The following is a 72,089-nucleotide window of genomic DNA, read 5'->3' on the forward strand; positions in this document are numbered from 1 at the left end:
GAATATTGAGGGTTGATTTTCTTTAGGATTGACTGATTTGATCTCCCTGTAGTACAAGGGACTCTTAAGAGTCTTCTCCAGCATCACAATTCGAAGGCACTGATTTTTTGGTGCTCAGTCTTATTTATGGTCCAATTCTCACATCCATACATGACTACTGGAAAGACCATAGCTTTGACTATACAAACCTTAGCTGGCAAATTGAGGTCTCTGCTTTTTAATACGCTGAGTTTGTCATAGCTTTTCTTCCAAGGAACAAGTGTCTTTTATTTTCGTGGCTGCAGTAACCATATGCAGCCAAAAAATTTTGGAGTCCCAGAAAATAAAATCTGTCACTGTTTCTACTTTATTCCCCATCTATATGTCATGAATTGAGGGTACCGGATGTCATGCTGTTAGCTTTTGGAATGTTGAGCTTTAAGCCAGCTTTTTCACTCTCCTTTTTCGACCTCATCAAAAGGATGAAACATTACACTCAAAAGTTAAAAACTGAAAACTTTTTTTTCTAAAATTAGAAACAAGTAAGGAGGCCCTTATATTCAATATAGTACAGAAAGTACTAGTCAGAATAATTGGACAAAATTGATCCATCAATAAACCAGTCATCTCTATTTGCAGGTGACATGATTTATAATAGAAAAAACTCTACACACTTTGCAAAAAAATTTTAAAGTTGAAGAACATAGAATCAACATTAAAAATATAAGTTGCATTTTCCTACTATTAATAAGCTATCTGAAAAAGAAATTAAGTAAAAATGAAAGTTGCAATAGTATCAAAAGGAGTAAGATACTTAGGAATAAACTTAACTAAAGAGGTAGAAGATACATACACTGAAAAATGCAAAACTTTGATAAAACTGAAGACATAAACACATGGGAAAACATTCAGTACTCATGGATTAGGAAACTTATGTATACGTCCTGATCCCCAACAAAATCGACAGATTCAGTACAGTCCTGTCAAATATCTATGGCATTATTTTTTTACAGAAACAGAAAAAATTTTTTAAATTTATAAGGAATCACAAAAGACCATGAATAGCCAAATAAATCTTGAGAATGAAAACTAAAGCTGGCTTCCAGATTTCAAAATATATTGAAAGCTATGATAATTAAATTGATAGAGTACTAGCATAACAATAGCCATCGTAAACAATTACACAGCATGGGGAGCACAGAAACACTCAGGTACATACAGTCAAATAATCTTTGAAAAGGGTGCCAAAAACCCATGGAGGGAAAAGACAGTCTTTTCAAAGAGTAGTTATGGGAAAACTGGGCATCTACATGCAAAAGAAGGAAATTCTACACTTACCTTACACTGTACACAAAATCAACTCAAAACAGATTAAAACTTAAACATAAGACATAAAGTTTTAAAACTCTTTAGAAGAAATTGTAGGGGAAAAGCTGCATGATATTGGACTGGGCAATGATTTAATGGATATGACTCCAGGAGCATAGGCAACAAAAGTAGATAGAACAGTGGGATTACATCAAAATAAAAAGCACTTTCACCACCAAAGAGTTGACAAAAAGCAGAGTGAAGAGACAATCTATAGAATAGGAGAGAATATTACAAACACTGTATCCGATAAGGGATTAATGACTAAAATATGTACGAAAGTCTTACAATTCAATAGAACAAAACCAGGACAAACCCCCAAAACCTAATAATTAATAAAAGGACTGAAGACTCAAGTATAATCTTCCCAGAGAAGACATACAAGTATAAGGAGGTAAATGGCCAACAAATATATGCTAGATGCTTAATGCCACTAACGTTCAGAGGAAGGAAGATCAAAAGGACAATATTAAATCACCTCACACCTGTCAGGATGGCTATTACCAAGATGATAAAAGACAAGTGTTGATGATGGTGTGGAGAATTTAGAATTGGTCTGGCATGCTGTGATTGATGGGGTCGCAAAGAGTTGGACACGACTGAGCGACTGAACTGAACTGAACTGATACATTGTTGGTGGGAATGCACATTGTGCAGCCATTATGAGAAACAGTACAGATTTTCTTCAAAAATTAAAAATAGAACTACCATGTTATCTAGGAAACCCATCTCCAGATATGTATTTAAAATAATTGAAATCAGGGTATCTAAGTGATAGCATTTTCATGTTCACTGTAGCAGTATTCACAATTGTTGAGATATGGAAGCAACCTAAATGTCTAGGGAAGGATGAATGGATACAGTTCAGTTCAGTTCGGTTCAGTTCAGTCGCTCAGTCGTGTCCGACTCTTTGCGACCCCATGAATCACAGCACGCCAGGCCTCCCTGTCCATCACCAACTCCCGGAGTTCACTCAAACTCATGTCCATTGAGCCGGTGATGCCATCCAGCCATCTCATTCTCTGTCGTCCCCTTCTCCTCCTGCCCCCAACCTTTCCCAGCATCAGAGTCTTTTCCAGTGAGTCAACTCGTCGCATGAGGTGGCCAAAGTATTGCAGTTTCAGTTTTAGCATCAGTCCTTCCAATGAACACCCAGGATTGATCTCCTTTAGAATGGACTGGTTGGATCTCCTTGCAGTCCAAGGGACTCTCAAGAGTCTTCTCCAACACCACAGTTCAAAAGCATCAATTCTTCGGCGATCAGCTTTCTTCACAGTCCAACTCTCACATCCATACATGACCACGGAAAAAACAATAGCCTTGACTAGACAGACTTTTGTTGGCAAAGTAATGTCTCTGCTTTTTAATATGCTATCAAGTTTGGTCATAACTTTCCAAAGAGTAAGCGTCTTTTAATTTCCTGGCTGCAATCAGCATCTGCAGTGATTTTGGAGCCCCCAAAAATAAAGTCTGACACTGTTTCCACTTTTTTTCCATCTATTTCCCATGAAGTGATGGGACCAGATGCCATGATCTTTGTTTTCTGAATGTTGAGCTTCAAGCCAACCTTTTCACTCTCCTCTTTCACTTTCATCAAGAGACTTTTGAGTTCCTCTTCACTTTCTGCCATAAGGGTAGTGTCATCTGCATATCTGAGGTTATTGATATTTCTCCCAGCAATCTTGATTCCAGCTTGTGCTTCTTCCAGCCCAGCGTTCCTCATGATGTACTCTGCATAGAAGTTAAATAAGCAGGGTGACAATATACAGCCTTGACGTACTCCTTTTCCTATTTGGAACCAGTCTGTTGTTCCATGTACAGTTCTGACTGTTGCTTCCTGACCTGCATACAGGTTTCTCAAGAGGCAGGTCAGGTGGTCTGGTATTCCCATCTCTTTCAGAATTTCCCACAGTTTATTGTGATCCACACAGTCAAAGGCTTTGGCATAGTCAATGAAGCAGAAATAGATGTATTTTGGAACTCTCTTGCTTTCTCCATGATCCAGCAGAAAATATGGTAAATACTTTTAATGGAATAGTATTGGACTATTATTCAGTCTTAAAAAAGGAACAATATCCCAATATATAGAACAGCATGGATGAAGCATGAGGGCCTTATGCTAAGTATAATAAAATGTTATAAAATCATAACATTTTATGATACTTAAAAACTGCATGAATTCACTTACGTGATAAACCTAAAAATCTCAAACTCATAGATTCAGATAGTGGAATGGTGGTTGCCAGGAGGTAGAGGGAGAGGGAAATGTGGATATTGCTAATCAATTGACATAAAGTTTGTTATAGTTAACAACACTGTATTGTGTCTTTATATTTTAAGTGAATAAATCTCATATTATCACCTCAAAAGTATAATCTGTATATATCTGTAGTGGTTAGATATGCAGAAAAATGTTAATAATCATTATTATAATTTATTGATAGCTAATTATGTTATATTCTTTATAAATTCATTTTCATTTCTATAGTAAGTTTTATATACCTGGCTTACCTGAACTTACACCTGACTTACTCATGGGGAAATATATGCTTAGAGGTTACAGAAACCTTAAGTTTGTCAGATATTCACCTTATTTAATATACAAATTGTATTTGAGATAGGATAGAAAGAAATGGAGAACCCACTCTTAACTTCCCTTTAACATTTGAATCCCCTTCAATTTTCCATCACTCCCATCCTCACCCCTCCCTTTTTTAAAAAAGAAAACCTGTGGTATACCTCTCAAGTGTGTGTATCTCTTAATGATTATTAAGAATGTTGCACCACTAATTAGGTTTGTATTTTCTATTATTAAAATGTGGTTTATATGGGGTTTTTTTGTATCTGTAATCACTTCACCTATACACATACACCCACCTTTCCAAATACTTTAGGTACCTATTAAATCCTTAATAAGTGGAAGAGTATTTTAGCACATGAAATACTAATTTTCTATAAAAAGGGGAGATTTTGCTTTGTTATCAAGATTTTAGCTTCTGAAAAACTTAAGTGATTTTGTTATAAAATAGTGTAAGGTATAAATAAACAAATATTTTAGGGATTAAATAATTTAGTTATATGCCCTTTTTCAAACTAGTCCTGAACTTGGGAAGGAGCTGTGTATATATTTCAGCTAGATCAGAAAATGGAGCTTACTTTCTGTGGAAATGGAGAAAGTGAACTTAATCCTACATATCTAAAATGGTTATTTCTTCACCATATTCTACTACATATGTATGTGTCTACTGACGTCTATTGAGTTACTATGTGATTTGGAAATAAATAGTGATCTATCTAGCACTATATTTACAAAAGTACATATTGTTAAAAGTCTATGTTTTTAATTAATGAAGAAATTATTCAGTTCAGTTCAGTTCAATCACTCAGTCGTGTCCGACTCTTTGCGATCCTATGGACTGCAGCACGCCAGGCCTCCCTGTCCATCACCAACTCCCGGAGATTACTCAAACTCATGTCCATTGAGTCGGTGATGCCACTGAATCATCTCATCCTCTGTCATCCCCTGCTCCTCTCACCTTCAATCTTTCCCAGCATCAGGGTATTTTCAAATGAGTCAACTCTTTGCATGAGGTGGCCAAAGTATTGGAGTTTCAGCTTCAGCATCAGTCCTTCCAATGAACATTCAGGACTGATTTCCTTTAGGATGAACTGGCTGGATCTCCTTGCAGTCCAAGGGACTCTCAAGAGTCTTCTCCAACACCACAGTTCAAAAGCATCAATTCTTCGGGGCTTAGCTTTCTTTATATTCCAACTCTCACATCAGTACATGACTACTGGAAAAACAATAACTTTGACTAGACAGACCTTTGTTGGCAAAGTAATGTCTCTGCTTTTTAATATGCCATCTAGGTTTCTCATAACTTTTCTTCCAATGAACAAGTGTCTTTTAATTTCATGGCTGCAGTCACTGTCTGCAGTGATTTTGGAGCCCCCAAAAATAAAGTCAGGCACTGTTTTCACTATTTCTCCATCTATTTGCCATGAAGTGAAGGGACCGAATGTCATAATCTTTGTTTTCTGAACGTTGAGCTTTAAGCCAACTTTTTCACTCTTTTCTTTCACTTTCATCAAGAAGCTCTTTAGTTCTTCTTCACTTTCTGCTATAAGGGTGGTGAAGAAATTATTAGAACATTCCTTATTAAAGTGTGCCATAAATAATCTTTCTGTTTTTAAATGAAAATAATCACATTTTTCAACAAACAATGCAACATTTAAAAACATTTCCCCAGATAAATAGTGAAGGGACTTTCCTGAGGCTCTAGTGGCTAAGAATCCATCTGCCAATCAGAAGACACAAGTACAATCCCTGGGACAGGAAGATCCCATATACCATGGAGCCGCTAGGTCCCTCTGACACAACTACTGAGCCAGTACTCTAGAGCATACCAGCTACAAATACTGATGCCATGCACCACAATTATGAAAGTCTGCATGCTCCACAACAAGAGAAGCCACTGCAATAAGAAACCCATGCTCTGCAACAAAGAGTAGCTCCATCTTGCCTCAACGAGAGAAAGCCCACGAGCAGCAATGAAGATTCAGTGCAGTCAAAAAATAAATAATAAACAAATAAATTTTTAAAAAACTATAAAATGTTAAAAAGAGTTTCTGTCAAATCTGTAAATGAAATTAATAAGATTATATTTCCTGTGTTGAGTAAACTAAATATCACATCCAAACTCAAAACAGGAATTTATATTAAACAATTTTTAATTTAAGAAGTTGCAACTAACAAAATGTTCAGAAGAATGGGAGTCAGAAAGACATAAGAAAAATTATTTAAATTGAATGAGAAATATATAAACAATAATGATTTTAAACTTCTAGGAATAAAAAGAATAAACAAGGTTGACAGGGAAGCCATTGTGATTTGAATGTTATTAAAATTCTTGATTATATATTTTTTAAAGTTGCCCTGCAAAATGTCTCTAATTTATTATAGCACATCATTTCATTTGCTTCTGAAAAATAGTCTTTCTTGCCATGTCCATGAAGGCTTGCTTGACTTGATGATTCCGTAGGCTGTAAATGAATGGGTTCAGCATGGGGGCTACTGAGGTGTTTAGCACAGCCACTCCCTTGCTCAAAGACACCCTATCCTGTGCTGAGGGTTTAATATACATAAAAATGCAGCTGCCATAAGAGATGGAGATGACAATCATGTGGGAAGAACATGTGGAAAAGGCCTTTGTCCTCTGACTAGTAGAAGGAATTCTTAAAATTGTTCTGATGATGTATGTGTAGGACAGAATTACTAATGCTAAAGTGAACATTAGAGTAAAGACAGCGCAGGAAAACCCCATCATTTCGAGAAAGTTTGTGTCTGAACAAGACAGCTGAAGCAAAGGAGAAAAATCACAGGTAAAATGGTCAATGATATTAGACCTACAGTAATCAAGGTTTAAGAGCAACATGAGTGCAGGGAATATGATTAAGAATGAAACTAGCCAGGAAGAGAAGACAAGCAGTGTGCAGACTCTGTGATTCATGATGGTCATGTAATGCAGCGGTTTGCAGATGGCAATGTAGCGGTCATAGGACATGGCAGCCAGAAGGTAAAACTCAGTGACTCCCAAGAGAATAAAAAAAAATAACTGAGCCATACAATCATTAAAAGAAATGGTTTTATCTCCTGTAATAATGGTGGCCAGGAACTTGGGTACACTGACAGTTGTGAATAATACTTCTAAGATGGAGAAGTTTCTGAGGAAGAAATACATGGGGGTCTGGAGTTGGGCATCCAGCAGGGTCAGGGTGATAATGGTCAGGTTCCCAGTGACGCTGAGCATGTAGGTGATGAGCAGAAATACAAAGATCACAACCTGAAGTTGTGGGTCATCTGACAGTCCCAGGAGGATAAACTCTATTGTTTCCGTATGGTTTCTCATTCTTCAATAGCTTGTTTGCTTTTCTCCTTCCAGGAGACCTACAAGAGAAAGCACAAGGAATACACTAGAAGAGAGGATTACCAAATATCCTAGTGTAGACCTAGAATTTGATGAAATTAGTATGTCATTTCACCTTCAGGGGAAATTTAAAGCAAGTCGATAATGACAATGATCCTTAAGCTTCCTCTGTTTAATAAGTAAAACACTCTTTTATTAAGGGAAGTTTAAAACTATAAATATCACAAAACTTGTAGGGCAAGAATTTGTTCCTACACTTTTTCTGACACCAAATACTACCTGTAAACTTTCAGAAACATACCCACCAGGTTTCATGAGAATTATCTTTGTGCTAATATTCCAATGCCTACAGTTTTCCTCCTGTGTAACTTAAAAGTTTAATTATATTGAGAATCTTTAAAATGGAAAAGATATTGCAATTTTTAAATAAAAAATGACTATTTTGTCCTTGGCTTCTCTGGTGGCTCAGAGGTAAAGTATCTGCCTGAGATGCAGGAGAAGCAGGTTTGATCCCTGGGTTGGAAAGATCCCTGGAGAAGCAAATGGTATCCCGCTCCAGGATTCTTGCCTGGGAATGGACACAGGAGCCTGGCATGCTCAGTCCACAGGGTTGCAAAAGAGTTGAGCACAACTTAGTGACTAAACAACAACAAAACAGCAAATCAAGTTTTGTTAACACCCAGTTTTTTCCTTTTTTTAAGATTTTTATATGTGAACCATTTTTAAAATCTTTATTGAATTTGTTAGAATATTTTTTTTTCTGTTGAGGTTTTTTGGCCATGATGTGTGTGGGATCCTAGATTCCTCATCAGGAATCCAACCAGCACCCCCTTTATTGGAAGGCAAAGTCTTAACCACTGGACCACCGAGGAAGTCTTTCAGGTTTTTCAACTCTTACTACCTCACTGGAAGTCAGAAATGCTAAAGCCACTGCCACTGGCAACTGCAGGGTTTAGAGATAGAGGGGAAAATGAGATAAACAATAATGTAAGCTTAAGGTTGCTATCATCTTAATCCCTGGCAACAATTTATAATGTTACAGCATAACTGTGTGTCATCATTATGGACTTTATTCTCATACAACCTATTTCCCTTTATATTTAAAATATTACTTATATGTTATTATGATGATGATGATGATTAATAAGTAAGATAGTTGTCCTTCAAGGAAACAAATGTTAATAATATGTTTATTTGTATATGTTTTGGAAATAATGAGTTTTTTCTTTTTTGGGGGTGTAAAATTTAAATGATATTACAGAATACTGAGTTTATGTAGGTTTTAATCCAATTCACTTACTAGGTCTGAAAGTCACTCAATCCCTTCATGCCCCATCTGTAAATACACACTAATACAAGTCTATCAAATAAAGTTATTTTGACCATTAAATGAGCAAATACATGTGAAGCATTTTGAAAAATGCTTATCATTTAATAAAACCCCTATAAGACTTTGTTCAATGGAGAATACATTCCCTAACCACTGAGCTGAAAACATTTAGGATTTAGATGTTGTGCTTTGTAAAAACTTACAGCTAAGATAAGTAGTAGTACATAAATTTAGCACCAAGAGAGTCACATAAGAATAACAACAACAGCATAGAAAATAGAGTAGAATCACCTGACTGTAGAGTACCCAACAGGTATTCTGGGAAAGTGAATCTTATCCTCATTCTTCCAATTTGGGTACATGATCACTTCTCCCAACACAGTGTATCTGCCTTCTCTACCCATCGTTGCTCTCCTACTTTCCACAAACAATCCACTTCTCTCATCTTCAGCTAGGATTTGATCACCACATTTGAGGCATGTTAGATATTTGCCAAGACATCAACAATGCTACCAATGGCTGCTTCATTTCTCTGCTCCTCATTAATATTAGTAACCTTTCTGAGAAAGACTGTGAAGCTTATATTAAATAAAATACATGTATGTGACTAGCATTGAGGGTAGAATATTTGAATGATTTTCAAATCACCTTCTTCCTTATTCCCGAACAGATGTAATACTCATGGTATGAGTTCTGTAGGAATTTATATTCATCCTTTCAAACCCACCTCACTTACTACAGAATCTCCCATGAACTCCTCTCTAGACTGTGTAGGACAAAGTCTTACCTTCAAAGCTATGGCAACATGATCCAGTGCCTAGTATAGTGAGAGTAGATTTAAGATAAACACTTATCTATATAGTAATTAATTCTGATTTTGTTGTTGAATTTCATACTGCCACTAAGTGCAACTCTCCATTTTAAGCCAAATTCTAGACTATATTTCATATCAGTTCTATCTTTATTTATAAGATGCATTTTCCTACTTTACCTACTTTTCAGGATGCATTATCTGCTTAAGTTAAATATCCTGTATTGAGTAAATTTATAACAAAGAACATGTAAAAGAAGCTAAATTTTTGATTTATAATTTTAAAAAATTGTGAAATATTATTTCAAAATTAATGTCCTTAATTTCTTTACAATTCATTCTTTTAATGAACTCTACTCCTGCTCAGTGACATCACTCTTCCTTCATCAGGATTTGCCTTTCATTGAAAGCACTAGTTCTTCATAACACTTTGAACTCATAAAGTACATTCACATAAGCTGACAAATTTTGGTTTCAATCTCAAGATTGAAATTTCTGCAATAACCTACAGGCATTGGAGGGTCAAGTTTCTTTTTAATTATATTATTACTGTTATATGATGAACTATGTGTCATTGCACTGTATTTTTAAGCCTATTTCAACTTCATTATATATGCATTTTCCTCTTAACTTTCCTCATAATTTAAATTATTTCATGAATTATAATATCAGGATTTATACTTTTTGCTGCTGACTAAACTTATGACAGAATGTATGAAGAGCTGTGAAAAAGGATATTAATAGACACTAGAAGAATTCATATGAGCATTACTGGTAATGGACACTAACATAGCCAGTCTTTTAGGGCCAGAGAAAACAGGCTTAAGCAAACTCTAGCAAGAGATGATTTAACGTCATAAAATTGGGAGTGGTATATGAAACTTTGTATGTAAAAAAATTATAAAAATGCAATGGATTTTATTCATCTAACATCAAGTAAGCATGACAAAAAATCATCAGCATTCATTCCTTAATTCATCAGCCTTTTGAAGGAAACACATTTCAGTGTTTAACAGAGTATATAAGATTCCAAGAGATTTAAACCACCCCAAGGATGTATTCACGCAGAATATGAAGAATATCTCCAAGCATTTAACTCATGTTTTCAGCTTTTATTTCTGAACTCAAGTCCATGTTTCCCCCTGGAAGAATGTGGTTTAGGTTACTAAGCTTTGTATTTCCTTCCACTCATTTCATAAAAATCAATTCTTACTTGTTTTCTGAGAATCCTTGAGACAGATTCTTTGAGCTATTCAAAATTAAAATTAGCAATATTATTTCTAATTTGTTAGTAAGATGACTGCAAATCATCTTCAAAATGTCATTCTGAAAATATTCCTATATCCTGCCCTTCCTAAACCCCCATTATCATGTTAACATTGACAATGAAACTGTAGATAAATTTATGATTTCTTTGATACCCAGGTTGAAAAAGAGACTCCATATTAATGAATACATTCTTTTTAAAGGGATGAAAGATATTCCTTTGAGAGACTGAGATAGACATCTTAGATTGACTCCATTTTATTTCTTGTGTGCTTTACTGTTGTTGCTTTTAAAAATGCTTTTGTACACTGAGAGGAAAAATCTTTTAGTAATGCAATGACTTTGAAGGTATAGTTGGTACAACTTTTAATGTATCTACTAATTCTCTCTTCTTCAGTTAAACTTCATTGCAGGTCGTTAGAAAACTTTGACAAATCATACCAGAAAAGTAATGTGCCTCATTCATCAGATCATTATTTCTTTGTACTTCATGAGTTTAAAGGGTGTTTTAGGGTTTAGGTTAATGCAGTAAGAAAAGGGAAGTTGTTTAATTACATGTCTTATGTAACATTTAGTTTGGCTTCATATTATCTTGGACACTGCTCAATCATTCTGAACTTTGGGCCATGACACTGGGATCCTTTAAGAATTTCTCTCATCTTGAATGAAGCAAAGACTCCTCAGGAGAACCAGTCAAGTGGTTGGAAGGATTGTTTCATTAGATACATTTTTTTTTTCACAATTATTTTAGAGGACTATTTCCTTGAAGAAATCTGATTAATTTACATTTCTTTATTTCAATAGGAATAGGCAGGTTCAGTTCTTAGCATACGTACCAGTGTTCACAGAGACAACTCAAGGGGAAAAAGAGATAATAAATCACATTTAATAAGAAGTCCAGAAATAGTAACATTTATATCTTTAGAGGTTTGTAGTGAATATCAATTCGTAACCTCACACTTTCAGTTCATTAGTGATCTAAAATTTAAACATTGAAGGGAAAGTAAATCAACAAAATTATTATTATTATTATGTTAAAATTATTAACATGCTATTAATTCCTTAGTTATAGCATTCTAGGGTAAATTATTGTCACACAAAATATATGGGAATTTCAGTAAGAAAAACATGAATTAAAAATACAAATGGGCCATTTAATGGATGTATGACTCTGGATGAGCTATTTAAATTTTTAAGCTTCAGTTTCTGTGTTTAAAATGGAGTTGAAATTTCAAAAGTATTTCTTAGAAATAATTGCAATACCACAAGTAAAATTATTCTAAAATTATGTGGTACTTAATATATGTTAAGAAGGCTAATTTTCTTTATTTTTATTTACTTTAATTTTCTTTTGATTGTAATTAATTCTCAATGCTGGGAAGGTTAATCATAGCAATTGTGTTTTAGAAAAGGTATTACTTATTTCAGTAATAAGTAATTTATTACAGTAAAATAATAACTTTTGTATTTTTATTTCATTTAGCTCTTATAACATACATATGAACCTTTAATCTTTATTCCCAAATAAATAACTAGGCTAAGTTAGGTTATGTACCTTATATATTTTATATACCTAGCAAAGAATATACCAGAAATTAAAGTCTATGCTCTCAAATTACTGCAAAGCCTATATTCAGTTAGAAACAAACAACAGAAATAATAATTACCTGCCTTTATTTAATAATAAGGGCTTCCCTGGTAGCTCAGTGGTAAAGTATCTGACTGCCATTTCAGGAGACACTGGTTCGATCCCTGGGTTTGGAAGATCCCCTGGAGAAGGAACTTCCAAACCCACTCCAGGAGTCTTGCCTGGGAATTCTATGGACAGAGGAGTGACCTTAGGGTCACAAAGAGTTGGACATAACTGAGTGATTAACACTAGCACTTCCACAGCACAGTGAATCAGTTATACAAATGCATACATCCACTCTTTTTTAGATTCTTTTTCCATACAGGTATTACAGAGGATTGAGTATAGTCACCTGTGGTGTATAGCAAGCTCTTATCCTATTTAATTTGTTGAGTTTATAAGTGATAAATCACGGATAAAATTTGAGAGACTTTCACTGCTATCTATTTGCCAAACTTACCTCTGATTTTTGTACAAGTTTGCTAACATTCCAATGGCTGCAATATAAACATATTAGCAACTACCATGGCTGTAATCCATTTTTGCAAAGACCATTTCTTTTCATTGCACAAATTTGCTTCCTATTGTCAATGTTTTTGTCTTAAATTTCTCTTTTATTCAGAGAGGATATGTTTACTTGACAATAGAGAATGAGAAAAAGTAAATATATGCAAAATAAAAAATGTCAGGTGTTTAAAAACCCTCTGGAATCATTTCTGCATAGATTTTAAGTAGCACAAGCTACTTAATGTTTTATCTATTCTCTCTCATACAGGCTCAGGGGAACTAATTCAGCGAATTAAAATTGCCAGAACAGAAATGTGCACAAAACACGAAGGAATATAAAACATAATACACATTAGTATTGGAATTAGAAAAGAAAGCTTGAGAACAGTATCCAATGAGACCAAAATAAACAAACAAAAAAACAACACTAAGTGTGAAGACTTTTCCCTTGACATCATTTTTAGACAGATATTAGCAAACAATTATCTTAATTCCTAGTACAGATTTCTACCCAATACTCCATGTCATTTTTTTTAAACTGGTAATCTACCACATTTAACTAACTACATTCATTAACTCCACTATTTTTAATCTGTCTTCCAGTAAAAAATTGTGTTACCATTATACTGCTATACATTAAAAGTATAATAGTTTATACTTTTTTCGTACTCCTTCTGTTGCTCAGCACAACAGGAATTGAAGAGTATCTTGCTTTGATTAATGCTTTAATCTATATGCCAAGCATAACTTTAGGATTAGTACCTTGAAAGTGAAAGAGGAGAGTGAAAAGTTTGGCTTGAAGCTCAACATTCAGAAAACAAAGATCATGGCATCTGGTCCCATCACTTCATGGGAAATAGATGGAAAAAAAGTGGAAACAGTGTCAGACTTTATTTTTTTGGGCTCCAAAATCACTGCAGATGCTGATTGCAGCCATGAAATTAAAAGACGCTTGCTCCTTGGAAGGAAAGTTATGACCAACCTTGATAGTATATTAAAAAGCAGAGACATTACTTTGCCAACCAAGGTCCGTCTAGTCAAGGCAATGGTTTTTCCCGTGGTCATGTATGGATGTGAGAGTTGGACTGTGAAGAAAGCTGATCGCGGAAGAATCGATGCTTTTGAACTGTGGTGTTGGAGAAGACTCTTGAGAGTCCCTTATACTGCAAGGAGATCCAACCAGTCTATTCTAAAGGAGATCAATCCTGGATGTTCATTGGAGGGACTGATGCTAAAGCTGAAACTGCAATACTTTGGCCACCTCATGCGACGAGTTGACTCACTGGAAAAGACTCTGATGCTGGGAAAGGTTGGGGGCGGGAGGAGAAGGGGACGACCCAGAATGAGATGGCTGGATGGCATCACCGACTCTGTGGACGTGGGTTTGAGTGTACTCTGGGAGTTGGTGATGGACAGGGAGGCCTGGCGTGCTGTGATTCATGGGGTCGCGGAGAGTCGGACACGACTGAGTGACTGAAATGAACTGAACTGAACTGAAACACACCCGAGTAAAATGATGGGGGTGAAAGGCAATAGAATCATTCAGGTCCTTAGTAAACACTGTGCAAAATTTGCAGGTCCTTACAGAGTTTCAAATAAGTATACAGTCAAACATATAAACACTTTTTGTTTGCTTTTTCATAATGAGCTATCATATTGGTTATATTGGAGAAGGTGAGAGCAACCCACTCCAGTAGTCTTGCCTGGGAAACCCCAATGACAGACGAGCCTGGAGGGCTACATTCTATGAGGTCACAAAGAGTCAGACATGACTAAACAGCTGCAGCAGCATTGACTAATTAGGCAAATCACTCAGACAAATCACTCAAAATTTCTGAGCATCTATTTATACATTTGTGTAAGAGATAATCATGTCTAATTTGTCATACAGCCTGTCAGATGGCTCAGTGGTAAAGAATTTGCCTGCCAGTGAGGAGATGCAGGAGACTTGAGTTCGATCCCTGGGTCAGGAAGGTGCCCTGGAGGAGGAAATGGCAACCCACTCCCGTATTCTTGCCTGGGAAATCCCAGGGACAGAGGAGCCTGGTGGGCTACGGTCCATGGTTTGCAAAAAGTCGGACACTGAGCACACAGGCAATTTTCCATAAACCTGTAAGTTTACATAAGATATGAAGCAGAACATACTTAATTCAGCATATATAACGCAATAAATGCTCTCTATAGAAGAAATGTTATTCAAGAAATTCTTGTTAAATTTTCAGGTGGCATTAGAGTCATGGTAGCTAACTATTCCTTTTTATGTATTTATAAAAATAATGTAGATACATAAGGACAGTATATGAAATAAACATAACACATGGCTTCAGCATAACTAAGAAATATGAGATATTATGAACTAGTTATCTGAAAGTAGGAAAATAAATATCCAAGTACATCAGAAGAGTGGAAAGAACTGGACAGATACTGCAGATAGTGTGCAAAAAATATGGTGGTTGATTATTTGTTTCATATTTCACAACTTTAAGAAACTGCTATTATACAGAGTGAAGTAAGCCAGAAAGAAAAACATCAATACAGTATACTAACGCATATATATGGAATTTAGAAAGATGGTAATCTTAACCCTGTATACGAGACTGCAAAAGAGACATAGGTATATAAAACAGTCTTTGGGACTCTGTGGGAGAGGGTGAAGGTGGGATGATTTGGGAGCATGGCATTGTAGCATGTATATTATCATATGTGAAATGAATCACCAGTCCAGGTTGGATGCATGATACAGGATGCTTGGCGCTGGGGCACGGGGATGACCTAGAGGGAGGATACGGGAAAGAGGGAGGTGGGAGGGGGTTTCAAGAAAGGGAACACATGTACACCCGGGGCGGATTCGTGTCAATGCATGGCAAAACCAACCAATGTATTAATGTAAGGTAATTTGCCTCCAATAAAAATAAAAAAAAAGAAAGAAACTGCTATATTAGAACCAAAAGATAAAATTTAAGAGTAAGCTGATTAAAACAATGTTTACTCCTTTAGAAATTACCATATTAAATATTTTTATTAAATGTTAGATTTTTAATTATTCAGAATAATGAATAAAATAATTTGTGTTCTAAAGCTACTTGTTTTCTATTTGGAATTGTAAGTCAGTGATTATATGGAAGCTACAGATAGTTTGAGAGGAAGACACAGCATTGTCAGTTCCATTATAAAGGAAGTTTAAGCTAATGAGCTCAGCAATGCAGCAGTGCAGTTGATATCTGTGAGATGGAGCTAGGTGGATACTGTAGAAGTTAAATTGCATTCATTCATGTTAATACACACTTTCATTTATTTCTAGAAAATATCGCTTTATGAACCAAGTTTTTGAAAGCTTGTTTTACTTGCTCATTCCTCAAGGTATAAATAAAAGGATTTAACATGGGGGCAATTGAAGTGTTGAGAATAGCTACTCCTTTGGTCAATGAAGCTCTTTCTTTTGCTGAAAGCTTGACATACATGAATATACAGCTTCCATAGGAAATGGAAATGACAATCATGTGAGAGGAACATGTGGAGAAAGCCTTTTTCCTCTGAGTAGCTGATGGTATTCTCAAAATGGTGCTAATAATGCACACGTAGGATAGAATCACTAACGCCAATGTGAAGAGCAGAGTCACAAAAGCAAAGTAAAAGCCAATCATCTCTAAAAGCCATGTATCTGAGCATGACAGTTGCAAAATGGGGAAGTAATCACAGGAGAAGTGATCAATTATGTTGGAAGCACAGAAATCTAGCTGAAGGATAAGCATGAGTGGTGGAAAAATGGTAAGAAATCCCCCTAGCCATGAACTACAGACCAGCAAGGTGCAGATTTTCTTGTTCATGATGGTGGTGTAATGGAGAGGCTTGCAGATGGCAACATACCGATCATAAGACATGGCAGTGAGAAGGAAAAATTCAGACACACCCATGAAGATGAAGAAAAATAACTGAGCCAAGCAATTGTTATAGGAAATAGTCTTGGCTTTAGTAATGATTGCCCCCAAAAACCTGGGGATAGAAACACTGGTGAATGTAATCTCTAAGAAGGAGAAATTCCGGAGGAAATAATACATCGGAGTCTTTAGATGACAGTCTGTTAAAGTGAGGATGATGATGGTTAGGTTTCCAGCAACACTCAATACATAAGCTAGAAATAAAAAGATAAAAATGAAAATCTGAAGCTCTGGGTTGTCTGATATGCCCAAGAGGATGAATTCTGTAAGCATTGTGTGGTTTCTCATACTGATTTTATTGTCTTTAAGCCAAATCTGTTGGTATAAAACAAAACAAAGAATAAGTGAATAGTAAAGGAATTGAATATTTATTTATTTATTTATTTATTTTTTGGTAATTATTTTTTTTTGGAGGCAAATTATTTTACAATATTATATTGGTTGGTTTTGCCATACATTGACATGAATTCGCCCCGGGTTTACATAAGTTCCCCCTCCTGAACCCCCCTCCCACCTCCCTCCTCCCTTTATCCTCCCTCTGGGTCATCCCCGCATTCCAGCCCCGAGCATCCTGTAACATGCATTGACCCTGAACTAGTGATTCGTTTCACATATGACAACATACGTGTTTCAATGCCATTCTCCCAAATCATCCCACCCTCACCCTCTCCCACAGAGTCCCAAAGACTGTTCTATATATCTGTGTCTCTTTTGCTGTCTCGTATACAGGGTTATCATTTGCATCTTTCTAAATTCCATATATATGCGTTAGTATACTGTATTGGTGTTTTTCTTTCTGGCTTACTTCACTCTGGATAATAGGCTCCAGTTTCATCCACCTCATTAGAACTGATTCAAATGTATTCTTTTTAATGGCTGAATAATACTCCATTGTGTATATGTACCAAAGCTTTCTTATCCATTCATCTGAAGATGGACATCTAGGTTGCTTCCATATCCTGGCTATTATAAACAGTGCTGCAATAAACATTGGAGTACATGTGTCTCTTTCAATTCTGGTTTCCTCGGTGTGTATGCCCAGGAGTGCGATTGCTGGATCATATGGCAGTTCTATTTCCAGGTTTTTGAGGAATCTCCACACTGATCTCCATAGTGGCTGTACTAGTTTGCATTCCCACCAACAGTGTAAGAGGGTTCCTTTCTCTCCACACCCTCTCCAGCATTTATTGCATGTAGACTTTTGGATAGCAGCCATTCTGACTGGTGTGAAATGGTATCTCATTGTGGTTTTGATTTGCATCTCTCTGATTATGAGTGATGTTGAGCATTTTTTCATGTGTTTGTTAGCCATCTTTGTGTCTTCTTTGGAGAAATGTCTGTTTAGTTCTTTGGCCCATTTTTTGATTAGGTCATTTATTTTTCTGGAATTGAGCTGCAGGAGCTGCTTGTATATTTTGGAGATTAATCCTTTATCCGTTGCTTCGTTTGCTATTATTTTCTCCCATTCTGACGGCTGTCTTTTCACCTTACTTATAGTTTCCTTTGCTGTGCAGAAGCTTTTGATTTTCATTAGGTCCCATTTGTTTATTTTTGCTTTTATTTCCAATATTCTGGGAGGTGGGTCATGGAGGATCCTGCTGTGATTTATGTCGGAGAGTGTTTTGCCTACGTTCTCCTGTAGGAGTTTTATAGTATCTGGTCTTACATTTAGCTCTCTAATCCATTTTGAATTTATTTTTGTGTATGGTGTTAGGAAGTGTTCTAGTTTCATTCTTTTACAAGTGGCTGACCAGTTTTCCCAGCACCACTTGTTAAACAGACTGTCTTTTCTCCATTTTATATTCTTGCCTCCTTTGTCAAAGATGAGGTGTCCATAGGTGCGTGGATTTATCTCTGGGCTTTCTATTTTTTTCCACTGATCTATATTTCTGTCTTTATGCCAGTACCATCCTGTCTTGATGACTGTGGTTCTTTGAGAAGGTAAATAAAATTGACAAACCACTAGCCAGACTTATCAAGAAGCAAAGGGAGAAGAATCAAATCAATAAAATTAGAAATGAAAATGGAGAGATCACAACTGACAACACAGAAATACAAAGGATTATTAGAGAATACTATCAGCAATTATATGGCAGTAAAATGAATAACCTGGAAGAAATGGACAAATTCCTAGAAAAGTACAACTTTCCAAAACTGAACCAGGAAGAAATAGAAAATCTGAACAGACCCATCACAAGCACGGAACTTGAGGCTGTAATCAAGAATCTTCCAGCAAACAAAAGCCCAGGTCCAGACGGCTTCACAGCCGAATTCTACCAAAAATTTAGAGAAGAGCTAACACCTATTCTACTCAAACTCTTCCAGAAAATTGCTGAGGAAGGGAAACTTCCAAACTCATTCTATGAGGCCACCATCACCCTAATCCCAAAACCTGGTAAAGACCCCACAAAAAAAGAAAACTATAGGCCAATATCACTGATGAACATAGATGCAAAATTCCTTAACAAAATTCTAGCAATCAGAATCCAACAACATATTATGAAGATCATACATCATGACCAAGTGGGCTTTATCCCAGGAATGCAAGGATTCTTCAATATCCGCAAATCAGTCAACGTAATACACCACATTAACAAACTGAAAAATAAAAATCATATGATTATCTCAATAGATGCAGAGAAAGCCTTCGACAAAATTCAACATCCATTTATGATAAAAACCCTCCAGAAAGTGGGAATAGAAGGAACATACCTCAACATAATAAAAGCTATATATGACAAACCCACAGCAAACATTATCCTCAATGGTGAAAAACTGAAAGCATTTCCCCTAAAGTCAGCAACAAGACAAGGGTGCCCACTCTCACCACTACTATTCAACATAGTTCTGGAAGTTTTGGTTACAGCAATCAGAGCAGAAAAAGACATAAAAGGAATCCAAATTGGAAAAGAAGAAGTAAAACTTTCACTGTTCACTGATGACATGATCCTCTACACAGAAAACCCTAGAGACTCTACCAGTAAACTACTAGAGCTAATCAATGATTACAGTAACTTTGCAGGATACAAAATCAACACACAGAAATCCCTTGCATTCCTATTCACTAATAATGAGAAAAGAGAAAGAGAAATTAAGGAAACTATTCCATTCACTATTGCAACGAAAAGAATTAAATACTTAGGAATATATCTACCTAAGGAAACAAAAGACTTGTACATAGAAAACTATAAAACACTATTGAAAGCAATCAAAGAGGACACTAATAGATGGAGAAATATACCATGTTCATGGATTGGAAGAATAAATATTGCAAAAATGAGTATACTACCCAAAGTAATTTATACATTCAATGCAAGCCCTATCAAGCTACCAACAATATTTTTCACAGAACTAGAACAAATAATCTCACAATTTATATGGAAATACAAAAAACCTCGAATAACCAAAGCAATCTTGAGGAAGAAAAATGAATATTTAAATATTGGAATTATTCCATCCATCCATCCTGTCGCTCAGTCGTGTCCAACTCTTTGCGACCCCGTGGACTGTAGCCTACCAGGCTTCTCCGTCCATGGGATTCTCCAGGCAAGAATACTGGAGTGGGTTACCGTTTCCTTCTCCAGGGGATCTTCCCGACCCAGGGATCGAACCCGGGTCTCCCGCATTAGAGGCAGATACTTTAACCTCTGAGCCACCAGGGAAGCCTATTGGAATTATTAGCTCTCATTAAAGGAAGCACTGGACTTTTTTCCCTGTAAGAATATTTGCAATATCCACTCACTCCTGCTAAAGCAAAATACTTTACACATTGTCTATTAAAGAGTAAAATGTATTTACAGGTCTATGTTAAAAGTCCCTACATTAGTGATTTGACATAAAACTTCTACTACTAAGTCATTTCAGTCGTGTCCGACTCTGTGTGACCCCATAGACGGCAGCCCACCAGGCTCCCCCGTCCCTGGGATTCTCCAGGCAAGAACACTGGAGTGGGTTGCCATTTCCTTCTCCAATGTGTAAAAGTGAAAAGTGAAAGTGAAGTCGCTCAGTCATGTCTGACTCGTAGCGACCCCATGGACTGCAGCCTACCAGGCTCCTCTGTCCATGGGATTTTCCAGGCAGTAGTACTGGAGTGGCTTGCCATTGCCTTCTCCGTAAAACTTCTACATAGGACTAAATTTTCTATGTGAGCAAATATCTTTTAATTACATTTTCCCATATTTACTAGCCAAATCTGCAGTTTAGATAATTAAGACATTAGTTTCTAGTTTCCAGGATACTGTGCTTATAGGATTAAAATATCTAATTTTGAGTTATGGTTCTGATACTATGTACAAACTGTATTGGCTTAGGAGGTTTCAGTGGCAACTGATGACCCAATGACAATTCCTGATCTTAATAATAGCTGTGATTTTTTCTTAGTATATATTTCTTCAATATGCCCAAAATAAATAAATGTGTTTACAATCACATATACATAGAATTAGAATTGTCTTGCTTATAAACAAGAATAAAGTTCTAAATTACAGGAAAGAAATAAGAAATTAGAGACATTGACTAATACCCACATAGGGCTATATCAATATTTCATTTCTATGACATACTGATCCTTTTATATCATTTTTACATCTCTTTAAATTTACAGTCATCTCATTTTTTAAATTTTGCTATTATCTGTCTTTTTACCCTTATGTGTCTGAGGACAGGACAGGACACAAGAGGGAGACTTCTGATGCCAAAATATCCCATTAACTTCTTTCTAGGAGGCTAAATCATTAGAATAAATAAAATTCTGTTTAAAATTTACTGTCTAGTAGCCAAAATTGTTCAAAAGTAATCTACATAATTTTTATTTGTCTTGATCACTCTTTATTCTTAGCAACTAGAATTGTATCTGTGTGTAAGCTCTTATTAATATTTATTTTCTTTTTATAGCATGAGCTAGAACAGTCAACAGGTGATAAGTATCAAAGCTTGTATAGTGCCTTCTTTTTTCTCTTTAAGTCCTTCCTAACAATCAGCATTTTCTTCCTTTAAGAATAAACATATTTTGTTATACATATTAGCAAAATTGGCAGATCAAAAGACAGAAACTATTGCTGCATTTTGAACGATGATTGAAATATTAAAATACAAAACAAGTAAAAGTAAATATGTTAAAGCAATTTATTCTGACAAAATAAACTTTTGAATGGAAGAAAGGTGAAATACACATTTAAAAACTGGGAACATTCTTACTTTCTGACACATCTAATGATTGCAGTCAGAAATATAATCCCAGATTTTCTTTATTTACTTAAAATATGAGATGTAATGCATTTGCATTAACTTTAGGAGAGTTTTTGGTCATTATCTCATCCTTGTCTCTATTATATATATAAAAGTATCTTACACAGAGAAAACACAGGCTTGATTTCATGGATATTTTCTATAAACTCTGCTACAATTTTTTTTCATTTCTTTATTCTTGCCATATAAAGGTAAGCATTGTCCTGACTGAAACTTTAAGAAATTACTCTTGTAATCCTGAGAGTTCTTGAAGGAAAAGTTCAAGAAGCACTGCTTAATGACTGGAAGGTAAAACATTTCAAAGCTCCCTGGATAAAATGAAGATTGACTATTACCAAAAGATTAAACGATTTTACCTTCTTTGGTCACTGCTTAAATCTCTGAAATCAGAGGGATGATAGAAAGGGTGGAAGGAGAGATAATTCAAGAGATGTAGTGATGTCATGACATACACTTTTCCAGAAGCTAATGAATAGAGCAGGATAAAAGCAAAATTGTGCCAACCAGTTGGTTTTCCTTTGGTTGGACTTAATTTTTCTAATAAGCACATGCACTCAGTCCACACTTGGGAGATAATTTATCCTCAGTTCCTTTGGGGGTGGATTGAATGCAGGGCTGAGCTACACCACAGTGGACACTTCACTAAGGGTACTACCTATGTTTCATTCATTTTCACATCTCCACCATCTCAAAGTAAAATGAATGAATAAAGAAAGCATTTTAGTATCGTCAAAAATAAGAGTACTTGAAACTTCAGTATTTTTCATTCTAATAGTTACATATGCTTAATGTTATGAGAATCAAGTATGAGAGAACCAGTATCAAATCAGCACATTGTGACATATGGAATGACCCTTACGTGTCCAGATGAATTTTGTTTGCCCTCAAAGCTTAAAGTTATATAGTGTCAAATTTTTGTACTGTGTTCTGCTACATATTTTTCTATATATTCAGCTATATATATAGCCACATTCACACACTCATAGATACATTTTTTTCTTCTTACACTAATGCAACTTTATTATTTGCATTATACATAGATACATTTTTTTCTTCTTACAGTAATGCAACTTTATTATTTGCATTATTATTTGCAGAAAATATTTGGCAATTTTCCTTTGTTTTCAGTTAACAATATGTAATGGATATTATTCATTGTCAGATTATCTAGATGGAACTCATTATAATGATTGAATATAATACCAGAGGAGACGTATATAATTTGGTAATTTCATTGTTGATTGAGATTTAGGGAATTAGTCTGCTACCAATTTCACATCATTGGTTATAATGCTGTCTATTTTTATGCATTTTTTTTGCATACATAGAAGTATTGATGTAACATATATACTAAATTTTGATAGATATCAAAATTTCTCTCCTACAGAGAAGAATGAACTTTTTAAGTGCATTCTAATCATACTGGATGCATTCACAAATTTTATAGAAGGATGAAAATGATGCCACAATTAATTTAATAAAAGGATAACATCATAAAGATCACATCATGGTGCCTAGGTGCCTAGGTTTTGAGGTTAAAGAGAGCCAAGCTTTTTGAAAACTTTCCAACTTGATTTAAACTTTCTGATGTTGCTCTACCTATAAAATGAGAATCCTGACAGTCCTCATTCATAGCATACTGTAAAGATTAAAGTGATAATGTATAAATTAGCAGAATAGTCCCAACTCAGGGATCAAACCCAGGTCGCCCACATTGCAAGGAGATTCTTTCTTTACCAGCTGAGCCACCAGGGAAGCCCAAGAATACTGGAGTGGTAGCCTCCAGTGGTATTCAGTGGATAGGATAGGGTAGCCTATTCGTTATACAGCAGATCTTTCTGACCCAAGAATCAAACCGGGTTCTTCTGCATTGCAGGCAGAGTCTTTACCAACTGAGCTACCAGAGAAGCTCCAGTAGTGTATAAACGTTGATATTACTTTAAATTTCATATTCTGCAATTAATAGATTGAACATTTTTATTTCTATTTCTCATCCATGAATGGTCTATTTTAACTTGTGTTCACTTTTCCTTGGCTTTGTTATCTTTTTATTTATTAACAGGATATATCTGTTATGAATATTAACCCCCAGTCATATCTGTGGCAGGATGTTTTCAGAGATGAACCTTCTTTTTTGGAGTGGTTCAACTATGAAAGTTGTACAGCCTGTCATGAATTCTTGGGGACCTATTCTTCTCGGTACATCCTTCCATGTATTTCAAGATTCTATAAATATCTGCTTATAGTCAACACTTCTATGACTTTGCTTTCTACATTTTTGTCTTTGGTCCATCCAGAATGTATTATTATATGAGATATGGATTTTTTTTTCTTTTTAAATGAATAACTAATTGCCCTGACATCAATGAGCTAGAGACAATATAAAAGTTTGGACAGTGAGTTGCTAAGAGCTTCAATGTCCTGTTATGCCCTGTTAGCAGATTCTGTCTAGCTCATTGTTCTCATTAACAAGATTTGTATGTCATCTCTCAGCTGAGAAAGTAACTGACTCAACTGAAATATTGCCTTGCCTTGAGAAATTCATAATTCTCATATTCCAAAAAAGGAGGTTTCTTTGACTTAAATATAAAGAGTCTAATTTTAACAGAGTCAAAGTCCTATAAGATTGGATCCCCTCCTTCCATTCAGACCTACTGCCTTACATCCACCTTCACATTTTCATTGGAGCATACTTGTGTTTTTTGTTTATTTGTTTTAACAGTCTGATAATCTGCATCTTGGAAGTGGTTTCTTTGGAACTTCAATTCTCTTCTAGTCATCTGATAAATCTACTTTATTCTTTATGGCAGTGTTCCCTGAATCTTTGATTTTCCCAAACTCTTACATGTTTCCATAATGCCTTGCACTTCATCTTTGCAGTAGTAATTACATTATAATTGCTAACATGGTCTCATTCTCATTAGACTGTAAGTTTCACAGTATAAGTGCTAAGTTGCATGTGTGGCTATTTAAATAAAAATATGAATTAGTTAAAAATACAAACTCAAATCCTCAGTTACATTAATTTCATTTCAAGTACTCCAAAGCCAAGGTGGCTAATGACTAATATATTGAATAGCACAGATTACAGAGCATTCCCATTAATGCAGATAGTTGTATTGGACAATTATTTCTCTTTCTGTTACTTTTGAAATATTGCTTAAGTGCATGGCATATTTCTGGAACCAAGGGCCTGTATGACCTCTGCTCTGACCTTATCAAATTGCTCATCATTTCTTGTAATTGCTAGGCATTCTCTTTCTCTCTCTCTCTCTCACACACACACACATGCACACATACATGCACATATTTTTCTTTAAGGTTTTATCTAAATGTCATCTATTCCTTGAAATCTTCCCTGGTTTGCAAAGCCAGGATTAGGTGCCCTCTGTTCTTTGCTCTCCTAAATCTTTGCACATTTATCTTCAGTTCAGTTCAGTTCAGATCAGCCTCTCAGTCATGTCCGACTCTCCGCGACCCCATGAATCACAGCACGCCAGGCCTCCCTGTCCATCACCAACTCACGGAGTTCACTCAAACTCATGTCCACAGAGTCAGTAATGCCATCCAGCCATCTCATTCTCTGTCGTCCCCTTCTCCTCCCGCCCCCAACGTTTCCCAGCATCAGAGTCTTTTCCAGTGAGTCAACTCGTCGCATGAGGTGGCCAAAGTATTGCAGTTTCAGCTTTAGCATCAGTCCTTCCAATGAACACCCAGGATTGATCTCCTTTAGAATGGATTAGTTGGATCTCCTTGCAGTCCAAGGGACTCTCAAGAGTCTTCTCCAACACCACAGTTCAAAAGCATCAATTCTTCGGCGATCAGTTTTCTTCACAGTCCAACTCTCACATCCATACATGACCATGGGAAAAGCCATAGCCTTGACTAGACGGACCTTCGTTGGCAAAGTGATATCTCTGCTTTTTAATATACTATCAAGGTTGGTCATAACTTTCCTTCCAAGGACCAAGCGTCTTTTAATTTCATGGCTGCAATCAGCATCTGCAGTGATTTTGGAGCCCCAAAAAATAAAGTCTGGCACTGTTTCCACTGTTTTTCCATCTATTTCCCATGAAGTGATGGGATCAGATGCCATGATCTTTGTTTTCTGAATGTTGAGCTTCAAGCCAAACTTTTCACTCTCCTCTTTCACTTTCATCAAGAGGCTTTTGAGTTCCTCTTCACTTTCTGCCATAAGGATGGTGTCATCTGCATATCTGAGGTTATTGATATTTCTCCCGGCAATCTTGATTCTAGCTTGTGCTTCTTCCAGCCCAGCGTTCCTCATGATGTACTCTGCATACAAGTTAAACAAGCAAGGTGACAATATACAGCCTTAACGGACTCCTTTTCCTATCTGGAACCAGTCTGTTGTTCCATGTACAGTTCTGACTGTTGCTTCCTGACCTGCATACAGGTTTCTCAAGAGGCAGGCCAGGTGGTCTGGTATTCCCATCTCTTTTGCAATTACTCATACATATATCTGTTTGCATTATAATGCTATATAATGTGGAGAAAATGGCCTTTGTTGCTGGGAAATGTTGGTGGCAGGAGGAGAAGGGGATGACAGAGAATGAGATGGCTGGATGGCATCACCGACTCTGTGGACATGAGTTTGAGTGAACTCCAGGAGTTGGTGATGGACAGGGAGGCCTGGCATGCTGTGATTCATGGGATTGCAGAGAGTCGGACACGACTGAGCGACTGAACTGAACTGATACATTTTAAGCCAAGAAAAGAAATGCAACCAAACTTGATTTTTACATATACAAAATGTTAATATATATAAAATTTTGGGTTATCCAAATGTCAAAAATAGTTTGACATTCAGAAATGTAATGTCTCCAACTTTGTTTATTCTCAGGATTGTTGTGGATATTCAGGGTCTTTTGTATGTCAATATGAATTCTATTTCTGAAAAAATACCATTAGAATCTTATTTTAATAGTGTATTTATTTTAATTTTTTTTTCATTCTCTCTTTTTTAAAAAATCTATTTAATTTAATTGGAGGCTAATTACTTTATATTTTTGTATTGCTTTTGCCATACATTGACATGAATCTGCCCCGGGTGTACATGTGTTCCCCATCTTGAATCCCCCTCCCACCTCCCTCCCTATACCATCCCTCTGGGTCATCCCAGTGCACCAGCCCCGAGCATCCTGTATCATGCATCGAACCTGGACTGGCCATTCGTTTCACATATGATAATGTACATGTTTCAATGCCATTCTCCCATATCACCCCACCCTTGCCCTCTCCCACAGAGTCCAAAAGACTGTTCTATACATCTATGTCTCTTTTGCTGTCTTGTATACAGTGTTATCATTATCATCTTTCTAAATTCCATATATATGCGTTAGTATACTGTATTGGTGTTTTTCTTTCTGGCTTACTTCACTCTGGATAATAGGCTCCAGTTTCATCCACCTCATTAGAACTGATTCAAATGAATTCTTTCTAATTGCTGAGTAATACTCCATTGTATATATGTACCAAAGCTTTCTTATCCATTCATCTGCAGATGGACATCTAGGTTGCTTCCATGTCCTGGCTATTATAAACAGTTCTGAGATGAACATTGGAGTACATGTGTCTCTTTCAATTCTGGTTTCCTCGGGGTGTATGCCCAGGAGTGCAATTGCTGGGTCATATGGCAGCTCTATTTCCAGTTTTCAAAGGAATCTCTCACTGTTCTCCATAGTGGCTGTACTAGTTTGCATTCTCAACAAGAGTGTAAGAGGGTTCCCTTTTCTCCACACCCTCTCCAGCATTTATTGCTTGTAGACGTTTGGATAGCAGCCATTCTGACTGGTGTGAAATGGTACCTCATTGTGGTTTTGATTTGCATCTCTCTGATTATGAGTGATGTTGAGCATCTTTTCATGTGTTTGTTAGCCATCTTTATGTCTTCTTTGGAGAAATGTCTGTTTAGTTGTTTGGCCCATTTTTTGATTGAGTTGTTTATTTTTCTGGAATTGAGCTGCAGGAGTTGCTTGTATATTTTTGAGATTAATCCTTTGTCAGTTGCTTCATTTGTTTTTATTTTCTCCCATTCTGAAGGTTGTCTTTTCACCTTGATTATAGTTTCCTTTGCTGTGCAGAAGCTTTTAATTTTAATTAGGTCCCATTTGTTTATTTTTGCTTTTATTTCCTATATTCTGGGAGGTGGGTCATGGAGGATCCTGCTGTGAGTTATGTTGGAGAGTGTTTTGCCAATGTTCTCCTCTAGGAGTTTTATAGTTTCTGGTCTTACGGTTAAAAGATCTTTAATCCATTTTGAGTTTATTTTGGTGTATGGTGTTAGGGAGTGCTCTAGTTTCATTCTTTTACAAGTGGTTGACCAGTTTTCCCAGCACCACTTGTTAAAGAGATTGTCTTTTCTCCATTGAATATGCTTGCCTCCTTTGTCAAAGATAAGGTATCCATAAGTGCATGGATTTATCTCTGGGCTTTCTATTTTGTTCCACTGATCTATATTTCTGTCTTTATGCCAGTACCATACTGTCTTGATGACTGTGGCTTTGTAGTAGAGCCTGAAGTCCGGCAGGTTGACTCCCCCAGTTCCATTCTTCTTTCTCAAGATTGCTTTGGCTATTCAAGGTTTTTAGTATTTCCATACAAATTGTGAAATTATTTGTTCTAACTCCGTGAAAAATACCATTGGTAGCTTGATAGGGATTGCATTGAACCTATAAATTACTTTGGGTAATATATCATTTTCACAATATTTATTCTTTCAATCCACGAACACGGTTTATTTCTCCATCTGTTAGTGTCCTCTCTGATTTCTTTCACCAGTGTTTTATAGGTTTCTATATATAGGTCTTTTTTTTCTTTAGGTAGATATATTCCTAAGTATTTTATTCTTTTTGTTGCAATGGTGAATGGAATTGTTTCCTTAGTTTCTCTTTCTATTTTCTCATTATTAGTGTATAGGAATGCAAGGGATTTCTGTGTGTTGATTTTATATCCTGAAACTTTACTATATTCATTGATTAACTCTAGTAATTTTCTGGTAGAGTCTTTAGAGTTTTCTGTGTAGAGGATCATGTCATCTGCAAACAGCGAGAGTTTTACTTCTTCTTTTCCAATTTGGATTCCTTTGATGTCTTTTTCTGCTCTGATTGCTGTGGCCAAAAATTCCAAAACTATGTTGAATAGTAGTGGTGAGAGTGGGCACCCTTGTCTTGTTCCTTACTTTAGGGGAAACGCTTTCAATTTTTCACCATTGAGGATAATGTTTGCTGTGTGTTTGTCATATATAGCTTTTATTATGTTGAGGAATGTTCCTTCTATTCCTGCCTTCTGGAGGGTTTTTATCATAAATGGATGTTGAATTACGTCAAAGGCTTTCTCTGCATCTATTGAGATAATCATAATAGATTTAAGTAGATATTAAGTGATAACAACTAAAAGATAGTAATAGCATGGCATCACAAACTGCTTTGGATATATCCAAATGTAAGGATACTTTTAGGCTTGACTAACTAGAAGGACTGATGCTAAGACTGAAACTCCAAAACTTTGGTCATCTCATGTGAAGAGCTGACTCATTGGAAAAGACTCTGATGCTGGGAGGGATTGGGGGCAGGAGGAGAAGGGAACGACAGAGAATGAGATGGCTGGATGGCATCACGGACTCAATGGACATGAGTTTGAGTGAACTCCGGGAGTTGATGATGGACAGGGAGGCCTGTCGTGCTGGATTCATGGGGTTGCAAAGAGTCAGACATGACTGAGTGACTGAACTGAACTAGAACTGAGAGATAAAGAAACAAATTTAAAATGTGTCAATTTCTTTCACATGTACACAGAAGGTGAGATTCAAAATAAATCTCTATAGAAGAATATAAATAAAATTAAAATTCTAGAAAAAAATTTGTGTAAAAATAAAGCTTTAAATAAAGATTAATATTGTAGAAATGAGAGGAAAAGCAGAGGAAATATGTATTAGAGGTACATTGGATATGCTGTTGTTGATTGATGCCCTTTTGTTTACCTTCTTTGTGTATAGTGAAAATCATATTCATTTCTTTGAGAAGAAACAACTCTGTGTATCATATTAACGAAGGCCTTCTTCACTTGTTGGTTCCTTAAGGTATAAATGAAAGGATTCAAAAGCGGAGCAACAGAGGTGTTGAGCACTGAAATTCCTTTGGAAAAAGATATCCTTTGTTTGACTGAAGGTTTAACATACATAAAGATGCAGCTGCCGTAAGAAAGGGATATCACAATCATGTGAGAAGAACACGTTGAAAAAGCCTTTCTCCTATGACTAGCTGAGGGAATTCTTACAATGGTCAAGGCAATACACGTATATGATATGATCACCATTACCAATGTGATCACCAGTGTCACCACAGCTGAGATGAATCCCATCATCTCGATTAACTTTGTATCTGAGCAGGAGATTTGTAGGAGGGGAGTGGTGTCGCAATAGAAATGATCAACAACGTTGGAGGCACAGAAGTCAAGGTTTAGGCCATAGAGGAGTGGTGGAAAGATGACCAAGAATCCAGCAAACCAACAACTGAGGACAAGTTGCATGCAGATTTTACTGTTCATGATGGTTGTGTAATGCAAGGGCTTACAGATGGCAACATAGCGGTCATAGGACATTGCTGCCAGTAAGTAAAATTCAGATGCTCCAAGAAGAAAGGCAAAAAACACTTGAGTCACACAACTGTTATAGGAAATGGTTTTGTCTCCTGTTGCCATCATAACCAGCAATTTAGGGATGCATGTAGTAGTATACGAAATTTCTAAAAAGGAAAAATTTCGAAGGAAAAAGTACATGGGGGTCTTCAGGTGAGTATCTACCAGGGTGAGTGTGATGATAATCAGATTGCCAGTGATGCTTAGCAAGTAGGTGAGTAGTAGGAAGATAAATAAAACAATTTTCATTTGTGGGTCACTTGTTAAACCTGATAGGATAAACACTACTACTCTTGTATGATTTCCCATTCCAGTTTTCTGACAATTGCTCTGTCTGAATAGAAGAAAAAGAAAGAAAGAAAGAAAGAAAAAAAGGAACCCAAGGGAGACATAACAGGAATAATCATTATTTAAGGTAAAGTGAGGCAATGGCAACCCACTCCGATACTCTTGCTGGAGAATCCCATGGACGGAGGAGCCTGGTGGGCTGCAGTCCATGGGGTCACTAAGAGTGGGACACGACTGAGCAAATTCACCTTCACTTTTCACTTTCATGCGTTGGAGAAGGAAATGGCAACCCACTCCAGTGTTCTTGCCTGGAGAATCCCAGGGATGGGGGAGCCTGGTGTGCTGCCATCTATGGGGTCGCACAGAGTCAGACACAACTGAAACGACTTAGCAGCAGCAGCAAAGCAATTTTTCATGTACAGTGAAACAATGCTCATTCATGTTTTAAAAGTTTTTTTTTTTTTTTCCCCAGAGATAGTAATAGATGCATGTGCAAAATATCTGGATAGATTAAAGTTCAGCTTGCAGTTCTTTTAGAGAATCATCTATAAAACAGTAGTAATTGTTGATAGTTTTTATGTAAGTCAATCGGGGATATAAAAAACTTTTAAAGTATAATAAATGCTTTTTCTCTCTTTATATCATGCAAGAGTTTGGATATATGCTATTTCCTGTTCAATTAAGTTCTCAGACTAGAACCAAAATTATATCTATCATTGAAGCCCAGGTTTCATACACACACACACACACACACACACACACTATTCATCCTCAATAAACAGAGCTAGTACATCTTTTCCATTTTACTCAACTAACCAAACTCAAATGCCTGATTTTAGACTCATTTATCTTCAGAGCTAACCTGATCTGATTTCATATAAATTAATATGGGGCATTGGAAATAGTCTTATTTTCTGTTCTTGGGTTTCCCTGGTGGCCCAGTGGTTGAGAGTTGGCCTTGCAATGAAGGGGATACCAGTTCGACTTCGGGTTCAAGAGAATCTCATATGCTGCCCAGTAAGGAGGCCCCTGCATCACAACTACTGAGCCTGCACTCTAGAGCCTGTACTCTGCAACAAGAGAAGCCACTCCAATGAAAAGCCCCTACACGACAACCATAGAGTAGACCGCATTCCCAGGAACTCGAGAATCCCCGCACAGCAATGAAGACCCAGAGTAGCCAAAAATATGTATGTGTTAGTCGCTCAGTTGTGACCAACTCTTTGCGACCTCATGGACTGGCTGCCAGGTTCCTCTGACCATGGGATTCTCCAGGCAAGAATACTGGAGTGGGTTGCCATTCTTTTCTCCAGGGATCTTCCCAACCCACATCTCCCACATTACCGTGTAAGCCACTGGGGAAGTCCAGCCAAAAATAACTAGCTACATAAATAGAATTTTTGTAAAGTCTTATTTTTTGTTCTTTACAGTATTTCCATCTCCTTAGTCTCTGATGTAACCTATCCTTCCCATTTTGTATGCTAAGACAAAATCTGCAAGTACAGTCTGTAAAGTCAAAGTGTGTATTGAGAAACTGCAGTTTTCCTCTGCTGGTTATGATTCTGAGAATGGATGTGGTAGAATAAAGTGAAAAATAAGGATAAGGGATATAGAGGCAAAGAGAGAAATGTAAATATGGCATAATGAGATTGTATGAAGTGGAGGAAGTTAAGAGAAGAGAAATATAAACATAATGGTAAAGCTCTATGTAAATCAAGAGAGGGAAGAAAGGTTTTTCAGGGATAGGGTAGTGAGTTTTAAGAAAAAATTAAAGGTTAAAATATTTAGATATTAAAGGAGGAAATTTTTATTAATGAAACTTCTCTCCATCTGCTTATATTCCTTATACTTACCTTTTTGTTCTCTATCTAAAATACAGACTGAAAACATGAACAATTTTGAGAGCAGCATAGTCTAAAAAAGACGATTAACTGGTAAATTTCAATACATAATGAATCACATAATAGGGTGACACAAATATTAAGAGACACATATGTCCCTATTGTAAGGAAAGTAAGTGTCTGGGTAATGTGCAATTAAAGAAATATTTTCTATTTACAACTATTCCCCTCACTGGCATATACTGAGTGAGACAGATTATTCAGGTTTGCACAGACAGTAAAAGTGGATGTGAAGGTTAATTAAAAATGAGCTCTCTCTAAAGTTGTCCTCTTAGTAGTAAAACATTTTTATGAATAATTAGAAGCCAGAATATAGTGTATTTGCTCAAACTCATGTATCAAAACCATGCATATTAATATATAGAAATTTATGAATGAAAAGAGATGACATTTTTCTTGGAGATTCTTTGAACATTCAGAAAATTGTGCAGCAATCTGTTATAATTTTTTTCTCATTTACATAATTTATCATAATGGCAATGATTATAGAATGCATATATCTAAATAATCTTATAAGAATTTTATCATGTTACATCATTCCTTTGTCCAGCTTTACCAATCATATCACAGCAACGATTCCCCACAGAGACTATAAATAATTTATATTACAAACCACTAGAAAGAAGGTCTATGAACACAGTTAGGGTTAGCTGTGTTAGATATTGTGAATACCAACTAAATTACAAAAAGATTATGTTGCATTACACTTCTTTCACTGTTTTTCCCTAAATCAAAATTTAAAAGGTTAAAAAAATTAAGGTAAAATAGAACTAATGTGTATATACATATACACATATATGTATATAAAAGAAAATATTATCTTTACATTTTAAGACATACCAATTCTTTTCATATGTTGAGTCCTAAATGATTCCACCAAAAATATTTAAAAATCCAATATCTTCTTTACAAAAGACATATATACATATTCATTCACGTGAAATATCTTTGCCTCAATATTTAGTTTTTGTCATCATGCTGAACAGTGTACTGATATTTCATTCCTTTCCAAATGGATTTCACTCTACTTCATAATCTGTGACTATAGTTTGTTACATATATTGCAATTTGAAACAATTTGATTAGAACTTTTAACAGTTTTTAGGCTACTACTTTCAAGTCCCCATTATATATTGAATATTTTTCTATGTATTACCCAGAGTGTCATACAAATTAATAAACTCTTGACCACAAGTCATGTTTATGTTTTCTGTGTCCCGAAGGAAAATATCTAAAGATGATGGAGAATTCTCAGGAGGATGAGATTCATGAACACCATTTCCCAATGGACAATAAATTTGTATATTATAAAGTGTTCTCTCTAAGCACTAAATAATTTTGTATTATATAGATATAACTACTTTTAATGTATTTCCAAAGAATTAAGTATAGTCTGCCTAATATATTATTGCCCTTCCACACATTCATGTTTTGAAATCTCAGATACAAATATAAAGATTTGGAAGGAGAAAGAGAAAAGATTATTTTATTTTAATTAGTAATAAGTAGTAAGAATATTAGATGGAGAACATAGCTTGTTATAGAAAACATTGTATCTTAGGCTTATTAACAATTCAGGCATGCCCAAAGAAAAGTTTTTCTTTTTTATTTTCCAAATAGTATCTGTGGTACTGTCTAGTAGAACGTAAATTAATAGTTCACAATAACTGAGCATTCTCCATTTTTTCACTATAAATAGAATTTTCATCTATGTGTACATGTAGCTAGCCTTTCTTGCAACTTGTTGTAGTCATTTGACTAAATTCTGTTCAAAAGATGTAAATGGAGATACTTTGTGCAACTTTCGGGCATATCCTTTGATAGAAGGGATTTGCTCTCTTCTTTCTCCCCAACTGCCATCCCCCCAACACTGTTCTAATGCAGTTGGGATGGAAGTATTCTGAACCATGAGTATTCGAAATCTCACTAGGTATGGTGAATCAAGAAGACAGAACACACCCAGGTTCCTGAGCCCATCATAGGCTATGTCAGAATAGAAATACAATGACTTACTGAAGAGTTTTCGGCATACCATCCTGAATAGTTAAATGAGATAAAAATAAACAATTTTTAAACCACTGTGAAATTTATCTTTCTCATATTCTACCAAATCTAGGATATACAAATCTAAGAACAGTATGAAGTTTTATTCCACTTAAGAGGCAAACAAGTTAGCCCATCACCATTTCACAAATATTGACAAAAGAACACAGCCTACTGCCACAGAATGGAAATTTTATTATTCACTACATAGGTGAAAGCATGAGCTTCATGTTCTCACATTTCCCCTTTACCTCTAAATTCCATGAGAACCCCTACTGGATGTTGTTTACAATATGCTCCTCTATCAACCATAACCTTAGAGGAAGCCCAAGGTTATTTAATTCTCAACTTTTTAAAGGGAAAATATGCTTAAATTTGCCCAATTAGAAGACAATGTCTTTAATTTTCTGAAGGAAATGAAAAACTTGCCAAAGCTGTAAAACATTCTTAAGAAGGCAGTCCAGGACAATACTTACCAAAAGAGGTATAGACATATATACAAATAAGGCCACCCCTCATTTCTAAAGCATTTTGACATCTGTTGAAATTTCTCCTAAGTACATCATTCTGTTGAGCTCTCTGATTAAACTGGAAGACTATTCTCTCCCTCCTAAGGTGCAAGACACAAATATTTCAGAAGAGTCATCCCAATGCTCAGTCTTCACACAAGAAATACAAACCCAACTGTGCATGAGTTTTCTTAGAAAGTGTTTACAATTTTGCTAAAAGAGGCACCCAGATTAAAGTCTTATTTTATCAGCATAGCCTTCCATCTGGCTGGTAAGCCTCAGGGTTCCCATCCTGTAACTTGGTTTTGGGTGGAATGTTTTAATTCAGTCTGTCCTATTTAATTTAATCCAATTTAATCCTAAATTAATCCAATCTGTCCTATTTGTTCATGCCATCAGACATGTGGTATTTTTCGCCCTTACTCACTGGCTGAGAGTAGGGGTGGGAAAGGCATCAAGAAATATTTTGCCTTAGGATGAGGAGGGTGGGTGGGGGCTGCTAGTGACCTCCCCTATTGTGTCTTTTATCTTGATAAATTTTCTAAGTGAGGATGGCAGAACCAACTGTCATGTAAATTTAAGTTGCTTGCAACTGTTCAAGAGATCTGCAGTGGAGTGTTTTTCTTCTGGAGAGAGGCTCCAGGGGTAGTTCTTACTGACAAAGATCATAAATGTTTGTCCCAAATCATGCTTGCTAAGGTCAAAGGTATTTTCTTACTAAATACTAGGTTATTCTGTCACTGCACTTCCAGAAAAATTGGTGCTCCTTTTCAGTTAGTATAATTTAATCAGTATTTCCAACATCACCTACTCACACTCAGACTTTTTTGTAGAAGAGTCAAGTGACTGAATGACAAGCCCCTTTTAATGAAACTGAACCAGAATTGGAAAAGGTCAGTTTTCTTCCAATCCCAAAGAAAGTCAATGCCAAAGAATGCTCAAACTACCACAAAATCCGATCTCACACATTAGTAAATTAATGTTCAAAATTCTCCAAGCCAGGATTCAGCAATACATGAACTGTGAACTTCCATATGTTCAAGCTGGATTTAGAAAAGGCAGAGGAACTAGAGATCAAATTGCCAACATCCACTGGAACATCAAAAAAGAAAGAGAGTTCCAGAAAATATCTACTTCTGCTTTATTGACTATGCCAAAGCCTTTGATTGTGTGGATCACCACAAAGTGTGGAAAATTCTGAAAGAGATGGGAATACCAGACCACCTGACCTGCCTCTTGAAAAACCTGTGCGCAGGTCAGGAAGCAACAAGCAGAACTGGACATGCAACAACAGACTGGTTCCAAATAGGAAAAGGAGTACGTTAAGGCTGTATATTGTCACCCTGCTTATTCAACTTATATGAAGAGTGTTTCATGAGAAACACTGGGCTGGATGAAGCACAAGCTGGAATCAAGACTGCTGGGAGAAATATCAATAACCTCAGATATGCAGATACACCACCTTATGGCAGAAAGTGAAGAAAAACTAAAGAGCCTCTTGATAAAAGTGAAAGAGGAGAGTGAAAAAACTGACTTAAAACTCAACATTCATAAAACTAAGATCATGGAATCTGGTCCCATCACTTCATGGCAAATAGATGGGGAAACAGTGGAAACAGTACCTGACTTTATTTTTTGTGGCTTCAAAATCACTGCAGATGGTGACTGCAGCCATGAAATTAAAAGACGTTTGCTCCTTGGAAAAGTTATGACCAACCTAGACAGCATATTATAAAGCAGAGACATTACTTTGCCAACAAAGTCTGTCCAGTGAAAGTTATGGTTTTTCCAGTAGTCATGTATGGATATGAGAGTTGGACTATAAAGAAGGCTGGGCACCGAAGAATTGATGCTTTTGAACTGTGGTATTGGTGAAGACTCTTGAGAGTCCTTTGGACTACAAGGAGATCCAGCCAGTTCATTCTAAAGGAAATCAGTCCTGAATATTCTTTGGAAGGACTAATGCTGAAGCTGAAACTCCAATACTTTGGCCATCTGATCTGAAGAACTGACTCATCTGAAAAGACCCTGATGCTGGGAAAGATTGATGGCAGGAGAAGAAGGGGACGACAGAGGATGAGATGGTTGGATGGCATTACTGACTCAATGGACATGAGTTTGAGTAAACTCTGGGAGTTGGTGATGGACAGGGAGGCCTGGCCTGCTATAGTCCATGGGGTCGCAAACAGTCAGACATGACTGAGCGACTGAACTGAACTGAACTGGACCAGAATTAAGTGCAAATCCATAAGGTCCTCCCTTGTGAAGATGGTGCCACCTGGAAGGTGTGCCAACCAGACTCATTAGAGGATGTAGTTGCTGCTGCTGCTGCTGCTGCTAAGTCACTTCTGTCATGTCCGACTCTGTGTGACCCCATAGACGGAAGCCCACCAGGCTCCGTCATCCCTGGGATTCTCCAGGCAAGAACACTGGAGTGGGTTGCCATTTCCTTCTCCAATGTGTGAAAGTGAAAAGTGAAAGTGAAGTCACTCAGTCGTGTCTGACCCTTAGTGACCCCACGGACTGCAGCCTACCAGGCTCCTCCATCCATGGGATTTTCTAGGCAAGAGTGCTGGAGTGGCTTGCCCTTGCCTTCTCCAGGATGTAGTTAAGGGAAAGTAAAATGTCATTCCCAAGAATAATCTAGATGGAATCTTGGGTTTTCTAAGTAGATGTGTGTATCTCTCCATCCCCAACTGCCTTAGTCTCATCACTACCAGGAAGAAATGAAAGGAGATGACTTCTTTCTGGGAACAGTTGGATTCAATAACTACATCCTTTAGCTAGTCCCAGGGATCAGGAAGAGATGAGAGAGATGAAATCTGACTTTTACTAATCACTTTGCCCAATAAATGTGGTCAAATTGCAGCTTCTCTGAAGAGCTGAACACTTGACAGAGATTATCATCTAGAACCAAAATGGTGTAGATGCAACCAACTGATCCCTAACTTGAAATATTGGCAAAATATGTGAAAATGCTGAATAGACATTTTTAAAAAAAGGCACACAGGTGGACAACTGACACATGAAAAGATAACTGAAAACTGTAATCACTGGAGAAATGCAAACTAATACTGCAATGGGATATCAATTCACACATTTTAGAGTGACAGTTATAAAAAAGACAACAAATAACAAGTGATGTGGAGAAAGAACAATTGTGAATTATTGCTGGGAATGTAAATGATGTAGCCACTATGGGAAATACTATAAAGTTCACAAAGAAATTAAAAATGGAACTACCATATGATCTAGAAATTCCACTTCTTGGTATTTATCTGAAGAAAATTAACTCTTATTCAAAAAGATATAAGGGTCCCTATGTTTACTATAGCATAATTTACCACCACAAAGAATGACCATCAAGGATGAAAGGATATTCAAAACTTAATGAAGAGATGGTCATTTCTCCATTGTACCTTCTTTCTTCCTTTGGGCATGCATGCCTGCAGTCTAAGTCACTTCAGTCGCATCCAACTCTTTGTGACTCCTTGGACTGTAGTCCACCAGGCTCCTCTGTCCACTGAATTCTCCAGGCAAGAATACTGGAGTGGGTTGTCATGCTTCCTCCAGGGGAACTTCCCAACCCCAGGATAGAACCCGCATCTCTTATGTCTCCTGCATTGGCAAGCAGGTCTTTTACCACCAGTGTTATCTGAGAAGCACTCTTCCTTTGTTGTAAACTAATTGCCCATAGATGGGTTAGTTTATTTCTGGGCTCTTTATTCGGTTCCATTGATCTATGTGTCTTTTTTTGTGTCCATAGCACACTGCTTTCATTATTGTGGCTTTGAAGTATAGTCTGAAATATGGAAAAGTTATACTTCCAGATTTTATCTTTTTCTCAGGATCATTTTGCAATTATGGGTCTTTTTTGGGTCCATATAAATGTTAAGATCATTTGTCCTAGTTCTGTGAAAAATATGGATATTTTGATTTTGTCATTCAATTGCTCAGTCATGTTCAACTCTTCATGACCCCATGGGTTGCAGCATGCCAGGTTTCCCTGTCCTTCACTATCTCCCGGAGTTTGCTCAAACTCATGTCCATTGCGTTGATGATGCCATGCAACCAACTCATCTTCTGCTGCCCCTTTCTCCTCATGTCCTCAATCTTTCCCAGCATCAGGGTCTTTTCCAATGCTTGGCATCAGGTGGCCAAAGTATTGGAACTTCAGTTTCAGCATCAGTCCTTCCAAAGAATATTCCAGGGTTGACTTCCTTTAAGATTGACTCTTTTGATCTTGCTGTCTAAGGGACTCTCAAGAGTATTCTCCACCCCACAGTTTGAAAACATCAGTTCTTTAGTGCTCAGCATTCTTTATGGTCCAACTCTCACAGCCATACATACTACTTGAAAAACCATAGTTTTGACTATATGGACCTTTGTCAGCAAAGTGATTTCTCTGCTTTTTGATAGGCTGTCTAGGTTTTCACAGCTTTTCTTCCAAGGAGCAAGCGTCTTTTAATTTCATGGCTGCAGTCACCATCCTCAATGATTTTGGAGCCCAAGAAAATAAAGTCTCACTGTTTCCATTGTTTCCCCCATCTATTTGCCACGAAGTGATGAGACCCAATGACATGATCTTAGTGTTTTGAATGTTGACTTTTAAGCCAGCTTTTTCACTTTCTTCTTTCACCTTCATCAAGAGGCTCTTTAGTTCTTCTTCACTTTCTGCCATAAGGGTGATGTTTTCTGCATATCTGAGGTTATTGATATTTCTCCTGGCAATCTTGATTCCAGTTTGTGATTCATTCAGACTGTCATTCACATGATGAACTCTGCATATTAGTTAAATAAGCCGGGTGACAATATACAGCCTTGATGTAATCCGTTCCCAATTTTGAACCAGTTGGTTGCTCCATGCCCGGTTCTAACTATTGTTTCTTGACCTGTGTCCAGGTTTCTCAGGAGGCAGGTAAGGTGGTCTGCTATTCCCATCTCTTTTCAGAATTTTCCACAGTTTGTTGTGATCCACACAGTCAAAGGCTTTAGCATAGTCAATGAAGCAGATGTCTTTCTGAAATTCCATTGCTTTTCCTATGATCCAACGGCTGTTGGCAATTTGATCCCTGGTTCCTCTGCCTTTTCTAAATCCAGCCAGTACATATGGAACTTCTCAGTTCACATACTGTTTAAACCTATCTTGAAGGGTTTTGAGCATTACACGCTAGGATGTGAAGTGAGTGCGATTGTGCAGTAGTTTAAACACTCTTTGGCATTGCCCTTGTTTGGGACTGGAATGAAAACTGACCTATTTTAATAGGGAATCATTGAATCTGGGTACTATGGTCACTTTCACAATATTAATTATTCTAATCCAGAGAGTTATTTAAGCTTTAAATAGGCTACAGATTGTTATTCATAAGTGAGTATGATAATACCTGTCACGCTGTTTTCAAGAAGCAGGCTAATACATTTCAGAAACCTGGCCATTGAAAGCAATTAGTTAGTGTTAGCAATAATTTCTCTGATTATTGCAAGGCAGTAATGCCTTAACATTTCTAGATTTTCTTCAATCTGTTGCTAAAAATATACCAGAAGTCCATGCCTGGTTGAAAATTTGAAACTATCAACGTGGGTAGTTTAAGAAATGCATTAAACTGGTTTGTTCCAAATTTCTATTCAGAATTCAAACTTGGAATCCACTACAGAAAAGCTGATTAGGTGATCAAATCTAGGTGGGGTACTAAACTCTGTATAGAATATACATCAAACTGAATCTCTAAATTTCTAAACGGTGGAAAGGAACGTGGAAAATTGAAGACCCACTTTGTCTTCCTCTGAGGGAATTTTTAAAGGAAATCATCAGAGTCACCAAATCAAAAGGCAAATCAATATGACCATATATAAGAAATGTATATGTGATCTTAGCTGAGGAGAAAATAGAAGTGCAAGTTAGACTGCGATTTTTAGGCAATTCACAATGAACATTGTAAGTCATGTAAGATAGTAATATTATGTAGAACACAAACATAGAAGAGATGTACAACACACTTCACACTTCTTGATTTATTTTACTTAGAAACTCAGGAATGTCACTAATGTTCACTTCATTAAGAAAACCTCAATATTTTTGATCATGAGCTTAAACGCATATTTCACTTGTCTGTTTCTCAGTGTATAAATAAAAGGATTCAACATGGGGGCAACAGAAGTACTGAGCAGAGCTATCCCTTTATTTAAAGACACTCTTTGCTTGGCAGAGGGTTTCACATACATGAAGATGCAGCTTCCATAAGAAATGGACACAACCACCATGTGAGAAGAACATGTAGAAAAGGCTTTCCTCCTCTTTTGAGAGGAAGGTATCTTCAGAATAGTCCTAATGATGTTTGCGTAGGAGAGAATCACTAACACCAGAGTAACCAGGAGAGTTAAAGTGGCCGAGAGAAGCATCATTACTTCTATTTTATCTGTGTCTGTGCAAGAGAGTTGTAATATAGGCGATACATCACAGAAGAAATGATCTACAGTGCTGGCTGCACAGAAATCAAGCTGGAGACCCACAAGGAGTGGTGGAAAAATTATTATGAAACCAGCCAACCATGACGCAAAAACCAGTAAGTTGCACACTCTGTCACTCATGATGGTCATGTAATGCAGGGGCTTGCAGATGGCCACGTAGCGGTCATAGGACATGGCAGCCAGAAGAAAAAATTCAGTTGCACCAAAGAGAATAGTAAAAAACAGCTGTGCTGCACAATTGTTGTAAGAAATGGTCTTATCACCTGTTGCCATACTGACAAGAAATTTGGGGATGCAGACAGTTGTGAATGAGATTTCTAAAAATGAGAAATTTCGAAGAAAGAAATACATGGGTGTCTTGAGATGTGAATCTAGCAGGGTAAGGGTGATGATGATTAGATTTCCAGTGACGCTCAACAGGTAAGTGAAAAAAAGGAGAAGAAAAATAACCACCTGTAATTGTGGATCATTGCTTAGTCCAAGAAGAATAAAGGTTGTTACTGTTGTGTGGTTTCTCATCATTGACTTCTATTTAAAAAAAGAAAGAAAAAAGAATCAAAAAGGAATAACAGCCTATAAAAATGTGCTCATATGATTCTTATTCAAAATTTCACTGAGTGCAATTTGTGAGGATTTCTTGTTTGTTTTCTCAAGTGTCATAAATTCATGTGTTCCCAAAGGAAAACAGTACATTGATAATCATATAAAAATAGAAACAAAGAGAAAAAATAGTATCACAACTTGTATTTTCTGTATTTTCAAAGTTTCCAATCTATTTAGTATACATTAAATTATTTACATAACTTTCTCCTTCTTTCTTTATTAAAAGAATCATTTATGTTTATACGGATGAAAATACAAAGTAATGAAACTATCTTCTTGGGTTACAGATTCTAAAGCTACACAGAGCCTGCAAAGATCTTCAGAAAGCCATTTGCTTAAGAAAGGTTAAATGTCATTATCTTCATTTTACAGAAAGAGATTAATTCTACTCTGCCAAACATCTCTTTTTGTGTTTATTACAGTTTAAGGTAAACGTTATAATTCTGGAAGTCAGATTTCACCTGAGGTAAAATTTTCATCTGAAAATTTTCACCTGAGGTAACTGCCTTTAAAAAAATTAACATAACTTGACCTAAATATCCCTAGCCTATACAAAGTGCGGAGAAGGCAATGGCAAGCCACTCCAGTACACTTGCCTAGAAAATCCCATGGATGGAGGAGCCTGGTAGGCTGCAGTCCGTGGGGTCGCTAAGGGTCGGACACGACTGAGCGACTTCACTTTCACTTTTCACTTTCACACATTGGAGAAGGAAATGGCAACCCACTCCAGTGTTCTTGCCTGGAGAATCCCAGGGACGGGGGAGCCTGGTGGGCTTCCATCTATGGGGTCACACAGAGTCGGACACGACTGAAGTGACTTAGCAGCAGCAGTAGCAGTATATAAAGTGGGAATTGCTTTTACCAAACTTCTATAAACGTCAATATTTAAATCCTCATGACCACTTTTCGTCGTGCTTTTCTCACCTTTTCTGAAGATTTGAATTTACTTTCATCTTACTCACTCTGGTTGTGCTCTTTTTTCCGATATCCACTCAAGCAAATACAAAGTATATCATCCTGCATGGAGTGTGTTACATAGCTGCTGCTGCTGCTGCTGCTAAGTCACTTCAGTCGTGTCCGACTCTGTGTGACCCCACAGACGGAAGCCCACCAGGCTCCCCCGTCCCTGGGATTCTCCAGGCAAGAACACTGGAGTGGGGACTGGGTTGCCATTTCCTTCTCCCATGCATGATAGTGAAAAGTGAAAGTGAAGTCGCTCAGTCGTGTCCGACCCTCAGCGACCCCACGGACTGCAGCCTACCAGGCTCCTCCATCCATGGGATTTTCTAGGCAAGAGTACTGGAGTGGCTTGCCATTGCCTTCTCCGGTGTTACATAGCACCCTTTACTAAATATGTGCAGTAATGAGCAAGGTTCTAGAATAAGGTATCTAAAACAATAAAAGATTATCCAGACATGCCTGGTGCATCACTGCTCCATGTGTCTCCCCCTGTCGCCATGGGAGCTACTTCTTACTTATTCACCTCTAGCTTCATTTCTTTCTGGTTCAACACATGACAATTTGAAATTCTGTTATCCATCTTGTTTTCTTTTTTTTCATCTTCTTCAAAATCATCCTTACATCTTACATTCATCACCACAAAAGTGTATCACCAGTTGTTTCCAGAGAATATTTTCCATAAGAATAATATGATGTCATATCTGAAACTATTTTACCACTATTATATTTCTATATTCCAATTCTGGACTTGATATGCAAACATCTCAAATTATTATAAATGAATACAAGGCAACTAAAATTACTGTCTTCCTTCTTTTACCTCGTTTGTTTTCTATCCTCTTCAATGGAACCTTTTTTATAAATGTGTTTATATTCTAAGTAAAATTTATACTCAGTGAGATTTTAGAAATATAAAGTTAGTCTATTTTAAAGGTGAAATGCATAGGCAAATATCAATAAATTGTAATGAGCTATATAAACTGCCAGAGTATTTTGTCAGAGGTAGATTCATAAATGGTTACTCTACTTTACAGGCGCTTCCCTGGTGGCTCAAATGGTATAGAATCTGCCTGCAATGCAGAAGACCCAGCTTCCATGTCTGGGTCAGGAAGATCTTCTGGAGAAGGAAATGGCAACCCACTCCAGTATCCTTCCTGGGGAATCCCATGTACAGAGGAGCCTGGCAGGCTACAGTCCATGGAGTTGCAAAGAGTCGACACATCTAAACAACTAGGCTCACATACTAGCCTAACCTTAAATTACAGCATTCTAAACAAGTATTCTAAACTATTTGACAACATTATTTTCTTTCTAATTCCTCAAATAAATTCTTGCTGGGTAAAAGTAAAATAGTCATTGTTTTTAACCACTATTACAGTCCCAGGGAGATTTCCCTAGTAGCTCAGCTGGTAAAGAATCTGCCTGCAATGCAGGAGACCTGGGTTCAATCCCTGGGTTGGGAAGATCCCCTGGAGGAGGGCATGGCAACCCACTCCAGTATTCTTGCCTGGAGAATCCCCATGGAGAGAGGAGCCTGCGGTGGGCCACAGTCCACGGGGTTGCAAAGAGTCAGACACGACTGAGCGACTAAGCACAAGCACACAGTCCCAAGGGCTTCCGTAACTGCTTTGACAATTTACAGGTACAAGATAAGAGATTCTCTTATAATATTAAAATTAGACAGTTCTTAAAAAGCTTCCGTTCCGTTAGGTCGCTCAGTAGTGTCCGACTCTTTGCAACCCTGTGGACTGTAGCCTACCAGGCTTCTCCGTCCATGGGATTCTCCAGGCAAGAATACTGGAGTGGGTTACCCTTTCCTTCTCCAGGGGATCTTCCCGACCCAGGGATCGAACCCGGGTCTCCCGAATTGGAGGCAGACGCTTTAACCTCTGAGCCACCAGGGAAGCCCCTAAAAGCTTAAATTCTGTTAAATTCAATATGACTGTTTGGTAAATACAAAAATAATTTCCCAAGTTCAGTCCAGTGTCATAATCCACATTATTTACACTGACTTTGTATACTAAAGGAATATGCATTTACAATTATCTGAGATAACCAAAACATTCATTTAATAAAGAGCATTTCTGAGATTCTGTTTAATGCTGAGAAGGATATCTATTGAAAGCCAGATTCTAGGAAATGAAAGGTTCAAAATTTCTTATTACAATAGAACAATTGATTCCTTCAGTGTAACTTTTAAAACAGTCAATTTAATGTTTACTTTGTGAAAGAAAAATATTTATAACTGCATGCCATCCTATTTCAACTGATAAACAGGGATCAAATATTTCTTCCCGTTTCATGCAATAAAGTTATTATAATTAAGATAAAAATGGACTTTTCCCCAAACCTTAATGTCTTTAGTAGCAATTTCATTCTTGACTTTCTTCTTTTGACATGAGTTCCAGGATAGAGGCAATTTCTAATGTTGCCTATCCACCATGTTTTTATATTTTTCTTTAACCCATACTTTTATTTTGCGTTCTTATCCAAACAACATTAGCTTCAGTAATACACACTCAAATATGTTAATTCAAGGATTCTGTTACAGTAAGAAACTCATTAGTTTCATTTCTTCTCATTTTTTTAAGATAGGAAATATTCTCCAATTTATGTTTTAACTTAGAGCATATTTTTCAGGATTAGAGCAAAACAAATAGCTTTTTCTTTTTTAAAGCAGTTTAGAAAAAAATGAATAAAAGGAGATTTCAGGCTCCTTTTTATTTTGAAATGGTTCTATCTTACATGGAAAACCCAGTTACTTATTTTGTAGTTTTAAGATTATAGGTATCATCCTTTTTTAAGCAGTATGTCATGTGTCTCAAGAGGATTAACTGATTTAAAATATTTTTTTAAAAGGAAAGTTTTCCCTGGAGAACACTGCACAAGGTGTTAAGACTATATGAAAAATGATTGAATGGAGAAATTATAATCCACAAGCTCCATATAGAACAAGACAAAAAAAATTTTTTTTGTTTGTTTAAAGGCAGCTCTAAGTTGTAAGAGGGCTTCCCTGGTGGCTCAGATGGTAAAGAATCTACCTGCAATGCAGAAGACAAGGGTTCAGTCCTTGGTTGGGAAAATCTCCTGGAGACAGGAATGGCAACCCACTCCAGTGTTTTTGCCTGGAGAATCTCATGGACAGAGGAGCCTGGAGGCTACAGCCCATGGAGTCACAAAGAGTTGGACACAACTGAGGGACTACACTTTCACTTTTCACTTTCATAAGTTGCAAACCATAGGAATTACAAAAAAAAAGAAAACTAATTTACCCTACATGTCCATGACAAATATACATTAAAAAAAAAAAGAAAGGAAAGTGAAAGGCACCTATCTATTTTCAGTCCAGCAGGAAACATTTTGTAATTAGAAGACAGTGTCTGCTACAACTGCCACCATTCTAATCCAATAAACCATTACCTTCCACCTAGTCTTAATAATAGCCTGTAGGAGACTTCTAAATAATCTTTGCTCCCTTCCCTCATCCAATCCATTTTCTACAGAAAAGATAAAAATATGTTCTCTAAAATTTAATTCATACTATCCCATATCTTTGCTAAAATTATGTCCTGAAACCTAATTGAATGGCAAGGTACCAGGCACCAGCCAAGAATCCTTGGTATAACTCCTCACTTCCTTCCTGTCCTATCTTTATGCTCTTCCACTCTTTCTTTTTATATTTCATTCTCGAGCTCTTTGTCACCTCTCTCCCTATCTCTGCTCTCACTCCATCACCAAACTCCAGACCTCAGATTATTTTGGGTTGGCCAAAAAGTTCATTCAGATTTTTCCTTAATATTTTCATGGAAAAGCCTGACTTAACTTTTTGGCCAACCCAATATATCTCCATAAAAAGTCAATATGTGAGGTGACCATTTGTGAGGAGACATTTCTCTTCTCATGGATTTTATGTATAGACTTTTATTGTTTATAATTGTATCAATATTTATGTCTACACGTCATTTCTTCACTTTTTAAGTCTGGTTCTACAAAATTCCAGTTGCATCATAGCAGAACCTTATCTATTATTTTTTTTCATCCATATAATTTTAGGATGTGGGATAACCCTGGTACTAAATAGTAACTGAATAAATATATGTGATGAATTAAAAACTGAATTATCTTGATAGGGGAGCTGATGAAGTTTATTCTAAAATTTTGAAGAAGATAGAACAGAACAAGAAATAAGGCAAATTCACTAAATATGACCAAGCATAGCAACAGGAAGTCTGGGCAGTAAGAATGGGGGGAATTTAGAGGAGATGGCACAGGGAATTCTACTCAATACTCTGTAATGACCTATTCTTCAAAAAAAAAAAAAAAAATTAAGTTCTTGTGCTGCAACCAAGTGTTTGCATGCTGCAACAAAAATCAAAGATCCCACGTGCCATAACTTAGACTTGGTACAGCCAAATAAATAAATAATATTTTAAAAATATTTAAAAAGTGGTTTAATTATTGTGCTATTTTTTCAACCTGAAGTACTACTTTAATAAAATTGCTTTTTTTTTTTTAAATTAAAGATATATATGTGCAAAGTTCAAAAAGAAAAATTCTGGAATTCTGCCAATGAAAATTAGTAGCCTCCTGCTTCATCCCTCACCTATCATTAACTCTTGTTCTCTGGAGACTTCCAGTGTTAGTTTTTGTCCCCTTTGATATTTATTACTATTTCTTAAATGACATTTTCAGTTTAGGCTATTGGATTTCTAGTACGAAAAATTAGTTATTTTCTTATATCCTTTACTCCTCCCCTGGGTTGGGAATGTGCCCTGGAGAAGGAAATGGAAACTCACTCCAGTATTCTTGGCTTCCCCAATGGCTCAGTGGGTAAATAATCTACTTGCAATGCAGGAGACAGAGACTTCCCAGTATTCTTGCCTGGGTAATCCCATGGACAGAGGAGCATGGCGGGCTACAGCCCATGGGGTTGCAAAGAGTCTGAGACAACTTAGAGACTAAATCACTACCACAAAAATAATTTCTATTAATATTTCTCATTTTTATTATTTTTTCATACTTTTATAATGATCATCAGTTTTATCTTAATTTACACTATTTTGACAATGAAATTGTTTTTCAAGCTGAGCAACATCTTTGTCTACATGCTTTTTCTCTATTTAATAATATTTTGTATCCACAGGGATCAATTTCCATTAAAATAATTGCATAAGCATTTACACATTTTTCAGTATTCCCAACTCAGGCTAGAATGCAGAAGTGCAGCTATATCCTCAAAAGTAACAAATACATTAGGCAAGCTTCCATCTTCATTTTCTCTTTCCTCAGCATCATCTGTTCTGGAACACTTTTTGCTCCCAGCTATGTCAGTATGTATTGTTTCTAGGTTCGATGTACAACTCTTGTATTGAAATGCCTGTTTCTTTTTTTTTTTTAATTTTTATTTAATAAATGGTACAAAGCACAATGCCACAAACATTAACAGTTAAAATTTCACCAAATGAAAAAAAATACTATAGAATACACAGTTGCAAAAAGCTACATTAATTTATTTTACAACTGCCTCAAGCTGCAAAAAGAAAAAAAAACCCAATGGGAAAATGCCTGTTTCCCATATACATGAAGAGTACTTTTACCTTTCCCCTCATTCCAAGTGTAGTTACATGTTTGGGGGATATTTGAACTTCCTAATATTACAGTGCCATTATTTAAGGCAGCAATAACAAAATTATGAGTGCAAAATTTATAAATATGGAATTAGAAACATACATGAATGTTATTTAGAATGAGGAAAATCACAGCAAGCCACACATTAATTAAGTTATTAAAATCATAAAATGCCAAAGTGAGAATAAGGTCTCTTCTACTTTACTTGAATTTAGCAAACAAGGTCCCACACGGTGAACACAGGGTTGCCACCATCAGGACCAATACAAACCCAGCGAGGGGGCTAGACAAGGGAAAATAAAAATGCTGCAACCTCTCCTGTGGTTTTCAGTTTATTTTTCTTTATTCAACACTTGCTTGGTTGTTGTAAGCATTTTCTTGTGTCCAGAGTTCCAGAATAATTGATTCTGAAATTTTGGCTCAATATGTCTGCATTTCTGTGATGTTACATCCAGTAGAAAAATCTGAATGAAATGTTTGGCCAATCCAATACTACAGGAAAGACTGGATACCCAAATACCATCAAAGTAATTATGATCTGTGCTCAACCTATCAACAGATTAATTTAGTAATCCAGTTCCTAGGAGCCAAGTACAAGCTGATAGCACATTTTGCTGTACATAATAATCTGGCGATGAAACAGTCTGAACCACAAAAGAGTAGTCATAGGACACAGGAATATAAAATTGGGAAGACCCCCTAAAGTGGGAAAACTTAATTAGCTACACTCTAGGAAATTGTTTAGTCTTTCATCACAGTAGTTATAAAAACTTTAGGAATATATATTTCAAAAACAGAAATTTTGGACAAAAAATTACATTAAAAATTGTAGGTAGGGATTCAACATTGTAAAGAGGATAAATTCTTGATTTATCTCAAGAATTTATTCTCAACCACCTATTTGTGAAACAGAACCAGGAAAATAACAATTTTCAGTAAAGTTTTAGCTATCAGTCCAAGTCAAATGAACTCTATTTCCATGATTGATTATTTCCCTTTTGTTAATCTTAACAAAACTACACAATAAAGATGATTAAAGTGGCAATAGCGGTGGTATTTTTGTTGCTATTGGTGACCATCAAAGAAAGGCATATTTGCAGAATATTAACCATAAGGAAGTATTTTTCCCTGCATAAAATGTCACATAATAGCCGAAGTCATAAAACAGGCAGACCTAGAGATCGCTATATTCTAACAGATATTCCCCTCTTTAGGAACTTGTATAACTCTAGTTGCCAATACATAAATTACCTTATTGTTTACAATTTGATTCCTTTCTTTATGAATATTTTAAAGAGTTATTTTAAAGAACATATTAGTCACTTATAGTGATATCTAAGAAAAAATTACTGAAGTACATTTGAAATATTAAAGTCAACTATAATCTATGGTCCAAAGGGCTCCTCTCAACAATAGACTTTTAAGTCCATGTTATTTCTACACATGTTATACTTTTCATGGGCTTTCCTGGTGGCTCAGTTGGTAAAGAATTTGCCTGCAATGTGGGAAACCTGGGTTCGATTCCTGAGTTGGGAAGATCCCCTGGAGAAGGGAACGGCTACTCACTCTAGCATTCTGGCCTGGAGAATTCCATGGACTGCATAGTCCATGGGGTTGCAAAGAGTCCGACACGACTAAGCGACTTCCACTTCGCTTCATACTTTTCACATTTCATTTTTCCATCCAGTATCTGAATTTAACTTACAGCCCTTATAACCCCCAAACAGTGTTCATTTATTTAACACAGAAAATCTCATTTATTATTTTTTAATAAGTATCTTATTTTTTGCTAAATGTATTAACCTGAAGATATATTTATTATATCGTTTTATCTTTAGTCCAAGTAATGAGTTTATGCTTTTAATATCTGTGTCATATAAAAGGACAGAACTTTAAGAAAGCTGAGTAAAACAGAAACCAAAAATGCTTTCCTTTATCATCTTCCTTATGATACATGGGAAAATATGTGTACTATTTATAATTTGTAATTCCTTCAACTCATTTATTGCTGTACAAACCATAGGAAGTAGGCTTGTATATCCAAGTGATTTTTGAAACCTGGTTAGGTATTTTTTTTCATCAATATGTTGGTCATTTCCCCAAGAGGCAGCAGTCTTCTATAACTTCTTATGGCCCTGTATTATTTTTGGAAATATCTACATTTCCTTTAACTCTTTAGTTCTACTGTTTTTTTACACTTGAGTATTTTGCCATTTATAAACTGGTTATATTTAGTCACACAGACATTTCTAATATGTTTTAACTGAGAAATCCTGGAAGTTAAAATGGTTGAAAATTGTTGAGTTCTATATTTATCAATTGTTCAGTTCAGTCGCTCAGTCGTGTCTGACTCTCCGCGACCCCATGAATCACAGCACACCAGGCCTCCCTGTCCATCACCAACTCCCGGAGTTCACTCAAACCCAGGTCCACAGAGTCGGTGATGCCATCCAGCCATCTCATTCTCGGTCGTCCCCTTCTCCTCCCACCCCCAACCTTTCCCAGCATCAGAGTCTTTTCCAGTGAGTCAACTCGTCGCATGAGGTGGCCAAAGTATTGCAGTTTCAGCTTTAGCATCAGTCCTTCCAATGAACACCCAGGATCGATCTCCCTTGAAATGGACTGGTTGGATCTCCTTGCGGTCCAAGGGACTCTCAAGAGTCTTCTCCAGCACCACAGTTCAAAAGCATCAATTCTTCAGCGATCAGCTTTCTTCACAGTCCAACTCTCATATCCATACATGACCACGGGAAAAACCATAGCCTTGACTAGACGGACCTTGGTTGGCAAAGTAATGTCTCTGCTTTTTAATATATTATCAATTGTACTAGTCACATTATTTTCATATTATTTTTAACAGTTTGATTTTCTATTACAGATACTCTATATCCGGCATTTTTATGATGTACTTGTTTAGTCTCTAAGTCATGTCCAGCTCTTTGCGATCCCATGTAGTGGTAGCCTGCCAAGCTCCTCAGTCCATGGGATTTACCAGGCAAGAATACTGGAGTGGATTGGCATTTCCGTCTCCAGGGGATCTTCCCAACCCAGGGTTCAAATCCATGTCTCCTGCTTAGCAAGTGGATTCTTTTACCACTGGGCCACCTGGGAAGCTGGTACTTATTTAACTGTTTTCTCTATGGTCTGAATTTAAGCATCTGTGGAAAATAATTTTAGTAATATTTTCCCACTTTTCTTGGTCCACCTCCATGTATTATATTTCTCTTCTTACTAATCACTGGGCTTCCCTGGTGGCTCAGTCAGTCCAGTATTCTGGCCTGGAGAATTCCATGTAATATGGTCCATGGGGTCGCAAAGAGTCAGAGATTACTGAGCGACTTTCACTAATCACTACTTCTAATCATTACTATTAGTAATCACTTACTAATCATTACATAATTCAGTATTTCTCAAAAGGAGTACTGAAAACTAAAATCTTTCTAAATTTGTTTTCATGGTTCTTTATTTTTGCCATCAACATCTTTTATTTATTTTTTTAAACTAATTCATTTATTTAAGTTGGAGGCTAATTACTTTACAATATTGTGGTGGGTTTTGCCATACATTGACATGTATGATTCTATTTTTTAGCTCTGTCCCCTTCAAAATGATTTTATCTTATACTTACTGAACTATCTTTTTGCTTTTATGTGAAACTCTAATTATTATACCATATTGTTGTTTCTACAATTATATATAAAACCCCTACCAGTGCCTTTATTGAGTTCTCAGCAAAACAGAGATCTTATTTTAATATCATGTTTGCTGTCCAGCAGAAAAGCTAAACGCATTTCAAGGTAAAGCATTTGAGTACTTCAAGTAGAAGCTCAGCTGACCCTGTATTGAAGAAACTGTGCTGCTTATTCAAGAACAGATTTTTTTTTTAAAAAAAAAGCACTATTAAACTATCTGGAGATTCAAATTCAGATGTCAATGTTTGTGGGTTTATTAGATATAAAGAGATGCGATATGATACAGACTAAGCAAAATGGCAGAGAAGAAAGATAACATAACTATAATCTTCCTGGGACTGGGGAGAATAGGAATGGGGAAGTTGTATTTTAGAAGTGCTAGAACCTGAATTGTAGAGCATCTGTGCAATATAAGTAGTAAATGACAGACATTTAAAAATATATGTGAAACATTTTCAGAATAGCTCCATGAAAACTTACTGGTTTAACTTGGATAGTGTTTTTTAAGCAAATTCTCCCTGACTCACACATAACAGAATCAAAACTAAAAAGAGCACTGAGAGAGCCTTAGGTTTTACTTGTATAAGATTGCCCCAATATGTTACATGTTTTTTTCACATTCTGTGCTCTTAAAATTTCTAAAAGTTAAATAGTGTTCCAAGATCATTAGATATATTTTCTCAAAGTGAAATAATGATGACGTAAAGTGATAACCAATTTTTAAAATGTTATTCTTGAAATCATATTCCTGACACATATCTTTTAAGATATAGTTCATTAACTGGTTGTACCAAAACCTGTAAAATTGTCATGTCACTTATATACTATATGTGTTTTTCTCCTTGGCCATATATTTTTTCAGGTCTGTAATAAGACAGCATTTTTCAAACACATTTTATTCAAATCAAAACCCATAGTTAATATTAAAAGGAAATGAAAAAGATATTATAGTCAAATGCACAAACATTTCTAGAAAAAAATCATGAAAATGATGTGCACCTAGGAAAACCTTTTTTACTCTATTTAATATTTTCAAATTTTGGTCATGACACACAAATTGATTTGAGTTCCCCAAATTCCACTCACTTTATGACTAAGAATTCAAAAATCCTGAAAAAAAATTAGTTTATTCTGTCATCTTGGTTTCCCTGATAGAAATACAGCTCTGTAACTATACATCTACACTTATGATAATCTGAAAAAAATATATTGACTAGCATTGTTTTCTTTATTTAACAGTTATTTATAAGCAGCTTTCAATAAGTTTCAGAAGTATCCCAAGTTACTAAAAGGTGTCTTTTTATATATGGAAACACCAAATATGTTTTATTAATATTTTATTATTTAATATTATCAATTATATTTACTTTATTTATTATTATATTATTTATGTTTTATTATTAATCTTTAAAATAGGCTAGTAAAATAATACATTTTCATCTCCAATTTCAGTTCAGTTCAGTCGCTCAGTCGTGTCCGACTCTTTGCGACCCCATGAATCACAGCACGCCAGGCCTCCCTGTCCATCACTAACTCCCGGAGTTCACTCAAACTCATGTCCATCGAGTCGGTGATGCCATCCAGCCATCTCCAATTTAAATACTTGTAAATACTGCTGCTGCTAAGTCGAGTCAGTCGTGTCTGACTCTTAGCGACCCCATGGACTACAGACTACCAGGCTCCTCCGTCCACGGGATTTTCCAGGCAAGAGTGCTGGAGTGGGTTACCATTTCCTTCTCCAACTTGTAAATGCTGCTGCTGCTGCTGCTAAGTCACTTCAGTCGTGTCCGACTCTGTGACCCCATAAACGGAAGCCCACCAGGCTCCCCCATCCCTGGGATTCTCCAGGCAAGAACACTGGAGTGGGTTGCCATTTCCTTCTCCAATGTGTGAAAGTGAAAAGTGAAAGTGAAGTCGCTCAGTCGTGTCCGACCCTTAGCGACCCCACGGACTGCAGCCCACCAGGCTCCTCCATCCATGGGATTTTCTAGGCAAGTGTACTGGAGTGGCTTGCCATTGCCTTCTCCGTTGTAAATGCTACCAATTCTCAAATACAAACTAAGCAACTAGTTTCTATGAAAATTATTTTAAATAGCAATCATTTAAAAAAAATAAACATCTCTAGTTTGACCATCAACACTAAGGGTTAATCTCTGAAACAATTTTCTTTCATTAAATTAAATGGACTATGTACAAATATATATTGGTAGTATTACAAAGGAACAAAAATAAATATTAGCTTTAAGTAGGTAATAAATCCCAGCCTGGTAGGCTGCGGTCCATGGGGTCGCTAAGAGTCGGACGCTACTGAGCGACTTCACTTTCACTTTTCACTTGCATGCATTGGAGAAAGAAATGGCAACCCACTCCAGTGTTCTTGCCTGGAGAATCCCAGGGACGGGATTCCGTCTATGGGGTCGCATAGATTCGGACACGACTGAAGTGACTTAGCAGCAGGGGCAGCAACTAAGTACAAATAAAGGATAGCAATAACATTTACATTGCATGCTACATTAAATATAATTTAAATAAAAAGTATTGTATTCTTGACTACATAGAATTCATAGACAAATAGATGGTTTGAAAACAGGTAATGAGATGGCTGGATGGCATCACCGACTGGATGGACATGAGTTTGAGTGAACTCCGCGAGTTGGTGATGGACAGGGAGGCCTGGCGTGCTGTGATTCATGGGGTCGCAGAGAGTCGGACACGACTGAGCAACTGAACTGAACTGATACTTCTTTTAGCTGATAAAAGAAAAGAAAGTAATTTTTTAAAAAAATATCTATTGAAGAACATAAGGAAAAATCTATGTTGTCACAAAGATTTTTGCAAAAATAAAACTTGAAAGATACAAAGATGAATGGAAATAAAAGAGAAAATATGTATCAGGAGTTATAATTGGATACATTGTTATTACTATAGACCCCATTGTTTATTTCATTTATATAAAGTTAAATACAATATTCATTTGTATAAGAAAGAAACAACCCTGTGTATCATAGTCATGAAGACGTTTTACACTTGGTTCTGTAAGCTGTAGATGAAAGGGTTCAAAAGTGGGGCAACAGAGGTATTGAGCACTGCAATTCCCTTGGAAAAAATATTCTTTCTTGGACTGAAGGTTTTACGTATATGAAGATGCAGCTGCCATAGGAAAGAGATATCACAATCATATGAGAAGAACATGTTGTAAAAGCTTTTTCCCTCTGGTTTGATGAAGGAATTTTTAGAATTGCTATTGCAATATAGGCATATGATATTATCACCATTAGTAATGTGACCACAAGAGTCATTGCAACAGAAATGTATCCCACTGTTCCAATTATATGTGTGTCTGAGCAGGCAATCTGCATGAGGGCAGTTGTGTCACAGTAGAAATGATCAACAACATTGGAGGCACAAAAATAAAGCTTTAGATCTAAGAGGAAAGGTATAAAGGTGGTAAAACAGTCAGCAATCCAACAACAGAAGACAAGCTGAATGCAGATTTTACTGTTTATGATGGTTGTGTAATGTGGGGGCTTACAGATGGCAACATAGTGGTTATAGGACATAGCTGCCAGCAAGTAAAACTCAGAAGCTCCAAGAAGGAAGACAAAAAATACTTGAGAAACACATCTACTATGGGAAATGTTTTTGTTCCCAGTTGCCATCATAACCAGCAAATTAGGGATGCATGCAGTAGCATAGGAAATTTCTAAGAAGGAAAAATTCCAAAGGAAAAATACGTAGGTTTCTTGAGGTGAGGATCCACTAGAATGAGTATGATGATGATCATGTTGCCAGTGATGATCAGCAAGTAGGTGATAAGTAGAAAGATAAACAATATGACTTTCAATCATGGGTCATCAGTCAAACCTGCTAGAATGAACAGTCACTCTTATATAATTTTCCATTAATACCCTCTACTTTTCCAGTTCTATGTAGGAAAAAAAAAGAAAATGGTTTTAGTGAAAAAAATAATATTAATAACTAATGTTCAAAGAAAATTTGGCAAAATTATGTTTCAGATAGAGTAACACAATTCACATTTGTGTTTTAAAAGTGGTTATGCCAGGAGGAACAGTAGTTTGCATTTCCAGCGTATGTACGGATGATTAAATCTTAATTCACAATTCTAAAATAGCCTAGTTGATGGAAATAAATGTTGATTGATAATATGTGAATAAGTTGAAGGGAATTTAAATGCACATTTTAAAGCATACAAAAATGCTTTTTTCCTCCATTGATTTTATTGCAAGGGTTGGGATGAATGCCAGTACCTTTTTAATTGAATGCTTTGCATTATTAAAGCAAAATGATACCTGCCATTACATGTATATCAGCCCTTCTTATGCATTTAACAGACACACACACATGCACACATTCACACACACACGGTCCTAGCCAACATCAATGAACAGGGCTAACATATCTATACCATTTTAATTAATTAATCAAAGTCAAATGCCTGATACTCATTTCCTTTACTTGCATGGCTAATGGAATCCAATTTCTGATGAGTCAATATGAGTGTCTTATAATTTCATGGCTGCATTCACCATCTGTGGTGACTTTGGAGCCCATAAAAAGAAAGTCTGACATTGTTTCCACCGTTTCCCCATCTATTTCCCATGAAGTGATGGGACCAGATGCCATGATCTTAGTTTTTTGAATGTTGAGCTTTAAGCCAGATTTTTCACTCTCCTCTTTCACTTTCATCAAGAGGTTTTTTAGTTCCTCTTCACTTTTTGCCATAACGGTGGTGTCATCTGCATATCTGAGGTTATTGATATTTCTCCCGGCAATCTTGATTCTAGCTTGTGCTTCTTCCAGCCCAGCGTTTCTCATAAAGGTAAATAAATAGAATTACTTAGGCAAAAAATGTGCTGTTAATGTTCACATTCCTTATATTTCTGTTGAAGAATGAAGCACTTAGATTTTTTTTTCTTTCCATGGAGTCACAGTGAAATAGGTAATTTTTAAAATAAATTTAACACATGTGGACATTTTGTGATTAGCCATTTGTAGCTCATTTCAGCAATTTATAGACTATCCAAATATCTCCTTTATTCTTTATATTCACTATATTTTAAGAGAATAATAATACAGCATAGTACTAAAATTAAACAACTATTTATCCTAGCAAGTGATTATGGTTGTTTATTTCCAGGAAATATCCTAAAGAGTAAGTAAATCTCTCCAAGACATTCAGATTCAAAGGCATAGTTTCCCTGAGGATCTTTGGTTTGTCAGTAAACAATAAACCAAAGAGATGTCAATATGGATACAGACTTTTTCCTATCTCCTTTAACTACATTCTCAGGAGTTTCTCATGAAATTGAAGTCACCATGCACTCCTTTTACTTCCATTTATTTATAAATTATTCATTCCTTCCTTGAATACATGTTTGTTATGTGCTTGAAACGTGTCAGGCATGCTTCTATGTAATGGGCATAAAACCGTAATCAAGATACAAGAATATAAATGTGAGTATATGAAGGGTTAAGAATTAGGTTCAGAGCACACCTGGAGGGTTTTCAGTTTTAATTCAACATGTAAAGATCTGAGAAGTCATCACTCACGTCTGTATTACCAGAAAAAATTGAAGATCAATGGCTTTCTTGTACCTATTAGAGAACTGAGGTAGCAAGGCAAACCACCACAGCAAAATCAGGAGAAACAGGCCCACCCAGAGAGAGGGAGCCAAGACCTGCTTATTTGGAGCCAAAGCCATAAGCTGACAGGAATGCTTCAGTGCTTCAAATTGATAAATTGATACATTCTGAATGTTTACAGGGGAATGCCTGCGGGATAGTGTGAAAAGTGACAAACTCCTAGAAGCTGTATTCTTAGGCAGCAGGGCAGGACTGCTGTGGGTTTTACTTCTCAGTTCAGTTCAGTTCAGTCGCTCAGTCGTGTCCGACTCTTTGCGACCCCATGAACCACAGCACTCCAGGCCTCCCCGTCCATCACCAACTCCCGGAGTTCACTCAAACTCATGTCCATCGAGTTGGTGATGCCATCCAGCAATTAAAACAATGAAACATCACTTCATACGTTTAGAATGGCTAAAATCTAAAACACTGACTAAACCAAATACTGACAAGGATGTGAATCAACAGGAACCTCATTCACAGTTGATGAGAATGTGTTTAGTGTTCTAAGAAACTGCCAAACTGTGTTCCAAGGGTTTTACTTCTAGGACTCCACAAAATTCTCAGAGTGAAAAGCCAGGACAGATCCTCTTTTGACTAGATTGGAACAGAGATGAGTTATCATGAAATGTTACCAGAGCATTTCCCATATATAAAGGCCTAGTCTCTACAGCACAAGACTTTACCAGAAGACTATTGCACCTGATGAAAGGGCATTTCTCACACTCTAGCCCCCATCACCCTTGTCCTGCCTTAAAGTGGAAAAAAATTGCATCACCAGAGACACTGTGATAACGATAGCCCTATAAAATAGGCCTAATAAAATCAGATTTCATTATAAAATTATAGAATGCTTCCCCCTCCCACAGCTTGACACATCAACAGAGCTCTGGTACAACTGAATTACAGCTGAAAGAGTGCAAGATGCAGACACTTTCTGAAGAGGAATGCTTAAGAAAACCCCAAATCAACAAGAGATTCACAATAAAGAATGCTAGAGGAATTCGACCCTGCTAGCATCAATTGCTACAGCAATCACTAAATAAAACCTACTTCTAGCAAGATCAATAGAATACCTCACATTAAAGGCCTATTTACCTTAGTTCCTTTTAATAGACAGATCATTTCCTGCCTCCAACACAAAATTACAAATCATGCCAAAAGGAGAAAAAGACTACAGACGGAAGTGGGAAGGCACAAAAACAGAATCACAGAATCAATGTTAAAATTAATATGTTAAAGGCTATAATGGAAAATCTAGATAACCACGAAGAACTCTACGAAAATGTAACCAGAGAGAAGAAAACTCTAAGAAAGAATCAAAAGAAAACATCAGTATTGAAAAAAGTATAGTGAAAATAGGGCTTCCCAGGTATCACTAGTGGTAAAGACCCCACCTGCCAATGCAGGAGACATAAGAGACGTGGGTTCAATCCCTGGGTCGCGATCCCCTGGAGGAGGGCATAGCAACCCACGCCAGTATTCTTGCCTGGATTAGAGGAACCTGGCAGGCTATGGTCCAAAGTGTTGCAAAGAATCAGACACGACTGAAGTGACTTAACAAACACATACACACGTAGTGAAAATAAAGAATGTCTTTTTTTTAAATATAATATTTGTTTTCCTTTTTTTCCTTTTATTAAAAATTTATTTTAATTGGCGGCTAATTACTTTACATTATTTTATTGGTTTTGCCATACACTGACATGAATTTTATGAACTCATTAGTAGACTGAACATAGCTGTCGAGACCGACTCGACAAGTAGGGTTTCCCAAAGCGAGAGAATGAGAAATGCGACACAAGAATTCAGAGAAAAGCGAGGATCAGGTGGCCAATACCACTCCAAGGTGAAGGTGCCGAAACTGAATCCAAGCAGCTTTATTATACTTTCAGCTGTGAATGAAAGAATATGCAGGGAGTTAAGCTATAACTCACATGGCCTTCAGGGCCAAAGAACAAAATGATCATTAACCTTTGAGTCATTAGGAAACAGTAATCAATAACAAATCAGTAACTAAGACTAATATTCTTATCTATAGATTTTCCACCAGTTATGTAAAACATGTGACTCTGAGATGCCAGTTGATAAACAGTCTGGGGTCGGTTTTCCGACCCCAGGATCATATCTTGTTTTCAAGATTATGAACTGTTCCCTCTGGACTTGTTCCAAGAGTCTGATGCCTTATAGCATCTAGTTTATCAATAATTATACATTTCTTTTGTGGCCCTTGCCAGGGCCTGCTTTTCCTTTATTCTTCTTGTCTCCTACATATAGCCAAGGAAAAATTTAGCAAGCTTGAAGATAGATCAATAGAAAATCCCCAAACTGAAATATAAAGAGAAAAAGGATAAAAACAAGCAAGCAAAAAAAAAAAAAAAGATCCCAGCATCTAAGAAGTAATGGACAATTTCAAAAGATTAAACACATGTTTGATTGGAAAACTAGGAGAACAAAGAAAAAACAGAGCCAGAGAAATATTTGAAGTGACAATGACTGAGAACTTTTCAACATTAATGTCAAACACAAAATCTCAGATCTAGGAATTTAAGACAAGACCAAACAGGATAAACACTTCTCACTTCCCCCTAAGACACCCTCCACCAAAACTAGCTAAATAAGTAAAACTATACTCAGTCATAACATATTCAAACTGCAAAAAAACTGGAGGCAAAGAAAAAATCTTGAAAAAAGCCAGAAAAAAAAAATCTCTAAAGAGAAATTGGATAGGAATTATACTTTCTCATCAGAAACTGCAGGCAAGAAGAGGAGAGTGAACTACTTAAATTTTTGAAAGAAATAAATACTCAGATAAAACATCCTTCAAAGGTGAAGAATAAATAAAAGCTTGCTGAGAGAAACTGCCACAGACTGGAATGTTTGTGTCACCTGGTCACAGAGTCAGACAGAACCTAGTGACTGAACAACAATAACAACAAAATTCATATGTTGAAACCGAATACCAAGTGGAATGATATTTGAAGTGGGCCTTAAACATGATGCTTATATTATAAGGAGAGAACCTCATAAATGTGACTAATGCCCTTTTAAAGAGGCCCCAGAGAGCATCCTTGATCCATTCTGCCATGTGAGGACATGGTGGAAAGACTATTAAATCTATTAATATTTAGCAGGGACTCCTTGCCCTGTGCTGTGCTCAGTCATGTCCAGGTCTTTGTGACCTTATGGGCTGTAGCCAACCAGGCTCCTCTGTCCATGAAAATTTCCAAGCAAGAAATCAGGGGTGAATTGCCATTTCCTACTCTAGGGGATCTTCCTGACCCAGTGATCAAACCTGAGTCTCCTGTATCTCCTACATTAGCAGGCGGATTCTTTACCTATTGAGCCACCTGGGAAACCCCTTAGACACCAAATTTGCAGCACCTAGATCTTACACAGCCTCTGGGATTTTGAGAAATACATGCTTGCTGTTCAATCCACTCAATTTATAATATTTTGTTACAGCAGCTCAAGTGGGCTGCTGCTGCTAAGTCACTTCAGTCGTGTCCGACTCTGTGTGACCCCATAGAAGGAAGCACACCAGGCTCCCCCGTCCCTGCGATTCTCCAGGCAAGAACACTGGAGTGGGTCGCCATTTCCTTCTCCAATGTGTGAAAGTGAAGTTGCTCAGTCGTGTCCGACCCTTAGCAACCCCATGGACTGCAGCCCACCAGGCTCCTCCATCCATGGGATTTTCCAGGCAAGAGTACTGGAGTGGCTTGCCATTGCCTTCTCCTCAAGTGGGCTAAGAGAAATAAAAACAGAGAATCCATTTTCAACAGACTTGCCCTGTTAAACCGAGTTCTTTAGGAAGAAGGCAAATGATATACAGGTCAGAAACTCAGATATACATCAAGAAAAGGAGACTATTGAAGATAGATAAAGGTATAATTACCTTTGACTATTCCAATATTCTTGCCTGGAGAATTCCATGAACAGAGGACCTGGATGGGCTACAATACATGGGGCAGCAAAGAGTCAGACACCACTGAGCAATAAATCTTTTCACTTTCCACTTTCACTTTTACTAACCTGACGAACCTTTTAAGTAGCATCAATTCTATTAGTTGACCTTTAGTAAAATTAATTACAAATCCAACATCATTAGTAAAAGCATGAATGGTAATATTCTGAGATCCAACTTAGATTACCTCCGAATTCCTGTTTCATTGTCCTCCCTCCTTCACTCCCTATTTCCTTCCTCTTTACTTTCATCATTCCATTTTTCCTCTCCCTTTCCCTTCTTTTATTACTTCTTCCTTTTTTTTTTTTGCTTTATTCAGCAGTTTTAAGGAGAAACTCTGACAAGATTGTCAGTGAAGTTATAGAAATTTATTCAATGCCTTCCCTGAAGTTGGCTTAAAGCTCAACATTCAGCAAACTAAGATCATGGCATCAGGTCCCATTACTTCATGGGAAATAGATGGGGAAACAGTGGAAACAGTGTCAGACTTTGTTTTTTTGGGCTCCAAAATCACTGCAGATGCTGATTGCAGCCATGCAATTAAAAGATGCTTACTCCTTGGAAGGAAAATTATGACCAACCTAGATAGTATATTAAAAAGCAGAGACATTGTCAACAAAGGTCCATCTAGTCAAGGCTATTGTTTTTCCAGTGGTCATGTAGGGATGTGAGAGTTGGACTATAAAGAAAGCTGAGTGCCAAAGAATTGATGCTTTTGAACTGTGGTGTTGGAGAAGACTCTTGAGAGTCCCTTGGACTGCAAAGAGATCCAACCAGTCCATTCTAAAGGAGATAGGCCCTGGGTGTTCATTGGAAGGACTGATGTTGAAGCTGAAACTCCAATACTTTGGCCACCTGATGCGAACAGCTGACTCACTGGAAAAGACCTTGATGCTGGGAAAGATTGAGGGTGGGAGGAGAAGGAGACAACAGAGGATGAGGTGGTTGGATGGCATCATCGACACAATGGACATGGGTTTGGGTGGACTCTGGGAGTTGGTGATGGACAGGGAGGCCTGGCATGCTGCGGTTCATGTGGTCGCAAAGAGTCAGACACGACTGAGTGACTGAACTGAACAGAACTGAATGGGTAACTTGAACATTTAATAATTTTGAAAAACCAATGGCTTCAAAGTTCCTGCATTTGAAGAACAGCATACATTTACATAATCAAAAGTCAAACTAATCCCAAGTATAATAAGACCTAAGCACCTCATGATCCATCTACTAAATGCCAAAGATAATGAGAAAATATTTAATGTGTCCAGAAAAGAAAGACTAATTACATACTATGAACACTGGGGAACAATGGCATAAAAAATTTCTAACTTCTTCACAAACACTGGAGGCCAGAAAACAAAAGGGAATCTTTATGGAGTTCTGAAAGAAAAAAACTATTGTCAACCCAGAATTCTGTACAGTGAAACTACCCTTCAATAATGAAGGGGAAATAAAGATATTTTCAGATAAAATAAAACTAAGAGTATTTTCCATTAACACATTTGCTCTCCAAGAAGCTGTCGACAGTAGAAATTATGTATGGGTCTTTAACAGATGCCAAATTGGTTTAGAACTGAAGTGTGTAACAGAGACTTGGTAGGGTGTGAGAAATACAAATATTACAGCAGTTTAAGCAAAAAAAAAATTTATTTTTGTCCCTTTTAAATGTTCAGACTGGTAGGATGAAAATATTCAATGAAGTCTTTGAGTTTCTAAGATAATATCCCCGCAATGCTGTCAGGAAGCTGGATGAGTTCTATTAATATCTTGTTTATTCACCATTCCTACTGTAATTACTTATCATCAATGTGCCAAATAGCTAGCCATCACATCTGCATAACAACAGTCAGATAGGCTAGAGAGGAGGAAAAGGGGGAACACTGTTTATCAAAGAATAATTCCTGGAATTTGTACAAAGTATCTTGATTTACATTCTTCAGACAGAATTTATTCACTGGGCCACAAGTTGCAAGGAAGTCTGGCGAGAGACATAAATAAATATTCCATTAACACAGAAGTGGAGAATGTTTAGTTATTAGGAAATATCAGTTTAAAACCCAATAAAAAATAACACAAACACGAATGAAAGGAAGCTTTTAGAATAGAAATGGAATTGCATAAAGAACATGAAATGTCTAGAGAATTAATAATGGTGCATTCAGTATGAGGTACAACTCTTTTCTATGACAGGCTAAATTCTTACACTGTCTTACATGGTCACTTTTTATTACCAATGAGAATGACTTTTTTTCCTTTTTCTGTTTCCAAAACATTATCTATGTATTTAGGATTTCAAAACATGAATGTGTGGGAGGGCAAACATATTAGAGGAATCAAAACTGAATTCTCTGGAGACATAGTTTAAAGTAGCATAAAAAAAGAAAAAAAAACATATAATTATATTTTTTCAAATATTTAGTGCATGGAGAGAACTCTTGTATAACATATAAATTTGTGATCCTTTGGGAATGGGTTTCTTAGATTTTATATCCTCATAAGATTTCTTCATAATTATTAGTTATTTTCCTTTGGGGCACAGAAAGTATAAATACTCCATGGGGTCAAGTGTTGAATAATCATATATAGCATAGTAGGTAATACTTAGAAATATATTCAATACATATATAAGCAAACTGTAATGGGAAAATGTAATACACTAGTCAAAAAAACTGAAAATAAGCTTTAATTACAAAGCATTTACATTTACAAATTTGCCAAAAATAGATTATAAAAAACAATCATTCACTGAGGGGTGAAGTGAGATCCACTCATAGAAGAATAAAATATCAGCATGCTCTGTTCAGTATGATGATAAAAATTTAAATATTGAGGCAGAGATGACTTTTTCTGAATAAATTTGTGTACATATCTCCTCTGAAAAAATATTTGAGTTTTTAAGTGTTTTTGGCAGACTACTTGAGTCCAAACAGATGAAAAGAATTGATATGTCTAAAAGGTGGCACGAGAGGTAAAGAATCCAAGTACCAATGCAGAAGATGCAAGAGACGCGGGCTTGATCCCTGGATCAGGAAGATCCCCTGGAGTAGGAACTGACAACCTGCTTCAGTAGTCTTGCCTGGAAAACTCCATGGACAGTAGGAGTGTGGAGGGCTACACTTCATCAGGCCACAGAGTTGGACATGGCTGAGTGCCTGAGCACACAAATAAAATTTAAAAATCATATTTTCCTTCAGATACATTTTAACCTACTTTTGGTCTATTTTTACCATAAGTATTAACTTCTTTATTCTAAACCTCTTACAGTTTGATTTAGGGAAAATGGTAAAAGAAAACATATGGAATAGAGTGGTAATTTAGTACTAAAAAAAGTTTCCTTTAAAATTTATCTGATCTTCACAATATCTAACACAACTAGACATCATTGCATTCATAGGGCCAGCATCTAATAGTTTTGTAATGTGAACCTTGTAGTTCTTTTACACTGTGTGTTGGGATTAGTTGGTGTGTGTGATTATTTAAGTTTAAACAAGAAATGATTTGACACAGTAAAATTCTGATTTAGGTGTTATAGATATACATATTCCTACAATTGTTTCCACTGAATTGTGTCTGTAAATGAAGAAAACTTTTTAGTAGCTTGTTCCATAATTATGTGAATATAAAAAGAATGTCTATGAAAAATAACATCATATCTTTTTTATCCATATCTGCCTACATGATTTTAGCAGCAGGTCATATTTTTTATTATAGACTCTTCCCACAAACTCCTTTAACTACTATTGGAAACAACTTTTATTTGTCCTTTTATGTTATTTTTATCTATATACATGCTTTTTAAATAATAATGTGTGTTTTAGAGGTTGGAAATAATAACCTTGACATCCTCAATACAAAAATGCTTTAATCTAGTGACCATCACCAATCCTTAATCATTTTATGTGTTTGATGGTGAAAATATTGAGAAAGGAAACTTTTTTAGAGATACCATTAATCTTTTATTTTGTAAAAGAAATACACTATAATTTGTCCTATAATTACTTGTACAAGATGTTGTACTTTTAAGAGAAAAACTGGAAAATACAGTTTTTCAAACTTATACTGATTTCCAATTTTCTAGATGTCAAAGCCTGAACAACCATGTCTTGGCTATTATAAATAGCACTGTGATGAATACTGACGTTCATCATGTATCTTTTTGAATCAATTTTTCTCCAGATATATGTCCAGAAGTGGAACTTGAGGATCATTATGGTAAGTCTAGTTTTAAATTTTATTTTATTGAAGTATAGTTGAGTTACATGTTAATTTTCACTGTGCTGCAAACTGATTCAGTGCCGGGAGCCAGCAAGGGAAATCCTACCCGTGGCAAAGGTCAACTGGGGAAGAGGCCTGACGGGCAAAGGCTAATCAGGACTCGAGGAGCCCCCTGGATTTACCTGAGCATCTACCCCAAAGAAAACTGGAATCTGACTGCTTTACTATCTTACGCCTCTTACCAAGTCCTCTAATACTTACAGGGGCTTCCCCCAACCACCTTTCTCTGAAAACATTAATTCAGAGCTGTAGTTTAAAAGTTCTCCTCGGCTTAATAGGAGTGTTCCAATCCAAGCCCCTCTGATAGCTTTCTAACTTGCATGACAAGTTTGTCCGGGCTCCTAAAATGCAGGAATCTGTTGAAGAAGTTAAAATCACTAGAATAGTACTAGAAAAGATTTCATTGTTGAATCAATGCTTGCTGCAGTTTCCTCTATCTATTGTATCCTTGGAAATATATTAATCCTTTGACTTAACCACATCAGATCTTAAGTTAATAAGTTCCTTTCTTGCAACTCACTACACCGGTGCCTTATAGGAATGTAACTTTGTTATGTGTCTAGCACCTAACTTTAGGAAAGTCACCTTAAAAGAATATAAGCCTTTTACTTGCTAACTAACCTATTGTTAGGAGAGAGGGCCATAAAACTGTTAGCAGGCCCCCTGGCCAGAAGATGATGTAAATCACCTAAAACTTTTATCACACAAAAATAAGCCCTGATCCTGATAAGGGTCAAGACTGCTGACCCCACGTGATTTTGGCGTGAATCTATACCTCCCTTTCTCTGTTTCTTATGCGCATAACTTAGGGTATAAAAGCAGCACTGGAAAATAAAGTTTTGGGCCTTGCTCACTGAAGCTTGGTCTCCCCGTGTCGTTCTTTCTCTTTTTCCATCCTTTTCTCTATTCTCCTTTTTCTGGTTGAGATCCTTGGAGCACTGGGCCCTCTGAGTTTACTTATCTGCCTGGGCTTCTAAGACTCACTCGAGGGGGTGCCCTGGTGGGGTGCCTCCAGTGATTCGAGAGGGCGCCTGCGGCCTACGTAAACAGAGCAAGCCCCGTGCTGGGGTTTTATTGGTTTCCAGCGTAAACCAAGGAATCATCAGCCCCTGTCTCTCTCTCTCTTTCTCTCTCTCTCTCTGACGCCGACGCCGTTCATCCCGAGGATACCCTGGGTCATATCGGGGCTGGACCCCGATAATTCAGTTATATACATATAACTGAATGTATAAAATTTATATAAGTTAATGTATAGATTAATATATATCATTCTTTTTCTTATTTCCCATTATAATTTATTACAAGATATTGAATATAGTTCTCTATGTTATACAGTAGGATCTTGTTTATTGTATGTTGTATAATAGTTTGCATCTGCTAATCTCAAAATTCTGATTCATCCCACCCTCATTTCCTCTCACTCTTGGCAGCCCCACATCTGTTCTCTATGTCTGTTGGAAATAAGTTCATTTGTATCATATTTTCAACTCCACGTATAAGTGACACCATATGGTATTTGTCTTTCTATTTCTGACATTTCATTTAAGTATGATCATCTTTAGGTCCATCATGTTGCTGTCATGAAATGACAATATTTCATTCTTTTTTATGACTGAGTACTATTCCATTTTAAATATATATACATATATATATATAACATCTTCTTTATCCATTCATCTTGATGGTCACTTGGGTTATTTCCATGTCTTGACTATTGCCAACAGTGCTACTATTAACATTAGGGTGCATGTATCTTCTCTAATTAGAATTTTCATTTTCCCCAGCTAATCTATATGCCCAGGAGTGAGATTGCCAGATTATATGGCAACTCCAGTTTTCTGAGGAACATTCATACTGTTTTTCATATTGGCTGTACCAATTTACATCCCCAGAGTTGGACTGTGAAGAAAGCTAATCGCCGAAGAATTGATGCTTTTGAACTGTGGTGCTGGAGAAGACTCTTGAGAGTCCCTTGGACTGCAAGGAGATCCAACCAGTCCATTCTAAAGGAGATCAATCCTGGGTGTTCATTGGAAGGACTGATGCTAAAACTGAAACTGCAATACTTTGGCCACCTCATGCAACGAGTTGACTCACTGGAAAAGACTCTGATGCTGGGAGCGATTGGGGGTAGGAGGAGACGGGGACGACAGAGAATGAGATGGCTGGATGGCATCACCGACTCGATGGACATGAGTTTGAGTGAACTCTGGGAGTTGGTGATGGACAGGGAGGCCTGGCGTGCTGTGATCAATGGGGTCGCAGAGAGTCGGACACGACTGAGCGACTGAACTGAACAGTGTAGAAGGGTTCCATTTTCTCCACATCCTCTCCAGCATTTGTTATTTGTGGACATTTCAATGATGGCCATTTGGACCTGTGTGAGATGGTACCTCATTATAGTTTTAATTTGCATTTCTCCAGTGATTAGTGATGCTGAGCATCTTTTCATGTCTGTTGGCCCTCTGTATATTTTCCTTGCAGAAATGTCTATTAAGGACTTCTGCCTATTTTTCAACTGGATTACTTTTTATTTTTGTTGTTGTTTAGTTGTATGAGCTATTTGTATATTTTGGTTATTAAGTATTTGTCAGTCACATCATTTTCAAATATTTCCTCCCAGTCAATAGGTTGTCTTTTCATTTTGTTTGTGGTCTCCTTTGCTGTACAAAAGCTTATAAGGTCTTTGGCTCAGTTCAGTTCACTTCAGTTCAGTCGCTCAGTCGTGTCCGACTCTCCGCGACCCCATGAATTACAGCACGCCAGGCCTCCCTGTCCATCACCAACTCCCAGAGTTCACTCAAACTCATGTCCACAGAGTCGGTGATGCCATCCAGCCATCTCATTCTCTGTCGTCCCCTTCTCCTCCTGCCCCCAACCTTTCCCAGCATCAGAGTCTTTTCCAGTGAGTCAACTCGTCGCATGAGATGGCCAAAGTATTGCAGTTTCAACTTTAGCATCAGTCCTTCCAATGAACATCCAGGATTGATCTCCTTTAGAATGGACTGGTTGGATCTCCTTGAAGTCCAAGGGACTCTCAAGAGTCTTCTCCAACACCACAGTTCAAAAGCATCGATTCTTCGGCGATCAGCTTTCTTCACAGTCCAACTCTCACATCCATACATGACCAAGGGAAAAACCATTGCCTTGACTAGACGGACCTTGGTTGGCTGATGCCAAAGTCAGACATGACTGAGCACCTTCACTTTCTTTCTTTCTTTCTTATAAAGGATTTACTTTTACACTTTTTTTTCTGATATTTCATTGTTGGCATAAAGAAATGTAACTGACTTCTGTATGTTAATCTTGTATCCTGCTACCATGCTTAATTCATTTTTTAGTTCTAAGAGTTTTTCAGTTCTAATAGTTTCATTTCTAATGTGTGCTGTTGTGCAGTGCTTAGTCACTCAGTCATGTCTGACTCTTCACAACCCCATGGACTGTAGCCCGCCAGGCTCCTCTGTTCATGGGGATTCTCCAGGCAAGAATACTGAAGTGGGTCGCCATTCCCTTCTACAAGGGATCTTCCCAACCCAGGAATCAAACCCAGGTCTCCGTCATTGCAGGTGGATTCTTTACCATTTGAGCCACCAGGGAAGCCCAAGAGTACTGAAGTGGGTAGCTTACTCCTTCTCCAGGGGACCTTCCCAACCCAGGAATAGAACTGGGGTCTCCTGCATTGCAGGCAGATTCTTTACCTGCTGAGCTACCAGGGAAATCCTTCAGTTCTATAGTTCAGTTCTAATAGTTTAGGGTTTTCTGTGTACAGTATCGTGTCATCTCATCTAGTGACAATTTTACCCCTTCCCTTCAAATTTGGATAATTGTTACTTCTATTTCTGGTCTGAGTGCTCTGGCTGGGCTTCCAATACTACATTGAATAGAAGTGGTGAGAGTGGGCACCCTTGTTCCAAATTTTAGCGGGAAGGCTTTCAACTTTTCACTATTCATATTATGTTGGTTGTAGGTTTGTCATAAATAGCATTTATTATGTTGAGATATGTAACTTCTATACTCACTTTGGTAAGAGTTTCTATCACAAAGGGGCATTGAATTTAATCAAATGTTTCTTCTGCATTTACTGAAATGATCATGTGGTTTTTATTATTTATTTTGTTAACATGGTGTATCACATTGATTGCTTTGTATATGTTGAGCCATCCTTGTTACCTTAGGATGAATTCAACTTGCTTGTGGTGTATGATCCTTTTTATGTGTTGTTGGATTCATTTTGCTAATATTTTGTTGAGAATTTTTGCATCTATATTCATCAAAGATATTTCTTTTTGGTAGTATCTTTGGTTTTGGTATCAGGGTCATGGTGGCTTTATAGAATGACTCTGGGAGGGTTCTTTCCTTTTCAATCTTTTGGAAGAGTTTGAGAAGGAGATGATACACTTTTCATAGCAATGAAATTTTGGTTCTAGTATGCAGATTTCCTTAATTGAATAAGAAAAGAAAGTCATCAGTACTCTGGTAGATTATCAAGAGAGAAACGTTTTTCCATGTATTTAAAGTCTAATATTCCTCTAATTTTTTCACATAAAAATCAACAATTACAATTGTTGTATAGATTATTTTTAGCAGAGGTGAAAATTAAAGATTGAATTCTCTGTCCAGATCCTCTGGAAATGCAAACTATTTTTCTTCCTGATGTAACCGTCTTTAAAACATGAATGAGCATAGTGTTATTCTAGCTAAAACATCATTTCGCTTAACTTTACCTTAAACACTAATTATCATGTTCCTTTTCCATTGGGATCATGATTTTCTTTCTTTCTTTTATACTATGAAGACCTGGAAAAGTAGAGGACAATGATGGAAAACCATACACGAGTACAGTGTTTATTCTAGCAGGTTTGACTGATGACCTACGATTGAAAATTGTATTGTTCATCTTCTTACTTCTCATTTACTTACTAAGTATCACTGGCAATTTGATCATCATCACACTTACCCTGGTGGATCCTCACCTCAAGACCCCAGTGTATTTTTTCCTCCAGAATTTTTCTTTTTAGAAGTCTCCTATACTACTACATGCATCCCTAAATTGCTGGCTACCATGGCAACTGGGGACAAAACCATTTCTTATAATAGTTGTGCAGTTCAAGTGTTCTTTGCTTTCCTTGTTGGACGATCTGAGTTTTACTTGCTGGCAGCTATGTCCTATGACCGCTATGTTGCCATCTGTAAGCCCCTGCATTACACAACCATCATGAACAATAAAATCTGCATTCAATTTGTCTTCTGTAGCTGGCTTGCTGGATTCTTTGTCATCTTTCCACCACTCTTCTTAGGCCTAAATCTTGACTTTTGTGCTTCCAACACTGTTGACCATTTCTACTGTGACACAACTCCCCTCCTGCAGATCTTCTGCTCAGACACAGAGATCTTTGAGATGATGGGATACATCTCAGCTTTGGTGACACTTGTGGTCACATTGATAATATCGTA

The 72,089-nt window shown here is 36.8% G+C and overlaps 4 protein-coding genes and 3 pseudogenes across 5 annotated transcripts; 1 reads left to right on the forward strand and 6 right to left on the reverse strand.

Moving 5' to 3' along the window:
- LOC129536070 (olfactory receptor 6C3-like) overlaps nt 1-454 on the reverse strand; it is a 4,266-nt pseudogene extending 3,812 nt beyond the window's left edge.
- Nucleotides 455-6,314: 5,860 nt separating this feature from the next.
- LOC129536286 (olfactory receptor 6C1) lies at nt 6,315-8,044 on the reverse strand. Of its 2 annotated transcripts, XM_088836711.1 has the most exons (2): nt 8,026-8,044; nt 6,315-7,261 (listed from the first exon to the last, which is right to left on the reverse strand). In XM_088836711.1, the coding sequence occupies exon 2, from the start codon at nt 7,254-7,256 to the stop codon at nt 6,315-6,317; it is 942 nt and encodes a 313-aa protein (XP_088692837.1). In that variant the 5' UTR covers nt 7,257-7,261; nt 8,026-8,044. The 2 variants fall into 2 exon arrangements, with proteins under 2 accessions (XP_088692837.1, XP_055251082.2); XM_055395107.2 differs by lacking the exon at nt 8,026-8,044 and having other exon boundaries at nt 6,315-7,256.
- Nucleotides 8,045-16,105: 8,061 nt separating this feature from the next.
- Nucleotides 16,106-17,065, reverse strand: LOC129536285 (olfactory receptor 6C3-like). Its single transcript, XM_055395106.2, has one exon. The coding sequence runs from the start codon at nt 17,042-17,044 to the stop codon at nt 16,106-16,108; it is 939 nt and encodes a 312-aa protein (XP_055251081.1). The 5' UTR covers nt 17,045-17,065.
- Nucleotides 17,066-30,001: 12,936 nt separating this feature from the next.
- LOC129536071 (olfactory receptor 6C74-like) lies at nt 30,002-30,991 on the reverse strand. The gene has a single exon (XM_055394824.2). The coding sequence runs from the start codon at nt 30,968-30,970 to the stop codon at nt 30,002-30,004; it is 969 nt and encodes a 322-aa protein (XP_055250799.2). The 5' UTR covers nt 30,971-30,991.
- A 10,459-nt stretch (nt 30,992-41,450) lies between these two features.
- LOC129536192 (olfactory receptor 6C74) lies at nt 41,451-42,392 on the reverse strand. The gene has a single exon (XM_055394931.2). The coding sequence runs from the start codon at nt 42,390-42,392 to the stop codon at nt 41,451-41,453; it is 942 nt and encodes a 313-aa protein (XP_055250906.1).
- Nucleotides 42,393-55,723: 13,331 nt separating this feature from the next.
- On the reverse strand, nt 55,724-56,655 carry LOC129535586 (olfactory receptor 6C74-like; annotated as a pseudogene).
- A 14,798-nt stretch (nt 56,656-71,453) lies between these two features.
- The window catches only part of LOC129536072 (olfactory receptor 6C74-like), a 920-nt pseudogene continuing 284 nt past the window's right edge, over nt 71,454-72,089 (forward strand).

This window comes from Moschus berezovskii, chromosome 6 (assembly GCF_049115385.1).
Source record: "Moschus berezovskii isolate FMDL1 chromosome 6, NW_MosBer_1.0, whole genome shotgun sequence".
Classification (NCBI taxonomy): domain Eukaryota; kingdom Metazoa; phylum Chordata; class Mammalia; order Artiodactyla; family Moschidae; genus Moschus; species Moschus berezovskii.

Excerpts from the sequence above, each read along its gene's own strand:
- LOC129536286 (XM_088836711.1), bottom strand. The coding sequence starts at position 7,256 with ATGAGAAACCATACGGAAACAATAGAGTTTATCCTCCTGGGACTGTCA.
- LOC129536285 (XM_055395106.2), bottom strand. The coding sequence starts at position 17,044 with ATGAGAAACCACACAATGCTTACAGAATTCATCCTCTTGGGCATATCA.
- LOC129536071 (XM_055394824.2), bottom strand. The coding sequence starts at position 30,970 with ATGGGAAATCATACAAGAGTAGTAGTGTTTATCCTATCAGGTTTAACA.
- LOC129536192 (XM_055394931.2), bottom strand. The coding sequence starts at position 42,392 with ATGATGAGAAACCACACAACAGTAACAACCTTTATTCTTCTTGGACTA.